Source organism: Triturus cristatus, chromosome 10 (assembly GCF_964204655.1).
Source record: "Triturus cristatus chromosome 10, aTriCri1.1, whole genome shotgun sequence".
In the NCBI taxonomy this organism is placed as follows: domain Eukaryota; kingdom Metazoa; phylum Chordata; class Amphibia; order Caudata; family Salamandridae; genus Triturus; species Triturus cristatus.
In genome coordinates, this window is record NC_140593.1 from 1,049,106,918 (window position 1) to 1,049,179,006 (window position 72,089).

The 72,089-nt window shown below is 44.3% G+C and overlaps 1 pseudogene; it reads left to right on the top strand.

The window, feature by feature from the left end:
• Positions 1-5,219: 5,219 nt before the first annotated feature.
• On the top strand, positions 5,220-44,771 carry LOC146796541 (actin, cytoplasmic 1-like; annotated as a pseudogene).
• Positions 44,772-72,089: the final 27,318 nt, after the last annotated feature.

A 72,089-nucleotide genomic window follows, 5' to 3' on the forward strand; every position in this document is an offset into this window, starting at 1 on the left:
TGACCAAGAAAACAGACACTAAGATCGAATAGCTACTCCATTTTGTGAAATGTAATTTATTCCACCACTGAAAGTTGGTTTACTTACTCTCATCCCCGCAAGAAGCTGTTATTTGCTCTCTCTCTATTGTCAGACGTGAGGGGATAGAATACAACAACCCTCACTCTAAAATGGTGCATGCCTCCTGATTTACAAGAGGAGGCAGCACCAAGCCTCTGGATGATGGCAGTCTAATATCTGCCCTTCAAGATTGCGTCTTCGAACTTGCCACTACAAATGGTTCTGGAGTGAAATGGTACTCAGCAGTAGAGTTGACCAGCTGTAGACTAGCCAGAGATGGCAAAGAAACCAGAAGCCTGGAGTGACACATTGCTAGTTGGAACTCTGATCTGAAAATGCCTGGTAATAAAGGTATCTGTCTGACCCGGGCTGAATGTAGTACGCAAGTAAAAAAGTAGCACAGTGGCACTGAAAAGGCAAAGAGGACCATTTGGAACTGAAAGACTGTAGGAAATCTAGAAGAGTGAGAGAGCACATGCTAAGGGATAGTCAAGGAGAAGAACGTGGAGCAGTGGTGAGCAGGAGGATGCATAGATGAGCTTGTGAGGTTCTGTACTGCAACAAAACGCTGTGGAACACTGACAGTTGGAGCTAAACTCCTTTCTAAGTGTACTGATACTTGAGCATGTTCAAGTGATCAGAGTTTTCTTAAAGGCATTTGCTGTATTCCGTTTCCTGACATGTGCAAGACAACAGCTAATTCTGTGTTTGGTTTGGTTGCTGTTGCCTGTTCTGGATGAAGGCAATCATTCCATGATTAAATCGTGTCACTCAGAGGCCACAATCTCTGTAAGTCATTAAGAATGTGGGAATAGAGCCTGGCAACTACCTTCCTCCAGATGAAACCTTATTTGGGTGTCATATTTAGTGGTGAAAGTTCAGTCCAGTTGGAAGCTCAGCCAGATATCCTTCAAAGAACAATGGATAAACTGCAGAACCTTGTGGTAAGTAAAGAATACAAACATGCTGCTGGATCATATCATATACCGCTCCCTCCGACACTTGGTCAATGCCGGCAAATAAGAACTTTGTGTAAAATTGTCAGTCATCCATGGGCAGACCTTTTTTGAAGGTGAGGAGTCACAACAGCTGTTTTAATCTATTGTGAGACCACACCCTCTTGCCATGGGGCAGATACCACAACATGCTGCTGAGCAGGGACCCAACAGTGCCTCACCCAATGAGATAGGGAGTAAAACAAATACATTCCTGACTAGATAATATTCATGTTTTGTACTCAATTATAATGATCTTGTGTTGAAAAGCAAGATTCCCAGTTTGCATTCCGTCTCTGCCATTTCCTCACTTAAATAAAACATTTTTTTAGATCTTCTGATTTCCTCTCTGCCAGCCCTAGCATACACTAAGAACAATAGTAATTTGTCTAAGACGCTTCTCTTCCTTGATCCGTAAAATACCTACACCCCCGGGTTAGCATTCCGTCTGGTTGATGCCATTTAGTGTGTGCAGCCTGCAGAGCTTTTTTTCACTTGAGATACAACACAGTCTCAATCCACAGCCTGAAGGTTTGTGTAATATGGGAATAGTTCTGCTGAAAGTGTCTATATGTTGTGCAGTTCTGAAAGTCCTTGCAAAGGTCAAAGGTGAGGGACATAGATTGCATGTAGGTGAGCAGGGCCCCTTCATCGCACCTTGCAGGGGGACCCCCTAAGGTTCTGTTACGCCACTGCTCCCACAAATCCATCTGAGGATACTAATTACATTTTTCGCCTCCAATTTCTAATTCCTTCACATTTACAGTATGTTTTAAATGTTTTAATTGTACATGTAGCCTCAATATTTATTTATGCTTTATTAATCTGTTAATATAATGTAATTTCCTGAATAGACGCGGATCCCCTGAGGAGGCTTTGCGGACTCCCAGGGGTCCCCGGACCACAGGTTGGGACTTCTGTTCTACATATTATTCTCTGTGGAGACTTCACGTTAGCAATCCCTTAAAAAAGTACAATAAGAGGTAAATAGACATGGCTGAGGATCAGCACCATTCAGCCATTGGCTTTCATGTCTTCTTCATAGTCTGAAATTGCTTGAATTGACTATCCAGACCATGTCATTCAGTGGATGGGTACATTATCCCATGTGTGTTCCATTAGTTTTTGCTTGAGGGGCATCAAGTAGTCCTTTTGTTTGATTTCAGATATAACATGATTTATAGTTTGTAACTGAGTTAGTGTGATATTAGATGTAGTTACTCTACGAACATAACAGCATTTTGATTGCCAGTTAATGGCGGTTTTATTTAGGAAGTGAGTTTATTTATTTATGCGTTTTTATTTAGAGCGTACTTTACCCGAACGTGTAGAGCGCTTTACAATAGAGCCAGTTACATTACATAAGGACTTCAGAGTACATGAATTACATAAAAGATACAAGCAGATAAACTCTAAACTCAAAAAGAATTGTCTTAAGTACATATGTCTACTACAGATACTCGTGGTTAGAGTTACATATATACAAGTTGCAAATTCACTCAAGATTACATATTAATGAAAGCTGAAGCGAATAGGGTTAGACAAATATATATTACATATTTACAGGTTCATTTGTTTTACTTTGCTGTCATCATGACGTTCAATTTGTGTCTTTTTTGTTCATAAACAAAAGACGTCTGTGCATATAGGGAGTCTTAACCCGTTTAATGCGGCGGACATTCTGACGCGGTGCGGGCGTTCCACGGAGTGGGCGGGGCCGCATCGACCGTTGGTCGTGCGCAGCACCCCATAGGAGTGCTCGGGTCGGACACAACGGGTTAAAGTAGCAACAAACTACTGTCCCTTTGTAAATAGAAGATGCAAAGCAATATTTTTCTGTGTATTGTTTTTAAGTTCAACCCTTAGCAAGCAAACTTCTTCTGAATCCTTTGCATACTGCTTTTTGAGAGTACATGTTTCGAACGCAATCTGTACAGCAAAGGGGACCGTACTCACAGATTACTTTGCATTTCTTTAAAATCAGTTACTAATAGAAATAAAAGAGCAATTTATGAAAGGCCAACAAAGGAGAGGCAAAACAACACATGGAGGACTTGGAGACCAGCAGATTTACAAAAGAATCCCTTATACTGGGGCTCACAAAGAGTTAGTTGGTAAAGTGACAGGACCAGGTAGGATTTTGTGAACTACTGCATAGATAAAGGTTGAAAAAGCAGATGAAACACTGGCTAAAGAAAATTATGAGCTTGTCCTCAAGAATTTTACATTTTTAAAAACAAAATTAAACAAAAGTGACCATGTGTTATTAGCAATTTTACTACATTGCTCAACAATAGAGATTTGCCTTATAATGAACGGAGGAGAGTGTGGATTCTATGGAAGCTGATTAAAACATGTTTTTCCACATAGCCCTCATTACGAGTGTCCCATTAATCCAGATTGGTTCAGTAACAGAAGTTACCTGCAGAATCAGGATTACAAGATTATCGCCAACACTGTGTTGCTGACCCCCCTTCCCATATCTATTCAGACAATTCACCAAGAAAACACTTGGCAAAATGTGAAGGGGAAAAAAGTCTCAGTGAGTGTGAAAACCCATGGGGATTGGTGCAGAAACACAAATTGCCAAGGCAATTTTCCATTGGTGATGGCTAAACTTTAAGTACCAAGGTATTCAGATGCCTCCTAATTACACATCCCCATGATATCGTTCTATCTGGTGCTGGAATAAGACATTGGTAACCCAGGTGAACTTGTACTGAGACTTGTAGTAAGAAATGTACAGAGCTCATAGACTAACAACCTTATTGAGTTATTCACAGGAGTAAAAAAGATTCACAAATTAAAAAAAGTGTTTCTACTCTGAAAAGAATGAGAGTAGGGAACAGTTTTGGTACTAAAGGTGTGAGTCACAGTTAAGTGTTTCCTGAGATTTATATAGTCACAAATAATTGAAAGAATAGTGGTCTACTTTTTAAGTTAAAAGGGGCCTAGAACTTCTGGCTAGTCAATACAACACCTGGGGAGGAGAATATTAATTAAATCACCTCGGCAGGATTACGTCATCAGTCACAGTTTCTGAGAGAAGCTAGTTACGAGATTCATTGAAACGTGATGTCACACAGGAAGGTCATATTAGACAAATCAAATTGATTCCTTTGATTCGCTCACCAGGAAAATAGGGAAAGGTAGGGCGATGAATGTGATTTAACTAAACACCACCGAAGCCTACACTTCCATTCCACAGCAAGCATTTACAATGTAAACAAATTGGAATTCTTTGGGATGATATAGTGTGACCAGAAAAAAACGGTCTTCAAAGTGAATTCAGCCCTAACCAAAGACTATAGAAGACCTCCTTCATGCCACGCGGGGAACGTGGATTTGCCACACAGACCGGGTAGATATGGAGTAACAGGAATGCAGTGTGGTGGGTTGAAGGCAGGGTCACTTACAGAAGGGGGGATGGAAGAGCAGATCATCCTCATGCATGGGATTATTCAAGTGGGCAATTAGGGGGAAGGAGGATGTGATAAGCGAGGTAGAAGCAACCCAAAAGAGCATAAGGAGAGGAGGAAATGGAATGGAATGAATATCCAGCAACACAAAGTGGATGAATGTGAGGGTCATCGGACACAGATGGTAAATTTGTGAATTTAGATGGTGAATAGAAACACAAGAGGAACCGAACTCACAAGAGGTGTGACACAGGGAAACTCAACCAAAGGGTGGATAGAAAGTGAATCAGTCACACTAAAGCGAAATAATTGGGGTGTATTATTTAACCCCATTTTAGATATATTTGGAAATGTAGTACTTTTGTGATCTAGTTTTTCAAAAATGTGTTTGGCAAAGACCCCATCCCCTCTATACAGAGATGCTCTATGAAGCTGGGTCTAGTAACAGAGAAAATAAGAAAAGTAATTATAGCTGGTGTAGTAAAGGTCTGACCTGGATTTGGTGTGAATATACACATACCATGAGGGATTATATTTTCTCTTATTATTGAACATATTTAGTGAATCCTGTTGGGGGCTTTGTGCACCTCTTCCTGTACTGCCTACAGAATGTGGCAACAATTCACAAGAAATGTATATGTGGCAAAATGTGTAATGAGTAAATGCCATTCGACTCTCCAGCCCCCCGTATTCCAGATGTTCTTGATGCTAACAATAGTCATGACTCCTCTTGCCACAGTTCACCATGGAGGACAATACTGCTGCACTGGTAATCGACAATGGATCCAATACGTGCAAGGCCGGCTTCGCTGGAGATGATGCTCCACGTGCTGTCTTTCCATCCATTGTGGGACGCCCAAGACACCATGTAAGTGACCCCTACTTTGGAAAAGGTTGGCTCCTTTATTTGGTTTTCCTTTCTTCATATATTAGTTGAGAGATATTTCTATAAACTATTTAAAACCACAGAAGTACGCTTTAGGTCCCTTTCGCACGAAAATACCAATGAAGTGCATTTCTGGTACCAATCAAACATTTTGATAAAAAAAGGCAACACACTGCTTTCATGTTTTCTCAGTACTTATGGATCAATTTTTAGTTTTACTTATTGTTATTTACAAAAAAACTGTCCTATCCTGTGCTTTTATACAGGTGTGAATGTTATGCCCGTCACAGAAAGGATCCATTCCCCACCATCTTGACTTATGCCACCTATGGGTCGGATCTGTATATTTACCTGATTTGGCCTTTCACTGTGAAGGTGTGTGACGAGTTACGATAGGTATTAAGATGAACCTGTAGTCAGAAGTGTTTTGGTCAACAGAACCCATCCTTTGCTTGAGGGGGAGGGAGCGGTACGCCTGTATAGTCATTTGCCTTCAAATGCTTGCATAAATAGGTTGGATTTCATTTTAGGCTAGGATAGAACCTGTTCCAGAGCATGGTGTTCTGTGCTTAGATTATCGTTCAGTTTTTTTTATTTTAGCTTGTGCTGATAGATTTGTACAGAATAGCTAGATTTATTGCTTCGGGTGGGCAGGTATCGGTCAGGCACTTTATGAAGTTAAGGTGCATAGCAAAGACTAAGTCAAGTACAGAACATAAATTAGTAGTGCAAAAGTTCACAAATTAATGAACCTTGGTGGTTGACAGGGTCACTCCACTATGCAGACCTGATGGGAGGCTGTTGGTTGTCGGCATGGATTGTCTAGCTTGGAGTGGGTGGTGTCCCCCCCTCAAGTATGTAAGGAGGCGATGGAACTGCTTTTGTAAGGTCCTTTTATGACTTGCGCTTAAGTTTTTACTTCCTGTCACTCTTCAGTATAGGTTTGGAAGACTCAAGTTTGACTTTGGTCTCTGTCTTTGGTTGCAACACTCTGTAATTGTGGAGTATAAAGTAGCTTTGGGGATTAGGAGTTTGTGGGAACATTTGAGCCTTGACAATGGGACGGTTGTGATGTCTTGGGTATAAATGTCGCTCCATCTAGTTATGTTTGAAGCATGGAATAGGAGTCATCTTATTGACATTCCTGCCTATATATTGAATGTGGCACCCTGGATTGTCCTTGACAACCACCATTTTTAATGTCTACTCAGCACTGTTTGAGAACCAGTTTGAGTTGAATAATAAAAAATACATAGTCCAAAGGAAAATTCCCCAATGAAATGATACATTGTTTAAATGTACAAATTAGTCGGACAAAAAAGTAATCAGACAAAAAAAAGAAACATAGTTAGTGATCACAAAACAAAGACAATAGTTGTTATATAGTAAAGATAAAAAATATCCTTTTAGAGCGCATTGAAAAGAGAGGATATTAATAGAAGAAGGACTTCCCACATAAAAGATTTTAGCACTGAAGAGCAGATTCTGAAACATCGTGGTTTGAAACTTCAGCTGGCTGTAATATTGGGATGTCCAAATGTAAGAAGTCCTTGCTACAGTTAAAGACAGTGTTCTATCAATTTCACTTTTTTCAGACAGACAAGGAGGCCACTTTAAGACAAATGCATACAAATCAGTATACAATAGCTTTTAAGTAAATTACATAGTGCAGGCAATTCACTGCAATTCAATAAAACCTGTAGTAAAGTGAAAAAGTGTAAGTTTAGAAACAGCTAAAAATTCACCTATAAGAGTTCAGCTATTAAAAAGCTGTTAATGCTGCAATAGTTTTAGAATGCTGTGCTGTAGCCAAATGGGGCGGGTTAAAAATTAAACTCCTTCACAGTATAATTCTGCACGCTCGTTGGAAAGCAGTCCCTCAAAACTGAGTCGGTATTTGAAAATATTATTTCATTTTATTTGAGTGGACATCTTGCAGTCCACAAAGGAGGCATACACTTTTTTGTTATACATTAATAAATGAAACTCCTTCACAACATATTTCTGCACGTAGCTCGTTAGCATGAAGTCCCTCCAAGCAGAGACGGTATGGAAAATATAATTTTAATTTATTTAAGTGAACATCTTAGATTCCCTGAAGGAGGCATCCGCTTTCTACAATACATTTAAAAAACTGACAATGACTGCAAAGGAAACTGCAGTGGGATCAGGGGGAGGATGGAAGATAGTCATTTGCTGGCCAAAGTTTTAGATTTTCGTCTGTCTGCAGGCAACTGGCGCTTTGTAGTCAAGCCCTTATTCCCATGCCTGTGGGAATGGAGTACATCGAGACATCTAGCCTAAATATTTAAGATGTACAGGGAAAGAGAGATGAAAAGAGTAGTACAGAAAAAGAGATCAAGAGAGATATAGAAAAAAAGAGCCAATGATGGGGAGAGGGGAGAAAGAGAGAAAATGGGGTCGAAGAATCCAAATGTTTGACTATTACCAGGACTTGTATTCCATCTTGAAATATTTACAGTGGACTACTTGAGCTGTTTTCCAAGTGGCCATCTTACTTCGGACCTCTCTGTGAAGAACAACCATGTGTTTATGGTTATGTATCTGGATGTCCTTTCAATGGTTTCAGCTGTATTTGTCACTTTTTATCAAACGTTAGATATTTAAATTAGTTGTGAATACATATAAAATGATTGCTTTCATTATATTGCTTCTTCCCATCTTATTAGGTTGTGATGTTTGGTGTAGACCAGAACGACTGCTACGTTGGTGATGAAGCCCAGAGATAGAGGGGCATCCTCTCTTTGAAATATCCTATTGAACATGGTATTGTGTGCAACTGAGACGATATGACGACGATCTGGCATCATACCTTCTACATCGAGCTCCGAGTTGCCCCAGAGGAACACCCGGTCCTGCTAACGGAAGCACCAATGAACCCTAAATGTAACAGAGAAATGATGACAATGGTGTGTTAATCCATAACCACACCTTGAGCAATCATAACCTTCGAAGAAAGTGTATTACAGCTGTATATTTTGTTACTTTTACTCAGTTTTCATAATATTTTCATTCAATTGTCTGCATTCCTTTGAAAATCTACTTTAATAAAGAGAATCACTGGCCGCACTTAAGTTCACCAAATCAAATGTGTAGTTTGAGAATTCAGGAGCACTTCTATAAGAAGCTTCCAGGAAAAAAATTGATTAGCTTAGTTGTCTGGGGCTTGATTATTCTACTAAGGCACAAACATCTTTCAGTCTTACGCAAAGATAAAGGGGTAGTGGGGTATAGATTGCGCAATATGATGTAACTATATATTCAAAAAGGCAGCAATTGTATTATCTCTTGTATGAAGGTGCTCCAAGGACATTGATGAACGACCACCCGCGTTGTTGAATGAGTGTAAACACTTGTCTACACGCATATAGTACAAAGAAAAGTATCAATGTCCTGAGCCACACTCATATAGTAATGTCAAAAGTAAGTCCACACAGTAGTTTTTTCCAGTGTTCTTCTTTGATGTTTTATTCCAAGATGTGTAAAATATTTGCTTCAGTTCTTCATCTCAACAACAGATAGCCACAGAGCCAACACGTGTTTCGTCTTAAGGAATTAACCCAAGACTTCATCAGGGCGCAAGCAGCAATATCTATAGGAGAAGTATTAATATAATCCTCTTTCACAGTCAAAAAGTGCTGTCCATATATTCCAATAAACCCGTCAAGTGTGAGGTCTCACACATAACATTAAAAGGGAAAAAATATTCTCTTATCTCCAGTTTATAAAGGTGGATGTGGCTATGCTACAAGAAACCACCTAGACTCTCAGGAGAAACCTCAGATGGGGGACCCCCCCCCAAATGTGGGGAAGCGATTCTTCTCCCGGTCACAATAACGAAGACATGGTCCGACCCAGATGGCAGATATATATTTGCCAAATTGCACTTGGGAGACAATTCCTTGTGGGGTCAAACTACGTTCCGACAGGGGCTCAGCGATCATTTCTCCTTCACTTGAATCACCTGCTGGTAGAGATAGGCGCCTCGCAGTATGTCATTGGTGGAGACTGGAACCTCACGAGAGACCCAGTCCTGGATAGAACGGGACCCTTAGACAGAGGTAATGCTGCAGATAGGGCCCAGATGGACGATGTTCAGTAGGACAATGGACTGGTGGATCATTGGCGTCTCAGCCACCCGACAGATATAGAGTATATTTTCACCGCTCCGGGCCCATGGTACGTTCTCCAGGCTGTACTACTTCCTCTTCTCCCACAGAACAGTTGTGATAGTTCGGGACACTCAAATCCTAGAGGCGGCACTCTCCTATCACTCCCTGGTCCAACTATCCTCGGAGGTGGGGCTGACCTCACCGGGAAGTAAACCATGGCCCTCAGGGTAAATCCCAACGAAATGTCCACCTCTCTGAGTATCTCTCCGATAAACAGAATTCAGTGGCCTCACGAAGAATACTCTGGGCTGCCGCAAAGGCAACCATTAGGGGCCAACTCGTGTTGTACGATACAGAGGCCAACAAACAGATAGTGGTCTGCCAGAAGGACCTGGAAAGGGATGTTTCATCCGATACCTACCTCTATTCCGCCCACCCCACCCTGCAGCACCGCTGATCCTTGGAACTAGCCCAGATGGCCCTAAACAGCCTTTTTACTTCTAAAGCCGAATATGCTTTGCAACGGATGAAAGGGCAACACTACAAGCAGGGAGAGAAAGCCGGATGACTGCTAGCAGCGCAGCTCCGTCAAAGGGAGGCAGCCATGGCTATCCCTGCTGTAAAATCGTCAGGGGGCTAAATCCTCACCCGACCCCAAGACATCATGAACTAATTTGTCTTGTTCTATAAATCCCTCTATACTCCGGGAAACCTGACTGGAGGAGACCGAATGACTACTTTTCTGAACAAGGTGAATCTTCCCCATCTCTCAGACAAGGGCAGGAGCAAAGAGGAGATAAAGCTCGCAATATCCAAACTACCATACCATAAAGCCCCAGGGGAAGATGGATTCTCGGCAGAATTTTATAGGTGGTCGGGGAAAGAGATGGTTGACACCCTGAAGGCTGCATTCCAAGAGGTGGAACGGACATCCTCCTTTGGTCCCTAGTACACTAAGGCGATGAATGACGTCCTGCCCAAACCTGGGAAAGACTCCTTACTATGCGGCAACTACCGACCCAGCTCCTTGTTGAACTGCGACATTAAGATACTGGCCAGTGTTTTGGAGAACTGACTGCGTATAGGTCTACCCTCTCCGATCAATCACACGCAAGAAAGTTTAGTACCAGTTGGTTTCGTACCAGGCCGGTCTATTAGGAACCACCTCTGCACCCTGGCACACACTCTCTGGTCAGCCAAAGACCTCCATTCCGATGTATTGGCCCTTTCCCTCGATGCAGAAAAGGCTTATTTGAGGTGATGGAACACTTCGGCCTGGGAGCCCAATTCATTGCTAAAGTACGGCTGGTGTTTGATGGCCCCACTGCCCAGGTTAACTGCGGGGCTTCCTGTCCGACCCTTTTCAGATTCATTGGAGAATGCGCCGGGGATACTCCCTATCCCCACTACTCTTCCTTCTGGCCACAGAACTCTTAGCCTCCACTTTTCGCAACTCAGCAAGCATTGCGGGCGTCCCACTTCCAACAGGCCACTTCAAGCTCTATCTCTATGTGGATGACATCCTTCTCACTCTAACTGATCTACAACGAGCCCTACTGTCCTTGCTGGGCACTATTAAAGACTTTGACATTCTAAGGCTATAAAATAAATTGGGATAAGAGCGAAGCACTTCCCATATCAGCTGGTACCACTAAATCGGCCACACATGGATACCCTTTCCACTGGCAACCATCACGTCTCAAATATCTGGGGATACTGGTGAACAGAGGCATGGCGGGAATGGTCACGGATAATCTGAACCTACTAATTGCTCAGATGGAACAGGTCTGTTTTGGGACTCTTAATGTGGGGCAGAGTGCAGGCAGTACAGATGGTAACTCTCCAACGCTTTATATATACACTCGGAATGCTCCCCAACCAGGTGCCTCTTTCCACATTTTGTTTAATTGATTCACATATCCGGTCCTTCGTGTGGGGCTCGTCAAAACCCAGACTAGCTGCAACTAAACTGATGGCTCACCATTCCAGCGGAGGCCTGGGCCTCCCATCATTGGAACACAACGTCCTTGCCCTTCAACTGTCCCAACTTGTGTACATGCTGCCAGACTCCTCGAATCTGCCGCAATGGGTACACATAGAACAGAACCTACGCTCAGCGGACACAGGCCTTTCTATTCTATATGGAGCCTGGACATGACCACACAACACGACCCACCCAGTGTTGCACGCTACACATAGAGCCTGGTAAGCGCGCACATCGCTTACTTGGCACGGACCCACGGCTTCATGAAAAAGCCCTCCCTGTGGGGGAATGCTAGCATGCGCATTGAGGGGCAGGTACTATCCTGGGCCCACTGGAGAGAAGCAGGTATCCACACTCTCGACCAGCTTCTCCTAGATGGTGACCTCAACCGTTTGAACAGTTGAGAAACTAATTTAGACTCTCCGTGGCGCTAACCTGGTGCTACACGCAACTGCGGCACTGTCTGCGGGGTTGCTTGGCCCTCATCCAGGGTCCCTACTGACTTCCCCAGTAGAGTCCTGTCTCCGCATATGGGGGAAGCACAAAGGGGTGACGTCAGGACTATACAGCACATTTTCATCCCATTTCACAGCCCCCTGTCGCAAGCTCTATACACCAGATGGCAGGCCCGATTGCATGTCAAGTACGAGGAAGACAAGTGGGCAGATGCACTTGAAGCCCTGGATAGGGGCACCAAGGAGGCTCGATTGAAATTCTGCCTTTTTAAGACGTTACACGATTGAAACTGGATAGAGCTGGTCTCCCCTGCTCACAAACTGCTGGAGATGCACGAACCCCTGCTGCAACATAACGGATAGCATATGGGAATGCCCCTCGATTCAACCCTTCTGGTTATAAGTTGGATCAGTCTTAAATACCTTCATGCCTCTTCACCTGCCACTCATCCCCCCAGCCATTCTCCTTCATGATACACAGCACTCACCGGAACTCTCCTGACTGCAATGCAGCTTCCTCCATATCGCCCTAGCCACAGCCAAGATATGCATCCTCCGCCAATGGAGATCACCAGTACCCCCGTTGCAGGAGGCCTGGCTGATGGCCATGGTCCATACAGCCTCGCATGAGTGCATTATCTGCAACCTGCAAGACCAGTCTAATCTGTTCCTCCAAACGTGGGCAACTTTTCTGCAAGAAGGGAATGATGACAGGCTTCCCACACCAGGCGCCTCAGATTCCCCACCCCCTCCCCAGCCCACCTCCGAACATATGGATTAAATCGGGTGGCATTACTGTGTATAACAGCCTGTCCATACAGCCCAGAACGCTTCTTCACTTTCACTTTTCCTCCTCCCTTCTCCCTTTCCTCCCCTGCTACTATTCTACATATACTAACATACTCTCCTGTGCCTCCCTTCCCCTTCCCCCTCCTTCTCCATTTCTCTAATCTGTCCTTTTCTACTATGTACCCCTTACCCATTCGCTCCACTCCTACCCCGACCCTCCCCGCACCCCCCTTATTTCACATACATCCCTTTCCCCTTCATTTTCCCTCTCCCCTTCCTCCCTTTCCCGCTCACTCCCTACCCAGCCCCCTATTTCCCCCTACCCCTCATCCCAGGGGATGAGGGGTATCGGCTCGCGTTTAAGAATTAGGATCAGGGCACAAGTCCTAAAAAAAGAAGTGGGGGGACGCTGTCACCGGAAGTGACGTCACAACAGGAATCTCATGAAAAGAAGTGGGGGGACGCTGTCACCGGAAGTGACGTCACAACAGGAATCTCATGAAAGAAGTGGGGGGACGCTGTCACCGGAAGTGACGTCACAACAGGAATCTCATGAGTATTCATATGCCTTTAGATGACGGGGCATTTCACAGCACTGCTACCCCTGGTCTGTTCCTCGATGTCCTTTGCAACCCCCCCTCCCCCCCACTCCCCCGAGGGGGTGCCCCAGTTGCACAACGAAGTGCTCAAAAGTGCACAAGATACAGAAGGACACACATTCCAAGCGTTAACCGCCAACGCCTGCTCGCTCCGCCTCCCAATCACTCCAGCCTGCACACACCACCGGTGCCTCTTAAAGTCTCCAATTACAAATATTAGCATATCTTTGGTAATTTACGGGAAACTTCCCTCCCACCCGGGCTCTCTGCTCACACAATGCTGTCCAGCTTTTGGGCAGGGGGGACGGCGTCCACCCGGAAAAACCTGGTAAAATAAGTGGGGGGACGCCGTCCACCCGCGTGGTACCCCGACTCGAGCCCTGATTAGGATGGCAGCCGGGATCTGTGGCGCGCGTTCGAGAGTACGAACGTTTGAACTAAGACACCGGAAAATAAATAATTCTTAAACGCGAGCCGATAACTACGTTGATCGGACATTGTTCAAAACGCGCTATCCCAAAGAGTCGGGTCCCTACTGATATATAAGCTTAAAGGATATAAGAAGCTTGACTTCGCACACCAGGATATTAGAAGATCTTATCTAAGTCTTCATTCGATTGAAACTTTGAATGCCATTCAGTTGTCACGTTGTAAATTGTTGTTTTGGTCCTGATGAGAACCTCAGAGACATGAGGGTTCCAAACGCGTAGACCACCTGTTACTTGCCAAACAATTGTATATAGATATAGTTTTTTCAAAAAAAGTGCTAGTAAAATTGTGCATTTTTAAATACTATCTAATTGATTCATTAGATTTGTTTTCATGGTATGCACAACCAAGTTGGATTCTGAACCTTTTTGCTTTGTTTGGTCTTTGACCTTTGTTGTATAAATTTGAAGAAAAACTATCTTCTGCTTTAACAAGGGTGTGGAATGTGACTGTGTGGATTATGCAAGTTGTTGGTGAATGGTGAATGTTGTATGGTAGATGAGATATGAATGTGAATGGAAGACAAGCCAAATTGTTGCAGGTCATTGTATGATTGGTTCACAACTTTTTTTCTAAATTCTTTTTTTCTACACGGTCTTTTGTGGTGTTTTGTACAAAAAGTGTTGTTGTCTATAAAAGAAAAAATGATTCGGTTCGATGAATAAATACTATTGAATAGTGACGGTGTATATTGACTTGGAGTTTTTCCGCCGTGTTTAAATCTTATAGGAATTTATCATCAGTATTGGCAATTGTTGTTGTTTTTTCTGCTAAGGGGCTCAGCCTTACTGATTAGAGCCATACTCATTATTGCTTTGTGATTATTGTTTGTAAGCATGAACATTCAGAGATCAGATTTGTAATAAAACCAAAGCGTTCTCCAACATGTGGAAAGAGGATAACTTTACTGCTATATATTTCTCATTTACACTTAAAATAGTTTTTTTTTCATAATCTAGTGTCTTACTGTCTGGGCTAGAAAATGCAATTTTCAGACTGAGCTAGAAAACATTTTGGTGCAATCATAAAAGATTGTGAAAATGATAGGCTTTGTGTCACAAGAGTATTCCTATGGCATTTTCTACATTTCTGGAATTCTGAGGGACCTTGAAAATCATGTTTTCCCCATATTAATTAAGATGTTTCTCACTGACCTCCTATCCACATTAAGTGCCTCAAAGGCTACCATATGTGGTTGATTGCAATAGGACTCCATATTATTTACTTCTCTACTGGCTAAAATCTTGCATTTATCTACATGATATTTCTGGAAATGCTATAAACAGTGTTAACATTAGTTCAAATAGTTAACGAAACTACAGCGTTTTCTGATGGATAACACAACCATTATCTGTCAACCAACATCAACATTTGCACCAGCCTTTGTTCTCTTATTGCATTATACAACTTTTCTTTTTCAGGTTATGTTTGAGACCTTCAACACACCAGCTATGTATGTTAGCATTCAAGCTGTCCTGTCCCTGTATGCCTCTGGTCGTACCACTGGTATTGTGATGGATTCCGGTGATGGTGTCACCCACACTGTGCCCATCTATGAAGGTTATGCCCTGCCTCATGCCATGCTGCGTCTTGACTTGGCTGGTCGTGACCTGACAGACTACCTCAAGAAGATCCTGACCGAGAGGAGCTACCGCTTTGTTACCACAGGTGATAGGGAAATTGTGCGTGACATTAAAGAGAAGCTCTGTTATGTTGCTTTGGACTTTGATCAGGAAATGATGACTGCTGCCTCCTCGTCCTCACTAGAGAAACGCTATGAGTTGCCAGATGGTCAGGTGATCACTATTGGCAATGAAAGGTTAAGGTCCCCAGAGGCGCTTTTCCAGCCATCCTTCCTCGGTGAGTCAATATCAATTATCTTGCTATTATGTGATAATGTGGCTGCAGGATTGATCATGGAACTGTTGTTCTGCATTGTGAGAAATTCATTAATATTCTTAAATAGTGAATATTTGCGTCTGTCTGCAAGATTCTGGGGCAATGTTTACAGGAGATGCGTCTACCTGATAGGAAAAGTGTGGTGGTGACAGTGCAAAGAGTTGGGCTTCGCCATGACAGAAAGATTGAGGGGTGTTATCAGAGGATTGGTGGGAAATTAGGATGGTTGAACAGATGAAGCATATAGTATGGAAACACAGTGCCCACCACTGATACACCTGTCTGCCTAATGGGGGATCACAGCTCCAGCACCAGACTCCAACGTACAACATGTTCATGAAAATGCAATTTCCCACCATCAACAAGAGTGACAAGAACATAATACATGGTAAGCCCTGGCCTGTTGTCCTGCCTATGATCCTCAACCTGATCACTGTGCTTCTGTCCTCTCATATGTTTGAGTCTTCACACCTTTGCTGGCAAACCTCTTTCTGGCCATCTTAAGCATCACCTTCTAAAGATGAGCCTGCTATAGCCTTTGCTTTTTGCTTCTATCTACCTTGTTCAGCTTGCCTGAATTCTGCACTACATTATTTTCTGTCTACCTGCTACACAGGGAGCCTCTTCAAACATCTTCCTACCAGCGTCTATCTTCTGGCCTTTTACAACCTGTACTTATCGGTTACATTAATTTTGAAAAGAGACGGGCCCCTGAATCTGGGATAAGTTAGCCCTGACAGGGAATTACAATTAAGGGGGAAGAAACACCTGGGCACAGTGGTTTTTAGACACAACGCAGGTAAATCAATACCAAACATTCAATAGAGTAGCATTGTTTTTAAACCCACACACACACTAACATGGTGAATACTTCATTTATTTTTTCACTTTTTTTGATAAAGAATGTATACTTTTTTTTCGAAAATTAAAAAAATATATATCCAAATATTTTACAAATAGTTTTAAACAACACGCAGAATGTTATTGTCGTTTTGTTTAAATTAATACAAACATTTTTCTTTGCACTCTGGAAAACAATGTTCAAAAGCTCACAGTTGTCATATTTGTCTTCTATGTTACTTTCAATAACGTTTATGTAGTATCTCTAATCATATAAGCAACATTATTAAAACCGTCCATCAAGTTAATAATCAATTGATTGGCAGTTTAGAAAACTAGTGATATACTCAAATTATCTGAACCATCCATCATTATGGTAATATGAGGAGACTGGCGGCTTGTTGACATACTACGCGCGTTTCGGCATAGGCCTTCGTCAGGACTCAGTCACAGTTGTTATTGAATGAAAAATAGACAACAATATAATTTGGAATTAATTTGCCTGCTAAATGGATTTATTGTTCTACAATAACAAGGTCTACATTTAATATTAAAATGGTACACATCCTTGGTGTGTCACGTTGACTCGGTGCCACTTCTAGATACGAATAGTGCTCAAGAGATCAGAAAGTGAGGGCCACTCAGGTGACCCAAGAATAGAACCAAAGAAGCCCAATATATAATTTGTGCTGAATTTAATAGACAGGATCCTATTTTCATTCAACACCAAGACCAATGTCCAAAGAGAATCAGCTTAAAGAAAAGGAAAGAAAGGAACGCTGTAAAATAACTTAACAGTCCCTTGATAAATAATGAGCTGAATGATGGCAGTCTAGCTGCGCGTACCTTTAACACATGTGCAGGGATTGCACAACCCTGGTCTTCTAATGGGTACCTGTTCTTTCGGTAGCTGACTTGTTGTTACTGTTTAAAACACATGAAACTGTATTGAATCACATTATCTATTCTATTTATATTAGTAGCTAGTTATTAACTAACATTAATGCTATTTATAATACCTTTTTGGCTTCGATTTGATCATCAGAGGTGGATAGCTCTATTTCGAATTGATTCCTATCTTGGCAGAATGTCTGTGTGCGGGACAGTGATGGGGCCACTAGTCGGAATAAAAAAGATTATAAGATAAATGATAACAGGAGATATCTATACTCCCTTATTTTTAATTAATCTAAAAAATGCTATGATGCCATATCTTAATAAATGGTGTAAAAAACGTAACAATTGGGCCAGAGTATAAAGAGTTAAACGATTTGCGTATTTCAGAGTGACTGAAGTTATCGCTTCAACTCAGGTTAGCCATACGTAGTGCACATGTGTTAGAGGGGGCAAACACTCTAAAAAATGCTGCAAAGAGAATTGATTTTAATGTATATGGGAGCAAGCTCTTGCTAATTCAAAGCATAAGGAATTACAATCATGGGTCTAAATATATCGAGGTACACAATTTACCTATCCAGTTTCAGTGGGGTCGGGCCACAGACTAAGGCCAAACGTCCGAGATACTCGGTACCCGTGTATCCGAATAGAAAGCCAACCTGGAAAATGATGAAAGGAAGGGTTGCTTTTAATCAATTGGCTACGAACGGAAGGCTTTGACTTGAAAGAGTCATAATTATTCTACTCTACTAACCTTAGGCCATGAAGGTACAGATTTAATTGTCTTTTTTTGTAAGGCTGATATGCGCAATCAGTTGGCGGAGTGGTGGAGATGCTACTGAGCTTGCACTCAATTTCCTCTCCTCCTTTAGTTTCTGAAACACATCACTGTGTTGCATTACCTGCATCCCAAAGCCCACTTACTTTTCGTTTCTTTTCATCTATTATATTTGAAAGGTTCACTTAAAATACCTTTCCTAATCTGTATTAGGCTAAATCCCTACGCTAGGCTCCTTAAAATATCTCAGGAAAACTATACACCAAGATCACTCAGTGCACTTTGCATTATATGCTACCTACACCATTTTAAAAACTGGCTACTGATTGTATCAGCCGGCATGTATGTATAAGATTACTTTTTATCTATTTTATTTAAAGGCTTGACATGGGAATCTTTTCGTAACACATGTTTAAGCGATATTAGACATCAAACAATCGTTTTCATGTGTTTGGCTGACTTTACTAAACCATCTCTCTGTCCGACCGGGTTGCGTTGCTTACTGGAATTAATGGTTAAATGGTGGTGGTTAACTGCTACCAAAACCGGCCAGCTCATCAATCCCCATCACGGTTTTCGGCATTCTTCTATGTTGGTTAAAACCATCCCGCATATTTGGAGGCACGCTTACCGTACGTGTAGGTCTCTGTGCTTCACATCTTGCAGGACACCGAAAGATCTATGTGTCTGCCTGGACGCATTAAATGCTGTCGGTTTCCACCAACGCCATGGCGTTCGTTTGTGTCCGGGTTGGCTCATGCCGCTGCAGTGGACTATTTTCATGAGCGCCATCCTGGCATCCCTTCAAATGGATGTAAACAAGATATCCGAATGTCGACTCGAATCAGAAATGATGGCTGTGCAAGCAGAGTTTGACAGCAAAATATAGACATTTACGGGGGGGACCTATTCTCTGCTAATTCTTATATTTGGGATACATTTTATCCTGCAAGTCACGGAAGCTTGACATTTATGGAGGGGACCTAGTCCCTGCTAATTCTTATATTTGGAGTGCATTTTATCTTGCAAGTCTCGTAAGCTTGCCACTGTTATTTGGGTGTGGACAGCATGGCAATTTAGTCTGCATTTATGATGGCCACAAATTTCAATCATATTGGTTATATCTCCGTATTAGTGTAGTCAATATGACATCATTCTGAGGCAAATCATATGTAGTTGTGTCGCACACCTATTATGACTTACGTGTGTGTATAGTTGTCAAGGGAGCTTGGCCCCAGATGCATCATGTACTAAGGTTTACAGTTAATCTGACCACAAATTGCATCCTGATAGGTCTAACTATTTAGGTACAGGTGTATAGTTAGACAAATCTTTTAACTGAATATCCTTCAGTAATTATACTTGATGGCTTGATCCCAAGGTATTTCTAGATTCAACCCCCTTGTTGCTGTTTCCAGGGGGAAAAATCCAGAAAACCTCCCTGCCGGGCTTACTGTGAATTTTCTCAAGGACATATCATTGTATTTCTTCTGGGGCATGTTCTTGGTCAATGTAATGCTGAACGATGGGAGCTGCTATTTTGCGTTTTCTAATAGCCGATCTGTGTTCTGTCAGCCGTGTGCTCACTGCCCTGCTGGTTTCACCTACATATCCCAAATTACATGGACAAATAAGTAGGAAAACCACATCTGATGTTTTACAATTAGTAAAACTGGTTGGTGATATCAAATGGCCATTAGATTGAAAGGTCGAAGATTCAATGGCTGAGGAATATGATTTACAGGTGTTATATTTGTAGTTGCCTACCACTGGGTTAGGTCCATCAATGCTCCTTTGTAGGAACACAGTTTTATGTTTCATCCTGGAACTAACTACGTGGTCTTTTAGATTTTTATTTCGTCTGTAGGCAAAAGTGGTCTGGGCACTGGTGGTTGCACACTGGACTTGTTGATCTTAAGTATATTCCAGCTTGAGCATACCGCTTGTCGGATCCTCTCATTGATCATAGAGTGCCGTGTGACGAAAACAATGGAAGGATCGGTTTTGGCCCGAGTATTATGAAGCAAATGTTACCTATCATAAAAACTGTCTCTTTTATAGGAAACTCGGACCAATCTCTTGGGATAGCCTCTGACTGGGAACTTATTTTTCATGACAGTTGATTTGATGTCAAAATCTTTAATATTTGTACAATTACGTCTCAAGCGTAAAAACTCCCTAAAGGGTATGCTGTCCTTTTGTACAGACGGATGGAAGCTGTCATAGTGTAACAGCGTGTTCCTTGCAGTGGGTTTGGTGTACAAATCCACTGCTAGGGAGCCTGAGTTATGTTTGTTGACGACATCCAGATATTCCACTTGACTATTGCTAACATTATTTGTGAAATGAATATTCTCATCACACAAATTTAGCGAGTCTAAAAATTCTCCATGTTTCTCCAACGTGTCTATCCAGATGAAAAAAATATAATCTATAAATCTAGACCATTTTGTTACAGACTCGGAAAAGGGTGCTATTTCATTATAGATGAATTTTTTCTCAAATAGCGACATGTATATATTCGCCACTGTTGGGGCACAAGATGCCCCCATACCTACACCCTGTGTCTGTTTATATAGTTGGGTATTGAATTCAAACACATTGTCTTCCAACACAATTTTCAAACACTCCAATACAAATATGATTGAACATTTGATCTTGTAGGCACTGATGAACCAGTTTACTGCTTCAATCGCTCCATCAATAGGAATGTTACTGTATAGAGCTTCTATATCCAACGTGACCATGTGCTGCGTGGTGGTTCAGAAAGGCAGTTCCTCAATCAAGTTTATGATATGCCTTGTATCTTTAACATACGCTGGTGTGCGGGACACATGTGGACATAGGATGGCATCAACATATTTTGAGAGAGGTTCCATAATGGAACCAATAGTTGTTACAATGGGTCTCAAAGGTGGATTAACCTCATCTTTATGTATTTTTGGGATGCCATAAATGCTGGCCATCTTGGGTTGTTCACATCTAGAAATACCCATTCTTTATCACGGATGTCACCGTCACAAAGTGCTCTGTTGGTCAACCTATGTATTTTTTTGGCAGTGTTTGTTGTGGGGTCTCTTGTTATGTTACAGTAAAAGCGATTATCTCCCAACATTGTCTCCATTTTGGATACACAGGTATGGGTGTCAAACAACACGATCCCTCCTCCATTATCACACGCTTTAATGGTGATAGTTGGGGTCTGTTTTAGATCTTCTAGTGCTTTCTATTCTTCTCTACTGGGATTGAAGGGGGTCTTTTGTACATGTCTAGTGATGTTAATGATCTTATTATAGACCACCTGTTTAAATACAGCCACTTCTGTAGGCAGCTGGTCTAACGTGGGAGTAAAAATGGATTTTGGAGCAATTCCTGACAGGTTCACATGTTCTGGTTGTTGATCTTGATTCTCAAAAAATATGCATAATCGAATTTTTCTGAAAAAGGCCATCAGATCTCTTAATAATTCAAATCTGTTTAGGCCCGAATGAGGAGCAAACGTCAATCCTTTTGTCAATAATGCATAAGTTGATTCTGAGAGAGGGGAATCACTTAAGTTAAAGATAGGGATAGTTTCTATTCCCTCCAATATTGGGCGTTCCGGGTTACTAGGTACTGCATCTGTGGATTTCCCTGGAACCGCGGTTGGTATTGAGGCCTCCAGTTGGTTCGCCTCGTGAAGCGCCTCCCTAAAAAAGGCTGCGTGAACCGTTGTCTCCTCGCATTAAATCCGTTACCTCGGGATTCATAGTGACTAGTCGGACCTTCATTATCCGAATCGGCGGTGTCCGACAAGGTAGTAACCTTACGGCCATAAGGTTTGTTCATGGTTTGGTCATTGTATGTTCCCTTAGATTGATTATGATACTTTTCTGATAGGTACGGGTAGGTGTTCTCTTTACTGAAAAAAACGGATATCTTTTTTTAGTTTACCTACTTTCCGTTTTGTTAAATTTTCAGTATATGAATGTAGATCTCTTTCTTTCTCTTCTAGCTTTTTATTTTAGCTTCCTCCACTGTACCTACAGCTTTAATTTTATTTTCTAAATCTAAAGCCGTTTCAACAATTAGCATCATGAAATCATGGGAACATCTGTTGGCTATCATTGACCATCTTTCCAGAAAATGTTTAATTTGGACAAACAGTCCGGGAATATTCTTCACTCTTAAGCCTTGGGGAATTACACCTGCTTTGAGGTATTCCAACATATATTGTCCGTGGAGCTCTATCCTTTTTATCTTTTTTCTAAGAGCTAGCAGTGCTGCTGTGTCTTCACTTTTGTTTGTACTATTTGTCATTTGGTGGCCAAAATTAGCTGTACTTCCCACCATATTCGCAAATTGCTCATCTGTAAACCCAAATGTCTGTAGGTTTGCCATCATTTAGATCAATCACCTGTAACGGCCGTTTAGTTTTGCCACCTTAAAATACAGTGGTTAATACACACCCTCTCCCGTGAAGAACCTTCTATTGAACGCCTATAAACAAAATGTGAGTATAAGTGAAAACCAAGTCAACCCAAGGGCACCAAGGACCTTATTTAAATAAAAATGTGTATGGTGTACTGAGTAACCCCTTGCAGACAGGCTGCAAGACAATAATTTTGAAAAGAGACGGGGCCCCTGAATCTAGGATAAGTTAGCCCTGACAGGGAATTACAACTAAGGGGGAACAAACACCTGGGCACGGTGGTTTTTAGACACAAGGCAGGTAAATCAATACCAAACATTCAATAGAGTAGCATTGTTTTTAAACCCACACACAAACTAAATTCACATGATGTATACTTCATTTATTTTTTCACTTTTTTTATTAATAATGTATACTTTTTTTTTTTGAAAATTACTAAAATATACATCCAAATATATATCCAAATAGTTTTGAACAACACACAGAATGTTATTGTCGTTTTGTTTAAATTAATACAAACATTTTTCTAGGCACTCTGGAAAACAATGTCCAAAAGCTCCCAGTTGTCATATTTGTCTTCTATGTTACTTTCAATAACGTTTATGTAGTATCTCTAATCATATAAGAAACATTATTAAAACCGTCCATCAAGTTAATAATCAAATGATTGGCAGTTTAGAAAACAACTAGTCATATACTCAAATTATATGAACCATCCATCATTATGGTAATATGAGGAGACTGGCGGCTTGTTGACATACTACGCGCGTTTCGGCATAGGCCTTCGTCAGGACTCCGTCACAGTTGTTACTGAATGAAATAGACAAAAATATAATTTGGAATTAATTTGCCTGCTCAATGGATTTACTGTTCTACAATATCAAGGTCTACATTTAATATTAAAATGGTACACATCCTTGGTGCGTCACGTTGACTCGGTGCCACTTCTAGATACGAATAGTGCTCAATAGATCAGAAAGTGAGGACCACTCAGGTGACCCAAGAATAGAACCAAAGAAGCCCAATATATCATTTGTGCTGAATCTAGTAGAGAGGATCCTATTTTCATTCAACACGAGACCAATGTCCAAAGAGAATCAGCTTAAAGAAAAGGAAAGAAAGGAACGCTGTAAAATAACTACACAGTCCCTTGATAGATAATGAGCTGAATGATGGCAGTCTAGCTGCGTGTACCTTTAACACATGTGCAGGGATTGCACAACCCTGGTCTTCTAATGGGTAGCTGTTCTTTCGGTACCTGACTTGTTGTTACTGTTTAAAACACATGAAACTGTATTGAATCACATTATCTATTCTAATTATATCAGTAGCTAGTTATTAACTAAGATTAATGCTATTTTTAATACATTTTCGGCTTCGATTTGATCATCAGAGGTGGGTAGCTCTATTTCAAATTGATTCCTATCTTGGCAGAATGTCTGTGTGCGCAACAGTGATGGGGCCACTAGTCGGAATAAAAAAGACTATAAGATAAATGATAACAGGATTTATCTATACTCCCTTATTTTTAATTAATCTAAAAAATGCTATGATGCCATATCTTAATAAATGGTGTAAAAAACGTAACAATTGGGCCAGAGTATAAAGAGTTAAATGATTTGCGTATCTCAGAGTGGTTGAAGTTATCGCTCCAACTCAGGTTAGCCATACTTAGTGCACATGTGTTAGAGGCAGCAAACACTCTAAAAAATGCTGCAAAGAGAATTGATTTTAATGTATATGGGAGCAAGCTCTTGCTAATTCTAAGCATAAGGAAATACAATCATGGGTCTAAATATATCGAGGTACACAATTTACCTCTCCAGTATCAGTGGGGTCGGTACACAGACTAAGGCCAAACGTCCGAATCCGAATAGAAAGCCAAGCTGGAAAATGATGAAAGGAAGGGTTGCTTTTAATCATTGGGCTATGAACCGAAGGCTTTGATTCTAAAGAGTCATAATTATTCTACTCTACTAACCTTAGGTCATGAAGGTGCAGATTTAATTGTCTTTATTTTGTTAGGCTGATATGCGCAATCAGTTGGCGGAGTGGTGAAGATGCTACTGAGCTTGCACTCAATTTCCTCTCCTCCTTTAGTTTCTGAAACACATCAACAGTAATGTACACTGTGTTGAATTTCCTGCATCCCAATGCCCACTTACTTTTCTTGGGTCACCTGAGTGGCCCTCGCTTTCTGATCTCTTGAGCACTATTCGTATCTAGAAGTGGCACCGAGTCAACGTGACACACCAAGGATGTGTACCATTTTAATATTAAATGTAGACTTTGTTATTGTAGAACAATAAATCCATTTAGCAGGCAAATTAATTCCAAATTATATTGTTGTCTATTTTGCATTCAGTAACAACTGTGACGGAGTCCTGACGAAGGCCTATGCCGAAACGCGCGTATGTCAACAAGCCGCCAGTCTTCTCATATTACCATAATGATGGATGGTTCAGATAATTTGAGTATATGACTAGTTGTTTTCTAAACCATTTGATTATTAACTTGATGGATGGTTTTAATAATGTTGTTTATATGAATAGAGATACTACATAAACATTATTGAAAGTAACATAGAAGAAAAATATGACAACTGTGAGCTTTTGGACATTGTTTTCCAGAGTGCCTAGAAAAATGTTTGTATTAATTTAAACAAAACGAAAATAACATTCTGTGTGTTGTTCAAAGCTATTTATAAAATATTTGGATATATAGTACTGTCATTTTCTAAAAAAAAAAGTATACATTCTTAATCAAAAAAAGTGAAAACATAAATTAAGTATACACCATGTTAGTTTGAGTGTGGGTTTAAAAACAATGCTACTCTATTGAATGTTTGGTATTGATTTACCTGCTTTGTGTCTAAAAACCACCATGCCCAGGTTTTTGTTCCCCCTTACTTATCGGTTACATCTACTTTGTTGCTTTCTGGTACTCTGTCTGAAGTCCTGTCTAATGCCACTATCCTAAATTTCCTTTGTCACCCTTTTTCTACCTTATTCCCGTGTTTGCTGCACACTGCCTGCCAAACTCTGTGTTGCTGCTTCCCACTGCCTCAGATAAAAGATGTGGAAATAGTTGCATCTATTTTAACCCCTGGCGATGCAGACGTTCCATGATAGGCACCAGTGTTACAAATCTTCCTGATCTCATTCCCACATAACGTATGTCTGATGATGATAATGAAGGAATAGGCTGTAGGGAGTCAAGTGTAAACATGCCTTTGGGAGTACGTTCTACAAGGAGCCTAGCAAAGAACCAGCTTTCCATTCTTATAAGTGACCATTCACACCTTCACAAACCCATGGCTCTAAAATCCTACTTTCCACCAACACTCCACCAACTAAATTACAAATATCTGCACCTTCCATAACACAATCTCACCTCTCCTACCACAGAGGTGTGGTGTAATCTGCACCTTGCACATGCCTAGATTTACAACGCCTGATGAAGGGCTCTTCTCTGTTTTTCTTGTATGCGACTGAAACAGCTACCCACCTAATAAAGGGATACTCCTAATATTCTACATTTAGAATTGCTTCTGCTTACAGGTTGTTCGGACTATTTGAGTCCACAAGGGATGGAGCCAAAGCACTCCAATTACTACATGATGAATCCAATTGTATTTGTTACCTTTATTTGAATACTAACACAAACTATACTCAAACTGCTGTGGCTCTATATGAAAGTGAGCTGGGGTCTTTATAAGAGACATCTTGAAAACATGTAAAACATCTGAAATAAGCAAATTAATTTCAATTCGTTTATTTTGTGAAGGATCAAACTCTCCGAGAGCAGAAAGTGAAACAAATGTTATCAGTTTCGGTAGTTTGTGTGCATCAGTGGATTTTAAACTGTAGGACATAATAATGGTAGGGTGACGGGGTGAGTTCAATCAGAGCTAAACAATACTAAGAGAAGGCACATCCTATGCTCTCTTCACTGGCTCCCCAATGCTCAAAGAATTAAATATAAGTCCCTGTGCATTGCCCATAGAGTCCTTCATGGGAAATGTCCTCCCTTTCTTCAACAGCTTATTACCCCGTATGTTCCCAAAGTGAACACCGTTCCTCCAACCTGCATTTGGCCACCGTCCCTGCAGTTAAATGAGCCAGAAAAGGAGGAAGCTATGTTAGCTTTAATGTAACTAAGCTCTGGAACTCTCTCCCCTTGGCCATCAAGACTTTAGACACTGAGCTGCATATTCCTAAAGCCCTCTCAGACGACTGCTGATATCTGTCTTGTTGTGCATCCTCTCCTTACTAGTGCTGGGATGCCTTTGGGTCGCCATGCGCTCTACAAATCCCATAGCATAGCATTTACAGGTAGATCAGAGGACCCTGAAGCACACCTAGCATCTCTTTATCCTTATTCTCAGAGGATCCTTTGTACTCAAAATATGGGCTCCTTTTCTTCTACCATCTCTCGGTATGAAAGATGCTTAACAAACATAAGTTTTATGGAAATGTTATACAAAAATACAGAAAGTACATTTTCACTGCATCGTTCAGGCCAGCTAATCTGTTGCAACACCCACTGCTAAATTTAATAGGTGGTATGGCATTGCAGAAAGAGTGCTGTGACCATATAAACTTCAATGAGTGGAGGCCATAATGTCTAGGTGTATGTATGTGTAGTGTGTCCTCACTGAGAAGACCATAGGAGACTGATAACTATGCTCTCCTTCCCAAATAACACAGTCCTCCTTTCTGAGTGAGGCAAAAGAGAAATGTTAAAAACCGGCAAAAAAAGTTAAAATTCGCATTTTCTGTATTAATCCTGAGCAACCAATCAGTAGGACGAGAGACATTGGATATCCATCAATACATTTTTCAGGGTTGTGAAAAATTTGAATAGTTATAGTTTTGCTATGTTCGCACTTATATCTGCAGATGGATGTCACAAAAGAAGAGGGGCTCAATGCCAGGATTTTTAAAAGTTTCCTCCATGTTCACTTGCATCAGGCGACAATGTGGGTTAATTGGCTGAATACATACATAGGTCCACCTTTACTACTTGTTGTACTGCAAAGGAGGCAAAAGAGATAAGATATATATTTGTTAATTTAAGCAAAAACTGTCATATGGCCATTCCCTATAGGTTTTTGTAGGAATCCAAGGAGGAAATAAAGTCTGCCTTCCGAGAATAGATTATTTGGGATACAAAGAGTTAATTATATTTCCCTTGTAGATGTTTGTCTCTAAAACACGGTTGTCCTAAACCAGAATTGATTGTAAAGCAAATGCATATTAGACCCAAGAGAACCCTAAAGGTATTGAAAATCTGTACTCTGTTGTAGCCCTAAGCTCAGGCAACTCACCTAATGCAATGGCCGTCTGTTCCATTTCCACAACTAACATGTTCCTGATTAAGATAGTTGTTGGACTTGGCCCTTTTTGCAGGGTCATCCCTAAACTTTTTGCCTTCCTCCTGCATTTTTTCTGACCTGTTGTTGGCTGTTTTATGACTCTGGGCACTTTACCACTGCTGATCAGTGCTAAAGTGCATATGCTCTCCCCATTGTAAATTGCTATGTTGGTTGGATTCCATGATTGGCTTATTTGGTTTACTATCAGACCCCAGTAAAGTGCACCAGGAGTGCCAGGGCGTGTAAATGCAAATGCCGCTGGTGAGATCGCAGCACTGGTTGTGCCACCCACAGAAGCGGCCTGGTAAAAGGTGTCTAGGGTCTGCCATTGCAGAACCTGCGTGCAGTCTGGTACTGACATGCTGACTGGGCAAGTGCACACACTTGCCAGTCCCTAAACCTTCCCTTAACTTCATATTATTCACCCCTATGGTAGGCCCAAGGGCAGGGTGCATTGTAAGCATAAGGTAGGACAAGCCCTGATGTGTGTGGCATGTCCTAATAGTGAATTACACCCATTTTCGTTTTTCACTATTGTAAGGCTACCTGCTCTCATAGGCCAGAATGGGCTGCTGGAATTATTACACTCTATAATCCCAACAGACTCAGTGAGCATGGTAGAAAGTCGAGTTTAGTATGCCTGAACTCAGAATAATAAAATACTTCTTTCAGTAAAGTTTATTTTAATATCTTGCATTTGTAAATGCTACTTTTAGAAAGTTAGTATTTACTTGCCTAACTATTTCAGTCTGCCTCTGCTTGAGTGTGTATGTGCTGTCTGGTTTCAGTGAGGGGCAGGGCTGGGGAATTCCAGGAGACAGGCTGGCTGCCAGGTGGTGAATAGAGAGATTACACCAGGATGGGTGGGAGGAGTACACCTTGACTCTGAATAGGACTGTGCTCTGCCACCACAATGCCGGCTCCGCCCCCTGTGGAGCGTCGGATGACTCTGCCCTGCACCCTGAAAGAAGACGCCTGCATCGCGTCAACAAAGTGCTCCAGAACTGGACTGAACTAGGCAAGGGCCCCCCTGGCCTGGGGAACAAAAGAAATGTAGTATAAATGTAGGAGCCCTGCTCCTAAGAAACTAGATCTGCTTTGAACCAAGAAGAATCTCTGCCTGAGGAGGAGGCACCAGGAAAGCTGTACGGAGGAAGACTGTCCCTATCCTGGGGGACTGGCCTGCAGTGGGGACCTTGCTGCCAAAGGAGAGAAGAAGAACCCTTTACTAAGACTTGCTCCATTTTTATTTCAAAAACCTTGTGCTTTCAAAACAATCTCCGAGGGCCTGGAAGCGAGATTGCCCCCTGAACTGAGCCCCAGGACCATTGGGCTCATCCTGACCTTCGCCCGCCTACTGCTGGACTGTGGTGTTCCTTCCCTCGCCGGAGCCGTGACTCTGGTGCTCTTCAGCCCCTCCTTGGGCCGTGACCGGGCTGCTTGGCCGCCCATGCCTTGAGAAGAGCCTCGCTCGACCCGAGCCACTGTCTCTACGCCGTGCTGGGCTGCCCCCGTCACCTCGCCTGCTGGAGGCCCGCTGTGCGCCTTCACCCCTCCCGCCGGAATCTGCGCTGTGAGCACTCCAAAAGCATTGGACGGCCCGGATGTGGAAAACGTACCTGGCTGCCCCGCTCTGCTCACCTGCCCACCTGGACACACCACTTCCCCCTGTAAGCCCGAAGGACCAGATCTCCCCGTAAAGCTCGGGAGCCCAGGACGCCGCCTCGCCCTTCTGAAGAGCCACTGGACGCCCCGCACCCGCCTTTACCAAGAAACAAGGTACTGTGACACACAAACTCAACCGCGAGCTCGCATCGGATCCAGGGTCCGCAACGTTTTGTTTTCCCTGTCGTCCTACACGTTCCACCAGGTCACATCACCAGTGCGAAGCGCGCCAAGACCCACAGTTCACCTTGTTGCCCCGCACTAAAGAACTTCCGCAGTATTAGTTATCGTGGCCCACCCTTTCAAACGTTACTGGGTCTTATAATAAGTCTGCATAAAAGATATATATATAAAAGCCTTATTCTTATATAAAAACCAGCCTGGTGTCCGTTTGTGGTGCATGCAATGTATTTGCTGTGTGTATGATTACAAATGCTTAACCGTGTACGCCCTGAAATTTAGCCTTGATTGCTCGCGCTACGCACCTAGAGGGTGAGCAGGGGTTATTCTAAAGAGTCATCCTTCGCCCTGACTAGAAGTAAAGGGTCCCTGCTTGTCGCTGGTACTTACCTACGCCAACCAGAGCCCCCTCATTTCTAACAATAGTTAAAAGAGGTGTGCTATTTTTTTACACATTATTTCTGAAAGAAACATGACTTATTCCGGCAAAATCTCCTAGTGAGTCTACAAAGACGAGAGAAGTTCTCCAATTGCCTGTAGATTCCTTATGACATCTGTATTTTCAGTTTTTCCCCAAAGTCCTTATATGACAATGGTTTCAGTCGCTACATAGAGTTTCATGTACTGCAAAAGACATACCAAGAGAATGATAAAAAGCCATAATTATTTAGTCGAACTGTATGCTTTCAAATTCCATAGGATCTCAAGCCCTCTTTCCATGACTCAGTATAGGATCTGTGTCTTATATTGTTTAGGGGTAGTTGAAAAATTATTTTTCGCCTGCGGAATTTTTTCCTCTTCGCGTTACTCTAGCCATATTCCGCCAATCGGCGCGTGGCTGATTTTGTTCCCTGTGAGGCTCAAAATATTGGAGCTGGCGAGCAAGAATGAGATGTGGCGTCTCCTAACACGATTTTCTAACCTAGGTGGTTGTGGGCATTCACGGTCAGAGGACTGCCATTTGAGTAGATTTGCTGCCACTCAAGTAGATTTTCTATTTGAGTGGAGAAAAACCAACTCGAATGGCCGCGCGTTTTTGCGCAACGCAAGGTGCCGGTTGTGCTTATTTTCAGCACTGCTCGCGCTACCGACCACAATAATATTTTTGTGACAGTTTTATAAACCTATAATCCTTATTCAATGCTAAACAAATATCTACAGCCCTAAGCAATCCTCAAAATAGTAATAGAGAAGTAGTCTGCGGTCTGTAGACAAGAAAGAAAGAAATGGCAGCAAAATGAGAGAGTAGAAGAATCCGGCACTACAGAGCCATATTGGTCATAATATAAGGACCATACCAATACAATCCTAGGCGTCCTTCTTGAAGGAGCGCACACAGAATACTACTGGGTGGAATTTCGTCTAGGCATTTGACTCTATTTGCATTCTTATTCCAGTCTCTGGCTTTGTCATGTGTTGCTTCATCAAACAACATTAATAATTTTGTATTTATCGTGTTTGTAATTACTTACCATAAAAGCTCCAGTGACTTGGGTTTGAAATAATAATTGCCAAATAGAACAATTTAAATGATGATGATAGCCCCAACCACCAAATATTATGATCTACCTGTTAATTACAAAATTCACATACTTCTGAACACTGTTGGCCACTCTCTAAGCCGGATATTGTGTATCAGTTAAAAGTCAAGCAACATATGAGACACCTTTACAACATGTAGATTACAATGCCAGAGAACCTGGAGTTTTTGGTTAAGTTTTGTTTAAAGGCTGGCAGACCTCAATAATTAGTTCATGAGGAAGAACAAGGTGTGTGCTGCATTTACAGAAAAAGATAATTTCATACAAGTGGTGCAATCACTCATCCAACTACTTTCAAAATATGAGTCAACTACATCTTCCCATTGAAGCTCACACTCTTTTTACCTGAACTCACTTTACATCTTAAGACATTTTCATGTATCAGAGGCTCCCTGTCAGTGTTCTGTCCATCGTATGGATTGTAAAAGGCTAGAATGTTTATCAGTTTACTGTATCACTCCTCTTTCACTTGGTTCAAAACATCTAGCTACAGGATCTAAGATTACCTAAGATTATCAATAAATAACGGGTATCCTTTTTCTATAAATAACTTGTTTCTTAGAAGGGCAATTCAGAGATAATATTTAATTTAAACTTTTTCATCCTAATCAAATTCCAATCACCACATTACTGACTAGATAGGACATAGTTATATGCACAAGGGGGGCCAGGGTACTAATAAAAGGTCCCGTACCCATGCGGCTAAACCATAATTGATAAATCAAGGAGCTACTGTTCCTAACAAATAGAAAAAGAAAGCTAGCTTGGAACCCTGGGGAATCTGTATGATAATTACTTGGTGTCCTCACACATCCAGGCCCCTTACATCATGGACCCGGCTGGACTTCTGGGCATGAAACATGTCGACCGCAACAACACATTAGGCTATCTTGCTCCTTTGAGCCATTATGATAGCCACCTTCTCATTGTTGTTATCCCTGCCAAGTAAACCAGCATAATAAAACCATTTGGTTTCCTTTTAAAGTTGTAATTTTGTTCATTTTACACTATAACTATCCTTACTCCACCCTGGACATCTCACATCCTCACACACACTCTTATCATTACAGTAGAAAATGGAAAAGATCTCCGATAAAAAGCCCCCTCGAGGGACCCGTAGGATATTGCAATGCCAGCCCGACGAGGAGCACGCCCTTTGATGAAGTATGGCATCCATTCGGATGTGTGAGGGCACCAAGTAATCATCATATAGATTCTCCAGGGTTCCAATTTAGCTTTCTTTTTCTATTTTTTTAGGAACAGTACCTTCTTGATTTATAAATAGAACATAGAACACATGCCATTATTTTAATACATTAACTATTAGGCAAAACTCTAAGTGTTCCTTTTTTCCCAAATCCGAGGGATTTACAGAAGGTCATATATTTAAAATAAAAAGCATAATCTTTTGCACCTTAACCAGGAGATTATTAATTGGAAAATTAACCTCTTCACAACATTTTCTTCTCTGTAATTTGGCAAAGGAAATCCCTGGATATGTAAACTTTTTTGAACCCTTAAAAATTTCGCTTTCAGAGAGGTAATTTTCCTAGGATCAAAATTACACCAAAAGAAAGGGTAAACAAATCAAGTGAATATAATGCTAAAGGAAACAGTACTTAAATAAATTAGACGTCGTTCGTGCATTCAGCATACTGTGTAGGTGATACGGACGTCAGGGATTCACCTTATGCAGATGACACACTACTCTTTTTAGAAAAACAAATCCTACTGTGTTGCATCTTGTGCCAGAATTTGCAATTGAATAATAAAGCAGCTGAAATGCTTCCACCCTAGTGTGCCATACATACCTGTATGGTGCAAGTCTGAAATTGCAGGGATAAAGCCTAGCTATGAAATATACTGCAACACTGGTGAGAACTTGAAAACTCAATATTTTGTATATGTTGGAAAGGGAAGATCATGTTCTAGAGCAACAAAACTGTTAATTTTGTCTTGGGGAGGAATTGGTAACTGATACAAAAAAATATGAAATAAATAATATTTAAATGACATTGATTTGTACAAAACGTGCTATTAAAGGGGGTGACAGAATTCCAGTTATTATTTCATACTGAAAAGTAATTAATGGTGGCAGCAATGTTTTTTTGTGGTGGTGCACCATGTCCATTCATTCCTGGCAGGAATGGAAATGGCTGGAATCCATGAGACCACATGCATGTCCATCGTTAAATGTGATATTGATACCCGTAAGGACCTGTACGCAAACGTTGTACTATATGGAGGTACCACCATGTACCCAGGCATTGCTGACCGAATGCAGAAGGAGATCACAAGCCTTTCACCACCAACAATGAAAATGAAGGTAATTTTCAACAAGAGTACTACATGCAAACCATGGAACCATTGTAATGAACAGGATTTTAGGCTACTTTGCTGTGTAGGTAACTTTCAGCTTGAAGTCATGCTTTGCTCAGACCCTCTGACTACTAATACTAGTACTACTACGCATTATAAAACTTTTTTTTTTTAAAGCTTTATTTAAATTTGAAAAATAAGGCGATACAAAGTGAGCGGCTGCGTGCTCAACAGATATCCAATGGAAAGATACATGACGACACTGTAATCCTTTAGATGATATACACCAGAGAAGCAAGGCATCCGACATCAGGTCTACATTTACCAACCCAGCATCCCCATCCATCCGACCACAAACAGGAGAATCTCGGACCAAGGGCCCACATCCAGAGGTTCAAAGCCATCCCCAGCATCCGCCCACATTCCCGCAGCAGCCAGTATTTGTCTAATCAACATCGCAAGACCCATAGCACGGAGGACCACCACGTCACCTCCATCTCATGGCCCCCCCACCAACGGGACTCTGGCGTATCAAAGTCTACCCCACTCCTGTGGGAACTATCCCGGAACTTGAGTGTGGTGGGAGTGAGCTAGGCAGGCCTGCGACATATGTTTTATACGGGCCCCAGATGTCCCTAGGTCGCGCAACTGCGGGGAGGAGACTGGAATAGATCTCGCTATTCGTGCTGCAGAAAGCCATGGAAGTAAGCCACGTCTTGGCCGTGGGAGCCGTCCTACCCCCCCAGCGCCTGGCAATTTCCCGCTTGGCGAGCAGTAAACCCAGAGAGGCAAACCTGCGAACCTTCTTAGGAAAATTTACTGTATAACCCAACAATGCGACCTCAGGAGCGGGGACCAATGAAAGCCCCAGCATCTCTTCCAAGATCTTGTATACCAGCGTCCAGAATGATTGCAGCCTCGGACACGTCCAGGACATGTGTGCAAAATCAGCGTGCGGTGCAGAGCATTTCCAGCATGTGTGTGGCCGCGTGGGGTCGATGGAATGGAGCCTATCGGGGGTCATATACCAGCGGCGAAGAAATTTGTAATGGAGGAGTTTATGACGACTATTCAATGATATCGTGTTAGTGACCTTGCAGCAAGCTGTCCACTGTTCGTCCGTAATAGTCCTGCCCAAGTCAATCTCCCACTCCTCCCACGCCCGGTCAGTCGCACAGGGGACCAAAGCTGCGCAGGTCTTGTACAGTGTAGAGACAATATGGGCCCCTGTATCTTTATCTATGAGGATAGTGAGGGGTTCAAAGGAAGCCGGCTCTAGGGGGAACCCCTTAATTTCCGCCCTAGCCGCGCAGTAGAGCCGGCGAAGAACGAACCTGTCCATGAATGTGGCCTCACTGAAGCGCGTCTCCTCGGACACCGAGAATATGTGCCCTCCCGGGTATAAATCCCCAAACTTGGTAAGATTAAACTTAATTAAAGTTCGCTGCACCAGCGTCTCGCCCGTTCCCGGTAGCAACACTGGGTTGGGAAGCGGGAGGGAAGAAGAATATAGGAGAGGTTGAGCTAAGTAGCGAGAAAGTCTATTCCAGGCCCAGCTGGTGGTGGATACCGTTTGAATATCCACTGGGCTCCTGGGAACCCCCCTGGGCAATACCGCAGCCAAGCGGCCAGGGAGAACAAAGTCCGCCTCCGGGCGAAGAAACGGGATCCGAGCATCCGGATGGTACCAGGCATAGGCATGTGCACACTGAGCGACCAGGTAGTATAAATACAGATCCGGTACTCCGAAGCCGCCCTTATCATGGGGGAGCGTGAGAGTCTTCCAGCTGATCCGAGGGTGTTTCCCGCCCCAGACCAGTCTAATCAGGTGGGACCGTAGAGTGGTAAAGAAGGCCCGGGTGAGAGGAACAGGGATATTATTAAAAAGATATAGAAATTTGGGGAGGACGACCATTTTTATGATGGCTATCCTGGCTGACATGGAGAGCGGGAGCCGCAGCCACCCATCCACCTGCGCCTTCAGTTTCACAATCGCGCGGCCATAATTAAGGCGGACAATTTCGTCCGTGCTCAGGTGTATCTGTATGCCCAAGTAACGCACCGACTCAAAGCACCACTCCAACGGGAACTCACACTGCCAGGGGGAGGTGCCGCTAGTCAGCGGGAAGATGATGGACTTATGCCAGTTTATGCCCAGTCCCGAGTGGCCACCGAAGCGAAGGATCTCACGTATCAGGGGGGCAAGATTGTCCCGCGGTTCTCTGACATACAGTATAGTGTCGTCAGCATAGAGGGAGGCCATCAAGGGGCCCGTCCGGAACTGGAGACCACTGTGGAGGTGCCGCTCCTGGAAATGCCGAATCAAGGGGTCCATGGCCAGAATGAACAGGAGCGGCGAAAGCGGACAGCCCTGTCGCATACCACGCGTTAGAGAGAATGGGCGGGATAACGTACCATTGATACGCAAACGGGCCGTGGGATGACTATAGAGGAGCCGAGTGGTGGCGAGGAAGTTTGCCGGCATACCCATGCGTTCCATGACGGAAAGAAAAAAAGGCCACTCCAAGGAGTCAAAAGCTTTTTCGGTGTCGAGGAGGATCGCCGCAGCAGGTGTGGCCGGATTAATTCTGTGCAGAACCGTAAATAGCGTCCGCAGATTCAAGGACGTCGAGCGACGGGGGACGAAGCCCGATTGCACGGGCGATATAATGAATTCCATCAATTGGGAAAGTCTGTTGGCCACAATTTTGGCCAAGATCTTATAGTCGACGTTTAAGAGGGAGAGGGGCCTATACGACCCACACAGCGCCGGGTCCTTGTTCGGTTTCGGGAGCAGCACTATGACCGCCTCACCAAGGGTAGACGGGAGGGACCCTCGCTCCAAGGCCTCCGCATACACCTCTATAAGCTTGGGCGCCAGCAGATCAGCGAAGGCCTTGTAAAAATCCCCGGAGAAGCCGTCGAGGCCCGGGGCGGAAGAGCCACGAAGCACCTTAATCGCCCCCCGTACCTCCGCCGCCGTTATGGGCTCCGCCATGAACTCCTGCATACCCCTATCCAGGAACACGAGAGCGATTTCTGATAAGTAGGCCTCACGAGAGGCCGAAGAGTCACCCAACTTGGTCGTATATAGGTCAGTGAAGTAAGCAAGGAACTCGTCCCGGATCTCGGCGGGCGTCGTACGGAGTGTGCCGTCCACACCCCTCACCTCGGTTATAAGGGACTTACTATACGGCGGCCTCAGGGCCTGCGCCAGTGTGCGTCCCGGCCTATCCCCCTCTCCGTACCTACGAGCAACATGGTATTTCCCCAGATATAGAATCTCCCTGTCCGCAGCCTCCCGGTAGTCAGTCAGCTGGCGCAACCTCCTGGAAAACACCTCGTCAGAGGGCGCAAGCTGCGCCTCAGCGTCAGTTGAGCCCAGCTGCGTCTCCAATTGTGCGATTGTCGTGCGTAGTGCCTTTAGGACCCCAGCATGTTTAGCTATGCAAATCCCCCTGATATAAGCCTTGAACCCCTCCCAGAGCACTGCCCATGTGTCTACCGAACCAGTATTGATCGTGAAGTAATCCTCTATCGCTTCGGAGACCTCGTGTACAAAGAGGTCGTCCAAAAGCGCTCTCCCGGGGAATCGCCACTGCCGCTCAAAACCCTCAGGTCGGGGAACGTCTAAACACAGTAAGACCGGAGAGTGGTCTGAGTATGTTCTGGGGAAAGTCTTCAGCGCACGGAACCAGGGGGACAAACCCGGGGACAGGAGCCAATAGTCAATCCTGGTCCAAGTGTTGTGTTGTCCCGAGAAGTGGGTATAATCAGTGTTGCCCGGATTGCGCCTGCGCCAGATGTCGGTCAGAGAGAACCGACGGCAGAGATCTAAGAGTGCGCGCCGCGCCCTAGGCTTAGAATCAGTGGCCCCAGAAGTACTGTCCAGACCCACATCCAGCAATAAGTTAAAATCGCCGCCAAGGAGGAGACCAGCAGGTTCAAGAGTCGCCAGCTGGGCAGCAAGCGCATAAAAAAAATCCGGTGAATCAGTGTTGGGAGCATACACACAGACGAGAGTGACCGCATGTCCTATCAATACCCCTCTCACAATACAGTAGCGTCCCTCCCTGTCCCCTAGGAACGTCTGGCAGTGAAACGGGACTCTCTTGTGAATCAGCACCGCGGTGCCTCTAGCATAATTACTGTAATTGGAAAAGTAACAGTGAGTGCCCCACGACGCCGCAAAGCGGGCGTCAACCGAGGAATGTAGGTGTGTCTCTTGAATAAAGGCAATGTCGACTTGGTGCCGATTTAAGTAGTGTAGTATCTGTTTGCATTTACGCTGGTTGTTTAGGCCCCTGACATTCCAAGTCAGTAACGATAGGTTGATAGGAGTTACATTCAAACCTATGTGAGCCATTGATGCCAATCAGCCAGTAATGGGAGCCAGAAAGATGTAGTGTCCCCGTGTACCAGTAAAGTCATCACACACACAGCCATGTTAAGAAGTTCAAAATTACCCACCCCAACCCCCCTCCCCCACCCAGCCAAATCACGCAAACGTGAGGCAACCCCAAACCTAGAAGAAGAAAACATAGCTCCAAATAGTAATACCAAGTGGAAACAAACAGAGAGAAGCAGAGCATCATAACCATCAGTAGTCCCAACGGTTTCAACCAAAGGGGGGTGATGACGACCCGCAATCAACCCAGCGCTTCAAAGCAAGTGTACACCAAGTGTTACTCAGTCCCCAAATAGCAAGAGTTCAATAGGACAAAGCTAAGACACAGGCGCCGTCTCAGCCGACACCGGAGTTCGCAAACAGGTCCTGGCTGACCGCAGATCCACTGCGTGGGGGAGACCGTCCATCCTCATCCCCCCCCGGAGGGCCCCTGCGCGGCTTGTAGTTGCGGCAGAATTCCTGCACCTCAGTGGGATTGTCAAAGAGCCGAGCACGGCCATCGATCTCGACCCGTAGCCGAGCCGGGTAGAGCATGCCATATTTTAGGCCAAGATTTCGGAGCGCAGCTTTTGCCCCCGCATACTTCCGCCTGGCCTCCTGGACCGTGGCGGTAAAGTCAGGGTAGAATGAGAGTCTCGAGCCCTGCCAAGTGACCTCACCCTTCTCTCTAGCCAGCCGTAGGGTCGTATCGCGGTCCCGGAAGTTCATAATACGGGCAATAAGCGGGCGAGGCGGGAGCCCCGGGTTAGGCCTCGGCCCCAGGGAGCGGTGCGCTCTCTCCACCACAAAGCCCGGTGTGAAGGATTCTCTCCCAAAAATGTCCGCCAACAGTTGTTCCACAAAAACATCCAGTCTGCCAGTAGCCGTGGATTCCGGAACCCCAGTGATCCGCACGTTATTGCGCCGACTGCGCGATTCCAAGTCCTCATTCTTGATGGCCACCTCCTTCAATATGCGTTCCATTCTGTCCACCCACTTGGTGTCCTGCACCCCTCTATCTTCCATGGCCGAGATCCGGGTCTCAGCCTCCACCAAGCGCTTGTCATGGGCCTGGATCTTGGCCCTCATAGTTTCCAGCGTTTTATCCAGGGCATCGAAGCGACCATCGAGGGCTCTGAAGCCAGCACGCATCTCTTGAAGCCAGTCAGGGGATGGGGCACCGGTCGCCGGACCACCAGACGCGCTCTCGCCAGGAGCCGGCATGTCAGGGCGGCACACCGCTGGCTGCTCAGGTGGCTTTCCGAACGGCAACGTTTTCTGCTTCGGGTCTTTGCGACCCATGCCCTCGATGGCACGACGGCCACCAGCTCGCTGTTCTTGGTGCAAGGTTGGCCCAATTATGGTGCAGCGACAGCCCGGGAGGGCCGCCCAATCCACGACCTATCAACTCAGATCTCCGAGCGATGCAGTACCCTCCGTGGCATCAGACCGGACTCAACTCCGTCGCACAGCAGGCCAAGGTCACCGCCGTGGTAGGCGCGGCAGCGCAGCGGCTCCTCCACCAGTCGGACAAGGGCGGACCCGCAGGAGACAACAGGATCCAGGAGGAACAGAGGAGCAATCTCAGCGATATCGCCAGCAGCCTCGGCCCGACGTTGTATTGCAGGGCGAAGGTGGACCACCAGCCCAGCCCGCAGAACACAGGACCCACCCAGAGAGGGCCCAAAGACAGGGGCAGAGACAGCCCGGGCGCAAGGACCAGCGCAGAGGCCAACCCGTCCCCCCCACCGCCAACAGGCCGTCCCGCCACCCCCCCCCCCCGGCCCCCCGACCGAAGTAGCCCGGGGCCCCAGGGAGGAAACAGCGAGCGAGGCCGTGCCCGCAGCGCAGGGCAGAAGCCGAGCGCCCGGTCAGCCCCAAGCCCGCAGCAGCGCCGGGAGAACGGTAGACCCCCGCCAGCCCGCACCCTGGCGCTCAATACCCCCCCCTCCGCCCCCCCGGGTACCTGTCTCCCAGCCGGCCGCCGTCCATGCACTCGCGTCTTCGATCTCCGAGTCAGTCCGCCATCTTGGGCCTCAGGCCGCCGAGTCCTCCGCCGGTCGCCCCAGGTACACGAGGGGCCCGATCTGCATCACAGCTCACTCCGGGGCCTCAGGAGGGTCAGTGGAGGTGTCCGGCGTCCAGCGCCTGCATCAGGAGGGCGGGGAAGGCAGCATAAGCGCCGGGTCGACTGCGGAGCTTCAACGCCGCGCGGCCATCGCAGCTCGCGGCTTGGCCACGCCCCCACGCATTATAAAACTTCACAGTCTGTCAAACCTATCAGCTGTAAAAGGAGAGCTAAATTAATGTAATATTAAACACTTTTGTTAAATGTACTTCACCACCATCCAAGTTCTCGGAGTACTTGACAAATGAAAATAGATTAGAAGAATACTTAACATCATACACAGATGAAAACAATATATTTTAAGACAATTCCATAATCACTGATCAAGACCCAAAGCAATATAATTAAGGGCCAGATGTACTGACATTAGGACTACCAATTTCCTAATTGTGATTCTCTCCAAATCGCAATTAGGAAATCAGTATTTCTAATGTATGAAACTCTTTTGAGTTTCGTTAGCGATTCCTAGTGGGTCGCAAATAGACCTACCTCATGCATATTAATGAGTTAGGTTGCTATTTACAACCCATTAGAAATCACAGCGATCAAAGTAATGATGGTCTGCTGAGGACAGCAGACCATCATGCTTGCGTTTGCTGTTTAATAAAGCAGTCTTTTTTTTTATTTTTATTTTTAAATGCAGCCGTTTTCCTTCAAGGAAAATGGGACGCGTTATAAAAGAAAAAGTGAAACTTTGCAGTTTCTTTTTTAAAGAGTAGGCTGTGGTCCATTGGACCATGGCCTACTCTTAAAAATATTTGTTTTCCATTCTCATTTGCCAATGGGTTACCACTTTCTTTAAGGAGTCGGTAAATTAGGAATGTTCTGTGACCATAATTTAGTCGTAAAACATTCATACATCCAATTCAGATTTGGTACTTGGAAGTGACACCCTAAACACACCCCTTCCAAATAACGAATCGCAATTAGTATTTTGTACATACGTAAAAGCATATTTGCAGTCGGAAAAGGCCTGATCGTCTATTTCTTACATGTGACCCTAAGTCTTCAATTATTCTATGAAAATGGGCAACCAGATGGCCATTGTAAGGTCCCTCAGGAAATCAAACCCTAATTTGGGAGCCAACTGAATATTGTATAATCTCTACTATGAAATCATAAACATGCCTTTGTTCCAAACTCAATGTAGAAGAGAAGCCCATAAAGCTAATGATTCTATAGCAAGTTAAAGGAAGTGTACACTTTATTGCATTTTACAGAATGAGCTTTGATTTGAACCTTCTTGCTGTATAAATAGTCATTCTAATTCCCCATATAGTTGCTATGATCTGATACAATTTAAGCCCCCCCATAGCAGGTGCCTGTTTTTGGAAGCTAGAAGTGGAAGCAATACTCTCAGTAGCTTCCTACAAGATGGAGTATTAATACACCAGCTGAGACAGAACAAAGGAATGAACAACAGCCTGAAAAAGTACATTCAGTTCCAAGTGGAGTAAATCGATTTTAGAGGAGCAAGTACAATAAAATAAAATCAGGTTTCACAAGCCACACTAGAAGAAACTCACTGTCTGTCACCTGACATTAATTCTCTTGTCTGTTGACTCAGATATGGAATTCTTTTTCATTCAGTGTGTAAATCACCATACAAATTCTGTGGAGTTCAATGTAAAAAAATGTGCATTCACTCAGGTTCCAAATCAGCTGAGTAAGATCTGGGGACCTATAATACAGATATCATTCTCTGCCATCAGGATACTGATAAAACGATTCCGATTTCCCAACCATTATTTATGACATTTGTCTATCTGGTGGCACACTGTCGGTAGACGACTTGCCATTAACATCATACAACTAGCTTCTCAATCCTCTTGGGTCGTGCATGGCCAGAATGCCATTAAATGTGAATCTGTCTTCCTTGCCTAATTTGTGGGAGCTCACAGTACTGCTGATGATACTCCTCATGTATTTGGTAAAAATGTGGAGCATCCTAATTAACTTAGGATGCATCACATTACTACCAAACCCAAGGTTGGGATTATCCGCATTGCATTCCCAATTCCCCCAAGTCTTACATGCACCTCATTTGCACCCACTTCAGTTTTGTTTCCCATTGGATGATAAATGATATAAGGGGCTTCACACATCCTTGTACCTTGCATTATTAACTGAATAAAGTAGATTAAAAGTCTTTCTCCTTCGGCAAAAGAACTTAAGGAAAGCACCAAGGTCAGCATCAAATTTGCTTGAACAACAAGTGTGGCACATAGTGTACTGGATAGGTAACTATCATGCAATGCCACATATATAAGTACACATACACACAACCCTTCACACCAGAGCGGTTCCTTAAGCTTAAGCAACCTAAGGAAATTAAAGGGTTCTGCACAAGTGAAAGGACTATAGTGAGGAAGTGTAGTATGAGGAGACTTAGTGTTGCAAGAATTGCCAGTCAGTAATGAGATCATTACCACACTCTCCTTCCCCGTCAGTCATGTCCTTGAATCATGGAAGCCAAACTCCAAAATGAGTGGACAAATACCAACATCTGATCGACAAACAAGCATAATACATGGCTTTACACTTCTCGATTCTATATTAGCATGAAGAACAGAAGGCAGTGAAGGACCATGAAACCAATGTAACCATGATGAAAATTCCCCAACGACAATTTATAATCCTATTTGGGTTTGAATGGGGAGTGCCTGGCAACAGCATTACAAATGTCTTCATATGAAACACCCTGAATCTCCACCGACCCTTATTCTCAGGGAAGGAGGTGCCTATAAGTGCGGAGAATATCATGAAAAGGTGGAAAAAATGAATCTATTGCCACGTTCCCTCTTGGGTTGACAGCGAAGGTAGGGATCTAGAAAGACACAATACACTGGCAAAAACATCCCTTATAGCTCCCAGTTATCAGAGTTAAAAGATCTATAAACGTCTCACAAGTCTACAATCTACAGAGCAAAAAATTGAGTGCTTGTCCCTCAAACTTAATGAGGCTAGTGATGGCCTGAAAACAGAATTTTAGGAAGATCTCATTAACTTTACAGCCAAGGCGATTTCAGTAGTGTCCCCACACCAACGATTGATGCAAGGTGATGCAGGACTATTTTCATTCTAAATTCTTGCACAGCAAACTACTACAAACATTGACAAAAGAAGAGAAGTGGGAATAAGAGTAGGAAACCCTAATATTGACCCAAGTCTGCTTAGCCAATATCTTGCCCTGAACTGCAATGCCATCCTAAATCCACCCTCAAGATGCAGATGAATGAGTGAATAAGAGTGAGAGAGAGCAAGAGTGAGAGATGCAGAGAGAAAGGCGAGGACATGCATCCCTCTCCCCTATATAATGTTTTAACAAAGAATGTTTTCTGTTCAGCAGAGGTCTGACAATTGTGGACCAAATTCAAAGGTCTCAATATTCATTTCACCAACTGAACACCCTAAAATGAATGGTTCCAAATGTAGACGAATATTTCAAATGGGCCATTTGGGGCCCAGCCTCTGGATTCTGACCTCTGTGACTCAAAAACGGACACTCACTCCTGAAAGCAGGCCACATTCCATACCATTCATGGTGCAGTGAACTTGCTGGATTTACATGTCTGGGCATGTCTTCCAAGGAGCTGGCACAGCAACACTTCAGACCCAGCTGCCTACAAATTGCAGAAGCTGTCTTTGTGATTGAGTGATTTCCACTTCCTCTGCCTGCAGTGCAAAAATGTGCAGACCATATTTGCTTTGACTTGTATGAATATCCCAGAGTACATAATATGCTTGCTGTGGTCAGTTGAATTGACCAGATACATCTTATTGAATTGTATTTCCCAATATTCCACCGGACATATTTGTTAAGCAATGGCAAAGCACTGAGAGGTACTACACCATCATATTTACCAAGAGACATCGGTTAGCAAATATCTATATATTTTTTTTTTCAAGTAAAATAATATTGCTAAAATTACAATTACAGGTTTGAAAATATGCATTGAGAGCTGGCTATACACCAGTTATCCAATTTTACAAACGTTCTGCATTTTTTTGCATCGTGGGTCTAGACACACCTCTCAAGCTTTATGCCCTCCGCACAGAATGCCAGACAGAGGCCTAGTTTCTGCTTGCAATGGCAAAGCATGTCTTCTGAGAGATACTCCTCTTAGTATAAATGATGATGAGGAAAAGATTAAAAGATGAAGATGGCAAACGTTTAACATTAGTAGAAAAAGTATTCCCATGTGCTAGCAGGATAATGTCTCACTGAAGACCCAAGGATATCTTTATCATGACTACGAACTGTAGCTAAGGTTAGTACTCAAGAGGTAGCTTAGGATCCGAAAAATGCTGTCTCGGTCCATCTCTGTCCAAAGATTGTTGTTGCACATATTCATATAATTCTTCTGTTTTCCTTACACAGATCATAGCCCCACCTGAGCGCAAGTACTCCGTCTGGATTGGTGGCTCCATCCAGGCCTCCCTGTCCACCTTCCAGCCGATGTGGATCAGCAAGCAGGAGTACAATGAGTTCGGCCCATCCATCGTCCACCGCAAATGCTTCTCAGTGGACTCCCCATAATGTCGCAGAGAAACAAACGTCAAAGTAACCACAGATTAGGCTTTTTTATTTTTATACCTTGCATTTTTATACCCTTAGTCGAGATTTAAAATATTTTTGAGTATTAGAAAAAAGAGGTGATGGTACTCTACTCTTGTGATGATTTTCTCCATATAGAATACATGCAGGATCTATTGTACAACCATGCATTTCCAAAAGAAAGATTACTTCATACCAGTGTTCCTTGGTTTAGAATGCCTTTTGAACCATGAGAAAAGACACCTGAGGCACCTATTGGCAATCAATGTGGTTGTAGATGCATCTCGTTTTGGTTTAATTAATCTGTGTTCACATTACCAGCTTTTATATCATCTTGGCAGAGTTCAGTTGGCGTGGATGTTGGTTTTTCTTCTCTTCTGAGGACATCTTGTACAATATTGGAGTCCATGATCCTGGCCAGAGTCTGCTCTTAATCTTAACTGACTACAGTGAATAAGCCATAAAGCCTGAATACCTTTGAGGGTGGCACTGTTTTGCATCGAAGTGCCCACAATACAGTGTTTCACTGAGATCATGCAAAACCCGAGTGTTTTCTTGACTGGATCAACTATAAAGAATAAAAAAAATTGATAGCAGTTTGTTTTAATAGAAAATAAAGGTGCGAATTTTATAAGTTTGGTTTTGTGTCAAAAATATATATTTGCTCACCACTAGATAGAACGCGTGGGTCCGACTCAGGCCCCTTAACTGATACATCTAAATTGTGCCTCCTAGTCACCACACTGGGATGGTCGGACATATGGCGCAAGTACCACCCCGTCGAGCTGAGCTACATTTATATGTCCACCGTACATGGTTCCCTATCCTGGTTGGACTACATGTTCACCCCAAGGAGCTACATTCATAGGTTCTCTCACGTCTTCCACCTCTCTAGGGGGCTGTCGGAACACTCCCCGGTTACTGTTAAACTCCATACACTCTCCCAAAAACCTCCCTTTAGGTGGCGTATGTCCACATGGCACCTCCGGGATCCTGATTATCAGGAGACACTTGCTAGGGCAATCCAGGAATACCTGTACATGAATGTCGCTTAGGCCCCATCCAAGGCTACCCTATAGGAGGCCTTAAAGCCCACAGTATGAGGGGTCGACATTAGCTATCGTGCGAATGAGAAACGCGAACACTCCGCCTAACGGTTTGAACTGGAGGCCCGCCATGCATCCCTAGAGGTACAATATATTTGCGAACCCAGCCCGCCCCTCCACGGCAATATGCTCCAAACACAACAACAGATACAACAACATCTCATGGGTGAGGTGAAAGAAATCTGGCTGGCATCGCAACACATGATTTACCAATGGGGGGATGAATCAAGTAAAATGCTCCACAGGCTATGTCAGGCGGGGAGGTCCCCGGCCACCGTCCAAATTATCCGAGGCGCAGACGGTGATCTGCATTTGTATCCTGGGGCGGTTGCCGAGGAATTCGCGCATTACTTCTCTGCATTATACGCGGGACAAGAACAGCTATCAGAGGCTCTCATCGCGAAGTTCCTTAGAGATATCCCCCCTAAAATTTACAGACCAGTTATGAGACCAACTAGACGCCCCTATCACTACCGACGAATTAAGTGCAGCACTAGTGGCAATGCGCCCAGGGCGGGCCCCCGGCCCCAATGGGTTCCTCATGCAATTTCTTCAGCCACCCATGTCCACATTGGGCCCTCATCTACTGGAGGCACTGCATGACGCCCATGAACACACCTGTTACCCCGAGATTGGCGGCATGCCGAGATTGTCCTCTTCCTCAAGCCAGGTCTCCCACCGGAAGATCCGTCCTCATACCGTCCTATCTCCCTTATTAACTTTGAGCACAAACTCTTGGGCAAGGTCCTAGCCTACCTCCTGCGGGCTTGTGTACAAGACCTGAATATCCAGGTCAATCTGGCTTTATGCCTCACCGGGCCACTCGCCATAATATCCGTCGGCTCCACAACATCATGGCTGTGGCCCTGGAGATAGGGCGCCCTGCGGCCATATTATTAGCTGATATTGACAAAGCATTTGACTCCCTTAGATGGGTGTACCTTTTCCAACTTCTGAAAGCCTTCAATTTCGTCCCGTGCTTTCTAGCCTATGTCCGCCTGCTCTATACAAACCTCACTGCCTCGGTTCGCATAGCAGGGCACCGTTCAGCCCCATTCCCTATCCGTCGTGGCACGTGACAGGGCTGATCCCTGTCCCTGCTCCTATTCACCCTGGCTGTGGAATCTGGTGGCGTGGGTACTCAGTGACCCGGTGCTCCGGGGCTTTGAGAGGCCGCAGTCGCGACCCGACCACATTGCGCTTTATGCGGACGAAGTCCTCTTCTTTATGAGCGAGCCGTGGATTTCGGGCCCACGAATCCTGCAGATCCTCCGAGTATTTGGTCAGACCACCGGGCTCCATACTAACCCCTCTAAATCTGTGGCGCTACTGGTATGCGGAGACAAGGGTCGAGGCACTGGGGCATCCCAGCTCACCCACGTGACCGAGGGCTTTAAATACTTGGGTATCTTCATGTCACCCTGCCCATAGATTTCATGGCCACACAATATAAATCCACTTGTCGCCAATCTCCGAGAAGAGACAACAATATGGTCCTCTCTCCCGCTCTTGCTGTGCGGGCATTCAGCGATTTTTAAAGTGATCTCTCTACCTAGAGTACTATACCGGCTGCAGAACTTCCCATATCACATACCACCATCCTGGTTTGCACAAATAAACGCCATCCACAATAAATTCCTATGGAATGGAGGGATGGTTAGGGTGGCACTACAAACTTTTGCCCAATCAACATATTGTGGTGGCATCATGGCAGCGGATGTCTATTCCTATTATGCAGCCTCTCATTTATTAATCATAAATGAATAGTTGTATAGCTCTGCAACGGACCTGGCGTTCGCACTGGAGCATGCTGCGATGGAGGGTGTCCCTCTCCTTCGGTTACTATATAGTGCACAGTGCCTAGACTTCCCACCTCATGACAGCAGAACAGTGGTTCGGCTCTGGAGGCACAGCGTCGGGCAGATGGGTTGGCGTGGCTGCCTGACCCAAGCCACTTCCCTGTGGCATGGCACCCATCTATGCCAGGTGGCGGCTCTAAGGGGATTCCGCAAATGGGACCTAGTAGGCATATCCACACTGCAGGGCACTGCTCTAAAGTCCTTCCACTAGTTACAGGTAGAATTTCAGTTGCATAAAACACAATTTTATAAATACCTTCAATAGCGCCACACTATTACCCCCTCGATTCTCTCCTTGGACACCCTGCCGGAATTCCACCCCCTCGAGGGCGGCCTCTTAATGGGAGATCTGGGTGCACATAAAATTTGTCAGATCTATCATACCTTAACGACACACACCAGAACAACACTACATAAGACTATAAGGGCGTGGCAGAACAACATACCTGACTTAACAGATGACGACTGGGCTGAAGCCTTAGCTAGCCCCCGGGGAGTGGCTGTGTCTTCTCGCTATCGCCTCATCCATATAAATGCATACACCGTGTGTATTATACATGACTCCGTCTCTGGAAGATGGGAGTCATCCAGTTCCCCCAGTGTTTTCATTGTGAAAGGGACGAGGGAACATTTATTTATTACAGTCTGGAGTTGCACAACACTACAGTCCTTCAGGCGCAAAGGCTCAACCTGTCTGGGCAGGGTATTATCCTGGGATCTCCCATATGACCCAAAATTATTTCTACTGCATAGTACTGATGGGATAGGGGGAAACCGGTATAAACAGCACCTGCTTTTCCTGGCCCTCACTATTGCCAAGTGCGACATTGCCCAGTTATGGAAGGGGGCTTCTCCCCGACATTGGGGAAATGGAGAAAAGAACTGGACAAATGCATGGGAGCAGAGATTGCTGTGTTCCAAGCACGAGGCTGCCACCAGAAACACAGGAAAATATGGTCCAGATGGGCAACTTATCGGGATATAGATTTATCTTCCCTTCCCTCTCAGACCCCTTGATGGTAGATTTTGTCCGCGCTCTCCTGAGCACAACACAACATATACTATACCTCATCATTGCCTATACATGTACTCAGCTGAACTTCCTAAGATGCACGGGTATTGGATCTATCTGCGCCAAGTTTTTGTTGTAATATATGCATGTTTTGCAGTTAATAATGTACACATGCTTGGTAGATCCGAATCATCTTTGTTTTCAATATGTATATACAGGACTGTGGCCCAAACCGTACCCCGGAAATTCAATAAAATATGTTATAATTGTTTTTTTTATATATTTGCTGACTGATTGCAGGTAGTTAATGTAAATCACCTAATGGGCTTAATGCATGTAAAATTCCAAACCAAGTCTACAGTAACGTTCACAGAGTTAAAAAAACTGCTTATGACGTGCGCTGTCATCTGCGGGTCACAAGTTTGTCTTTCAGCAATGCCCACTCAGCCTTCTATCCTTCCGAGCAATGGAAACTGAGCACTATTGAATTTGGTGATAATAACCCATATTATTTACAGTGATTAGAAGTTTCACAAGAAGGGTATAAAATTATAGATTTAAATATATGTTTATATATATCTTTAAAAAAATAAGTTACCACCCTGCTCTGGACTCCCTGACCTGCAAAATCACCTGGGGTAAATCCATTGCCAGACCTTGCAGTTTCACCCTGGAATGCATTTACTGCTGCAATTCGAGCTTGTGGGGTCAGAATGAGGAATGAATTGTGGATACAGTTGCACTGCAAACACAAGGAGATGATGGATGGAGTGCTGAAACTTTTCAGACACTCACCCCCGTCACAGTTCTGGGTTGAATCCATCATCATTCTTCAGCTCACTTCACCAACCCAGTTTGTACCCAGCCATATGCAAATCAGTCTTGACCCTGTGCCTCATGGGAACAGTTGAGCCGGAACTGCCAAGCCAGGTCCTCCCTGAACCGGATACAAGAATCCTGGGACCGGTTTTGGGGTAAAAACCCTCAACAGTCAGGCTAGCTTGAATCCAGTGGCAAGTTTGAGCTATTGGCGTTGCACTATTATGTGCAACGCTAATAGGTCAAACTTTCAGTAATCCAAGACCTATTGCATTGCGAATGCTTGTTTGCTTCACCCACTGGTATAACAAGCTTAGCTTGGATGCTACTGATCAAGGAAAGGGGGCCCTGGACCGAAACTTGAGTGGTACAAGACAGCCATATTTGTGGTGCAGCGGACCCCACCATGTCTGGGCCCTGGAGCTGCACACTAATGAAAGCTGCCCTTCTGTGTCTGTCTGTCCGTCTAGTGCCGAAGCTAAATTAGTGCTAACAACAATGCACAAGACCCAAGCAGAAAGGGGGCTGGCTGCAATTGCTATAAAACAATTAAAAGAAGCCCCCATGCATTAGGAACCCAATTTCTTCAGATTCTTTAAAAAAATGCAGAAATAAACGTGATGTAGGTTTGAACTTGTAGGCATGTCTTACATTTCGACTCGTTCACTTTACCATCTCCTCTCACACTCTCAGTCACTCTCTCACACGGGGGGAATAATATATATAAACAAGCATTTGCAATGCAATCAGTCTCGCATTTGTGAAAGTTAGAGCTGTTGCAGTTGAAAATGACAATGTTTTTTACTTTTTTTTGTATGCAGTAGAGTGATATTTGCATAGCGCTATTGCCATTCGTATGACCTTGCGGTGCTGGAGAACCAAAGAAAAAGGGAAATAGGGTATGAGGGAGAGGTTATGAGGGAGAGGAGACAAGAGTAATATGCTGGCTGAAAAAAAAAATACACACTAAACCATTCTAATACCCTGTAGGAAGCTGTGACTTGACTTGTGCCTTGCATCTCATGAATACTCTATAAAACGTTTTAAAAAATAACTGTTGTACCGTGTTTATGACAGGAATAAAGCAAAGGTGAAAAGCAATCCAGAAATTGCTTTGACAAAATATCTCCTCAATTAACACAGTTGGAATTTTAAACAAATAAACCAAAGGTGACAAGCAATACAGAAATTGCTATGAAAAAAATCTCTTTAATTAATACAGTTGTAATCTTAAACAACACAACCCATTATGTTTAGCAACACGCCACTGTGCGACGGTGTACATACGGACTAGGAGTATTGTGATAGCAGAGTGACATACATGAATTAGATCCAAGATTTACATTCCTTTCTAAAGGAAAATAAGAGGCTCATCAATGATGTTCATTTCAAATACATATGAACCCTAAAGGAAAGCACCCTCCCAGCTATTGAACAAAAGCTCCAGCCATGGAAGAATTAAAATATCTATAAAAAAAACCTGGGGAGGTGATGATTTTGGTGTCCTCCCCCACCAACCCAGGGTGAGGACCCAGAAGATGAGCTAAAAAACAAGAGCATGTGGTGCTGAACAGTTTGACGGTGGACCCATCATCATAGTACAACCACAGGCGAAGATATGGGCAACATGATTTTTAAAATAAAAGGCCCTCCAAAGCATTATGGCATGAGTCTCCATGGTGTAGTGAATTTTATAGCAGCGGCTCTCCCGCTGTGCCTGGGAGAGCGGGGGAAGCTTTTTCTTTGTTTTTTCCCTATTTTGCTACGGCTTCATGCCACTATTTCATTTTTCTTCGGGGTGCTTAAAGAATATCAAAGCAAAAAAGGATCACAGATTAAGAGATTTGCTCAGAATCACAGGATGTTGAGCCTGTGCCGCTCCAAGGTCGGCAACGCTTTCCGTTACGCCAAATCTTCATTCCCCCGATAAAACTTATAAAACACAAACCCCTGCAACATGACTAGGGAAAGGATATGGTGCAGCGGTGAGAGCTGCAGACTGGTAAGCAAGGTATTTGTGTTCTAGTATGCTGTCGGCTCAACGTTGAGCAGCATGGATAGGTGCGCTATATAAATAAAAGGCACAAATTTAAAATAACATAAGAATTCAAAGCAGCGACCTCGGGGGTGGGCAAGCAGCCTCTTGCAAGGGGGTAAGGGTAGATTGCATAAATTAACCAGGCAAGCAAAACACCAGTGGCCTCAGAGGGGTGACAGGGGCCTGCGAGCAGTGTTGTGGGAGGGGTGAGGGAGAGGCACAGGAGACAAGAGACCGAAGCAGTGTTGTGGGACGGGGGAGGGGGAGGTAAGCAAATGAAATGACTGAAGTTTCATTGCACAAGTAAACAGAACAGTTAACGAACAAACAAGCAGGCCAACTAAAAAAAAAAATCTTTCTAAGTATAAATAACATGAACAGTAAGAACACTTGTAGGGGGCCAGTCCTCATGGGAGGATACAAAAACCCAAAAGAAGGGACTACTAAGTGTATTCACCAATGAAAAGCCAGCATTTCTAATGGACAGCAAGAGGAACCAATGAAAAAGATAGGCGTTTTTTCAAAGCCCATATCCTAGATAAAGCATGTCTCGAAGAGACAGCGCATGCGCTGCAGAGGCGAGACCTAAAAAACTGTACTAAATAAACATCCAGAAAGTCGTTTTACACCATTACAAACTCATAAACACTGAACATAGCCAATACAAAAGCAAATATTCTCACAGAAATATCCACACAGACGTTTATAATATAAACCCCCCAATACAGCAAAATGTACACCAATTGATCTCCGCTACATACAAAGTGTTAAAATATCAGATGCCCCACACAGTAAATGCACACAAAAAATAATTCACTTAGCACAGAACTGGATGACTGTTATCAAACAGCAAATGTTTGCACAGTGCACCAAAATATATCCACACTGATCAAACACCAAACACAGCCAAAGTAAACGAAATGTAGCCTCACAGGCATCATTAAAAGCAGCCTTGAAAGACAAAAATATGGAGCTGTTTATTGTATCAGGCATACGTTGCCACTTTTAGGGGTTTGTGTTAAAGATTGCTTTCGTTGTTTTTAAACTTGTAAATCTACCCCAAGGTGCTTGCTTTCCATCCGTACCAGCCAACCTATTGTCTCGGGTTGGGTGATGGGGAAAGAGGCCAGAGGCGAAGTAGAAACGGTGAAAGCCTAACGTGTCCTCTGCCCTGATAACCTAAGAGTACTCGTCATGATTGATTTATGGGAGACCACAACGGTGGTGATTATGTGTCAGATGTATGGATACAGCCTGTTCTGCTGTAGCCCTCGGACGGGATTTTACTGTTGAATAGCTTTGAAGGTCTACAGCATGAACATTCCATTTGCCTGTGCGCATGAATGAGACTCCTGCTTGATGAGTACCTGATAATGGTGTGGTGCTTTTCCACTAGATGACCAGCCATGTGGGTATGGCCCTCTTCTCTTTGGAGTGGCTTCAAGCATGCTTTTTCACCATGTAAGGAGATGTTGTTGTGGTGTCCAGCTTGGGGCTGGGATATGGTCCTGCCAGCCTAAGTCAGTTTTCTCAACACATTTTTCTTGGAGAGTGTTCTTACCTGTGATGGGGACCAGTTTAGTTGAGGATCAAGAGGCACTCTAGTGGATAAACGGTCATAAGGAGGGAACAGTGACAATGTAAAGTACTGGTGAGTCACTCCCTAAATGCTCCTTGTCGGTGTATACTTTCCTGCAACAACCCCAGACTACTTGTTACCCCCTTGTGAACCCTGTGCCACATCACAAACCATCTCCCTTGCTGCTATGAGGTGAGCCCTGTGAATCCTCCCACCCGTGTTTGGCACTTCTGATTACTACCCGTAGAGTGTCAGCGTCAAACAACCAATAGCTCAAGTTCCATTTCCTGTAACATGGACTTTGTGAACCACTCAGGCTCCTTTTAGCTCAGATAGTTGAAGCTGTCCAAAGGGACCCCCAGCTCAATGGGCACCTATCAGTGAAAAGAAATGGTTGCTGCAACTAGAACACTATGGCATGTAGCTCTTGGTAAGTCTCACAGTGGCCATAATTCTATCTGTGGCGTTCCTGTGGTTTGAGGAATCCAGAGGGCACTGAAATATTTTGACTGTGAGAGGCCAAATTCAAGCTAAAACCTACCCAGTTCCTTAGCCCCTAACCACCACATGCTTCACCACTAAATATCCAGGGGTACAAAAAATGACTAATGTACCGGTTCCAAAATACATGGATTTTCGTTCAGTTGGAACTCACACTAAGGCCATAAGCCAAGAGAGCCTGTGAAGCTCTGCTGCACCTTAAGAAGTTTGACCCTAATGTCTTAAATGTATTTAAAATCAAGAAACTTTTTTATTCTTTAAAGAAACTGTGATGTATTTCCATATGGCCATATCATCCCATCAATAGCTGCAAACCCCATTGAAAAGCTTTGAAATCCATCTACTGATATTAGTGAGTCTGTTACAATAAACTATCCAACTCCCTTTTATACTTTGCAGAACCTCATATTACAGGTGGGCCATTCACTGCCTGGACATTTGTAATGAAAGCAGTGACTTTTCGAATAATGAGGCCAAAGGGCTTGGAAAAGGTAAACTTGCAAGTTGTTTACTGTGGCACTATTCAAGATAGAGGAAGTAGATGGCATTTGATTATGCTACAGCATGCTATGTGCAATCTATTTGTGTACTTGTCTCTGCAAGTGTAGGTGCTTGTCAATTCTGATATCGCTCTTGTTCCTAATTGTGTTACAGTTCTAGCTAAGAAACTTTATATTAAAGATGTATCTTTTGTCATATGTTATACCTTGAAACATGCACAAAAACGAACTCTCAAAGATACACCTTAACTTCTCAACCACAGCTACCACTCCAGATTCAGGGAACCTAAGCCAATTTTGGCTAATCACCTTAGTCCTAATATTGATTACCCATGACCAGTAGCTGCAAGTAATGTTATATCTGACCAAAGGATTGGAGAAGAAGTATGATACACCGAATGTACCCAGGGCGCACCAAAAGAACTTCATTTGTCAAACATTCTGGTCCATCACTTTTTACTCACTGTAACACTGCAGGCAAGTACCAACCATAGGCATCCCAGTCTTCGTTCTGCTCCAGTAAGAACATTCCATTTGGAAGTTCTAGGCCCTGTCCTCTATGAATGGGAAAACGAGCAACCCCAAACTAATTTTGGCCTACTAGGCCTTATTTTTGAAGTGCGACTTGAGTCAAATTGCACAGTAAACGACGGAAGCCATGTCTGGGCTAACCCCGTGCAAAAGGGCATCTCAGTGAGAAAAACAAAAATGTTATTCACACTAAAAGGGCATGTGGCCAGCAGTTTAAGATGAACTGCTGCCATTGGAGCAGCACCAAGGTGTATTTGCATATGGGTGGCCTCTGTAACAAAACTGTGGGTAAAAAAATGATGGACTGGAATGTGGCCCACAAGAATTACCAGTGGCTGTTGTGGAAATATGGATTTTTATGATCAGTTATGTCCCCTATCTTGGACCCCAACGGTTTCATGTATAAATCACAAGTACATGTATGTTCCCTCCAGTTCCAGTTATGAAGACGCAAACACTTGTGCGTCCACCGTCAACATGTCCTCTTTCAGATCCGCCATGAATGGGCCGGATATTCTATTTCTAAGTATGAAAGGCCACCGGCTTTATATGGTTCATTTATCCCATTTTTCAGTCCAGGCGAGTAGGCCCTGATTCTGCCGTTAAGCCTTTTCCTGCCTTCTGCCTCTGAAAGCTCCAGTCTGAGCTCGCATCTGTATCCATGAACTTTGTCCTATTCCCTGCGCGGCTAACGGTGCCTGACTCCAGCCTGTTGCCTGCCAAAAACTGTATTTCACCTTGTGATTATCTGCTCCGCTCCCTATCCAATGCATTCCTGTCTAGTAGTTTAAGTAAACATTCTTCCAGCTACCGAGCAAAAGGCCCGGCTTCTCTGTCTTTATGCAAGTAATTCATAGCCCTGTTACTATGGAAGATTTCTGCCCTCGCATCTAGTGTAGACACTTAGACGCTTGTACACGCACTCACAGTCAGTATAGAATAGATTTTGTTCGAGAGACCTTTCTTTTTGGATAACACAGTTCTTTAAACATAGGATATTAGATATGATTTGGGATTAGGTTGACATAACCCCAGACTTTTGTCTCCACATGTAGAGCTAAATGTCAAGTCCCTTTCTCCCTCTAGTTGCACGTCAATCACACGTCATGCGACTGTGCACGCATCTCTGCCAAATATTTCTGCTGACATTGCAGGATTCTCCAGGTATCCACCCACACATGACAAATTACCCATTATCATCAAGTGGACGCCCACATGGACGCCCACCTTCACGCCTACTTACACGCCCACATGCTCTTATCTCATTCTCTCTTGCTCTTTTGCTTACGTACAATTGAGAAATGTATATATACTGTACTCTGTGAATAATGTTTTGAGAATATTGAGAATACTTTTGAGTCCCTTTCCAGATCCAATTTTGGTGATGGAAATATTCTCCCTTTGACTCGAGTTATTGGAATAAATCCCTTTATGAACCTGATACCACAGACTCAGCCTCTTGCTTTATGCATGATCTTATTGATATTCTGAAATACATAGAGCGTAATATTTTATTTACCACATAATGGCGCCCGAACAGTTTAATCTCTTTCCCCACACGCCGGAGATGAAGGTCCAGTTTTGCCCCCTTCCATAGCCGTGACGGACTTCAAGCGCGCACGTCGCGGGTCTTCCCGCCAACTCCCTCAGGCCAACGAAGGGGACAGACTGCAACCAGGCATCCATACGAGGCGGTGAGGAACGCAGATTGTCCTACCCAGAGCCCACCTGCGAGAGAGCTGTGTCCGAGGTATACAGAGGCCCACCAGATTCCGAAGTTCCGAAGTTCCGAAGTTCCGCGTCGAGTCCAGTCCGGTCCAGTCCAGTCCAGTTCAGTTCCGAGGCCTTCCGTTCCGAGCTACCCGGTGAGTACCATTGCCGGGGAGGCGTTCTGACGTGCACATAGGTTGTGCCGGTCAAGACGGGTTTGGGTACACAAATCCGGTCTGCACTGTTTCAGCAGTGTATCTGTACTGTTTAGCAGTATATCTAGTATGTCTAGTATATAATTCAGAATCACCTAGTTAGTGTCGAGTATTATGCTAAGTGATTAGTTCCCTAATGGCCATTGTTGTTCGTTAAATGTTAAATGTTAAATGTTTTAAATACGTTCTACATATTGTGGTGTGAATGACTGTTCATTATTGTGTTTATTGTATTAAGTGTGTTCAAGTAATGAGGTCTAAAAATGCCGCTCTTTTCAAAATTAAGACAGATCAAAACTAGAAAAGGGGTACTCGAAGAAGCTGTTCCCATTCCACCTAGGGACACTCCAGGGTACTTTATGTATCATAAGCATGGCCTAGATGCCGTATTATTTCTTGATTTATGGGTGGACTACACCAAGGATTTACCAGAAAGTCAGAGGTGGCCCGCAGTTGGGACATGGGATGCAGATTGTATCATGAGAGTAGAAGAAGAATTATGGAAAAAGATAGCCAGACAGTAACAGAAAGATGCCATTGAATTATGGCGTAAAGAATAGCATAGACGCACAGAGTAAGCGCTCAGAAAAGAAGAGAAAAGTAGGGAGGATTCAGACAAAGCCCGAGAAAACGTGTTAGTTGAGGAAGGTATCCGAGTAAAAGCAGAACAAGTAGATAGACAACGAAACACTCTTATGAAAGAGAAAATGTAGACCAGCTTGGAAGGATGCCATTGAGTTTTGGCGCAAGGAGTCACATAGGAGGTCAGAGTAAGTGTTTCACGAAGCAGAGAGAAGTAGACTGGAGTCTGGAAAAGCCAAGGAAAAGATGTTACAGGAGGAAGTGGAGCAGGTAAAATGAGCGCAGGCTGACAGAGAAAGAAATACTGACGTTGCTGGTATTTATCCCGTCCTTTCAGAGGACCTAGCAAGAGTGGCCCCAGTAGAAAGACCAGTTAGAGTGCCACCGCAAGTACCACGATACATATAATAATGATATAGTAGCCCAAAGGTTCTTGAGCCACCCACCAAATGAACAGCGCATAGCTGGTGTTTACATGGTCCAACATTTGACTACGTTGTCAATAGTAAATTGAGAGGGGTGTAGCTAGAGAAGGAGCAACACCTGTGATTTGATGACACCCCTAATGTACAAAGTGCTAACGAAAAAGTAATTTTTGAAAAGTTTAGCTTGAAAAAAAGAATTGTGGGTATTTCGAATTTGCAAATTGTTCAAGAATACAGGATTGTGTTCTTGGTGGTCCAGTGAGCCAATGTGCTGGGTCAAGTCGGTGAGATTATGACCCCCTGAGTGCAAAATTGTATGTAAAAATAATTTTTCAATTGAGCGAATTATTGCAGTTTTTATGGAATTGAGTAGTCTTTTTGTCTTTGACAGCTTCAGAGTGAGGAGAAGGTGGGGGCTGTGTAGAGCAGTATGTGATACAGAAATCGGAGACAGATTCTGACCTTGTAGCCAGTGTAGGTGGGGGCCGGTGAGAGGAGCAGAACAGAGGCACTGCTTAGACAGCTTCTCTGACATCGCATCTGTGTAATGCCTGCAGCCGGAACAACAAAAAAAGTTGGCTGGCAGCCCAGGCTCAGGCCGCGCTGAGGGGCTATTTTTAGCTTCTCTGATAAGACAGGGCAGCTGAGAAATGTAAGTCGAGAAAGATTCCCTTGGTCTATTCTGTGCTAAACCAGTGCCCCGGGGAAATGTCTATGGAGAAGATTTGTTTTATTTTTTAGCAAATGGTATATTGCTTCTGGCCAGAAAGTAAAATGTTGCTCTTGCTTGGAATTTTAAGGGCTATGTGCCTATATAAAAACGATTTTCAAATTCAGACATTTTTGAATTGTGGCCACAAGCTGCCACCAGTTGCATTGGATAAATGATCCAGTGGTTAAAAGTCTGTGAGGAGAGATGAGAGGTGCGTCTTCGTCTGGGACATTAGGGTACATTGTGTTGACGAAGATGCATAGCTCATTTTTATAAAAGAAAACAAACAGGTTCGTGTGTTCTTCGTTTTTGATTATTATTGCTGATTCTGTTTTTATAAAAGAAAACAAACAGGTTCGTGTGTTCTTCGTTTTTGATTATTATTGCTGATTCTGTGTGTCAGACTTGACACGGTGATTTCAGATGGGGGTGTATAGGGCAGGTAAATAAGTTATTGATTATAAGCCTGACAAATTAAGCAGGCCAGAGTGTTCGCCTCTGAGCTGTAGGTACTATAATTGCGCATCACTGCTCATTTATATATGTTAGTGTAATTGTCTATGCTTTCTGTGCTTGGTATACTGATGGCTTGGCATATGTATTTTATATATGTTTTGTTTTTGTGTTGTATTGACCAGTCTGTTTAGCGTTTAATACAAAGTTCTCCTGTGCAAGTACAGAGATGGTCGTGACGACGGCAATCTTTGCACAGCGCTTGGCTGGAACTTGTTCACAATTACTAAAATTCACAGACATGATATTACCATTATCATGCTGTCAAAATAGCGGACAACACGTTATGAGTGTATGTCTAATTGGTGTTGGAGATGAATGAAACAAAAGAAAAAGGCTATGCAAGACTAAAATATTTTTCACATAACTGCCTTTCTCTTATAGACAGGCAGCCTCGGTCATATGTTTCCAGATTGGACATTAAGGAACAATTATGATCTGTGCACTCGCATCTTAACTCTTGAAAGGCCTGTTTTAAATAAGGACTGCCACCACAGAGTGACAAATGAGGCTCTGTATTTAGGGTAATGAGAAAATATCTGACAGGATTTCCTTTTTAAAGTTTGCTTTAGTAAGCTCATTCTTGTAAGTGGTGGCCCCAAAAGTTGACTTGTTTTTAAATTAGGCTATTTATTGTATAGGTGGAAATTATTGCAAAATGACTGATTTCTTTAGCAGATGAATTATTAATTATCAACATTAACAACTGTTCTTAAAACTTGGTTTTCCGAATATTTAGGTAATTTAGCATTCCTATTAGGGCCTACTAGCATTAATATTGACTTCAGGTTGGTGTAGGTTCATGTAATAGGGACATTTGCATATGGGATGTCATTTGGCCAGCTTATGAGCTAACACAATGAGGTTTGTACATTAATTTGAAGGATTTCTCGCCGTTTCAAATACGCTGTGTATCTCCTATAATTTTGCTTACGCCCAGTAGCTACACACATGGATTAATAGTGTTGACAAGACACAGGGTTTGATAGTGTTTGACAGCAGTGAAATCTGTTTCAGATTTCCTCCTGTCAAAAAGGGGGGGAAGGAGGAGAATATTGGCTTTCTGCTGGCCCCTGAGGAGGTTCGCTTCCCGCTAGCCCCTTAAGAAATTAAGCCCCTTAGAAATTAGCCCCCTTAGAAATTAAGTCGAGGAAATAGGTATGGTGCTTTCCCCTTTTTCTCATGTTTTATTGTGATCTTTCAGGGGAATTAGTTGTGGGCACCGGAACGTATTCAATTGATTTCTGGTTTTTCCCAGCCCAAGACACAAAAAGACTAAAGTCCTCAAGAACACACTGTGGCATTTGAAGAATTAAAGAGAGCTTTATGTCAAGCACCAGTTTTAGCAAACCCTGATTACAACAAATCGTTTATGCTTTTTGTGACAGAGCGGGATGGAACAGCACTATCTGTCCTAACACAAGATCATGCAGGAAAACACGAGCCCTGTGCTTATTTTTCTAGTACATTAGACCCAGTAGCACAGGCTTTGCCTGCGTGCCTAAAATCAGTTGCAGCAACGGCCTTAGCCATAAGACAAAGTGACTTGATAGTGCTGGGCCACCCTCTGACAGTACAAGTACCACACGCAGTAGAGGTTCTCTTGAACCGGACACAAACACAACACCTGACTGTAGCTAGACTGACAGGCTATGAGCCAACGTTATTTCAACCACACATAGAGATCAGACGATGCAACATACTGAATCCTGCTACCCTTTTGCCCTCCAGTACAGAAAGCGTTTCACCACACGACTGTGTTGAAGTAATACATACCGTGACTAAACCAAGACAAGACTTGACAGACGTTGCACTCCCAGACCCCGACCTAACACTATAAGTTGACGGCTCATGCATGAGGACAGGGGCGGGAGAATTAGTGGCAGCATATGCAGTGACTACTGATACTGTAATAATAGAGACTAAAAGAATAGACATATTGTCAGCACAAGCAGCAGAGCTCATCGCCCTGACACAAGCGTGCATAAGAGCTAAGCACCTGAGAGTAAACATTTACACCGATTCTCTGGCGAGAAAGAGGTTTCTTGACCTCTCATGGGGCCAAGATACAGCATGGCCCCCATATTCAAGCCCTACTGGAAGCAATACATTTACCAACAGCCATAGCTATCCTAAAATGTAAAGCACATACTAGAGCCACAGATACCATTTCCCAAGGCAATGATCTGGCAGACCGAACAGCTAAACAGACAGCTCAGACCCCACTAGACATGACAAAGTTACAGGTTCAATAAGTGTCCAAAGCCATGACAGTTCGGGATCCTTCCAAGGATGTACAAGACATACAGACACATGCTACTATGGACGAATTAAAGAAATGGTCGGAACAAGGAGGGGTACTGACTGATCAGGGTTGGATGAATAAGGGCAAATCCACATGGTTTCTTCCTGATTCGATGGTACAAGTGATTATAAATACCGCACATAGTCCTGCACACTTAGGAGAGAAAGCAATGATAGATAGCTTACAGAATATATGGTTCAACAAGCACCTGCGTGCAGCAGCGAAACAAAAGGTCAGAACATGTATGATCTGTTGCCAATTCAATCCAGGTAAAGGCATTCCGATGGAACAAGGTGGATTCCATCCACCTGACCACCCTTTTGAAGTGCTCCAAATGGATTATATCCAAATAAACAGATGTAGAGGTTACAAATATGTCCTGGTACTAATGAAGCAGGTGTCCCTTCTGTTAGGGTATACCTGGAAATTCCATTGTGTGCGACATCCTGAAGCAGCAGGCCTTGTAGAAAGACATAATCAGACATTAAACATTTGCGCAGACAAAGGTGTAGATTGGATGGTAGCCCTGCCGGTTGCCCTCTTTTACATGCGAATGGTAGCTCATTCTAGAACAGGCTTATCTCCCTATGAAGTGGTCTTTGGTAGACCACCAAATATGTGGGGCACTCCAATGCCTAAAAGATTACTGATGTTGATAATAACATGCTGACAGATTACCTGGCTTCCTTGATGTCTGCACTACTGTCTTGTTGTTCGCAGGTTGCTGCTGCCTTCCCTGACAACACCCAGGTCAAAGAATACTCCATCGCTCCTGGATGGAAGGCGCCAAAGTCAGTGCTCTGGACCACGGGGACGGCAGTTAAAGTCAAAGTGCACCTTCACCACTCTTTTACAAAGGAAAAAGACTTTGAACTTGGATTTTGGATTTTGAACACCATTTTCTAGAGGAGACTCCCCAGAAGTTTCCACAAAGCTAAACTTTGATCTAAGAAGTCAGAACCCGTTTGATCAATTAAGTCCACTAGGTGGTGAAGCGGTTGAACATGTATTCTGGCTTGCATAAGATCTTGGACAATAACATTGATAAAAAAAAAGAGCAAGATGTGCATCACGATAATATGTATCAGCTTAATACTACATGCTATTTTTCCTCCTATTGCCTCACTTTTACACTCCTCCAAATGATACCATAAAGCACACATTTAGTGATCTGCCATCCTATGAGCTATCATATCGACTTGCCTTACGCAACAATACCTTTATTCAGATGCTGCACCATTCACATCAGACTAGCAATGCTACAGACTGCTGGGTCTGTGGCCGACTCCCCCCCTATCAGAACTATAAGGAAGTTTTGCCCCTCTTTCTCTATCCGTTCACACACAATGGCTCCTGTGGAGCATGGTTTAGTTTGATTAATTCCCTAGATTCGAATTCCGCAGTTTATCAAGACAACTGGGTATGGGGAAACCTGAACTTAGTTTTGCTTAAAGTCTGCTACCCTAACAAGGAGGGACTTCCCAAAAGAACAGGAACTGATCTAAGAAATGAAGTATATGGATTAGGTAATTTTACACTTAACCTCATGATCCTGAACGTTGAATCTGAAGCTACACCAATCTTGCCCGCCATGTCCGTATTCCCAGTAAAAGGGGAATTATGTATAAGAAAGAATGGCTCCATACACATGGGCCATAGTAAATGCACCACTGTAATAAAATTCAGTGATCAAGGCAAGTCTACATTTAGAGCTTCTCGTCATTCCTACTTTATATGTGGCCAGACCGCATATATACGCCTACCTCTAGATTGGGATGGTACCTGCTACATCGGATTCCTCCTACCACCTGTTTTCCTAGCTCCTCCTGATTATCATAGAAATACTCATTTAGTACACAATAGACAGCAGAGAGATCTCCCAATTGTCGATTACACTGAAACAGCATGGGAAAAATACACAGATTTCAATAAAGGTTTCTTTCCCTATATAGGTACAGTTACCAATAGTAAGCTGATACGTAGATTAACCAGAACCCTTGAAGCAGTAGTGAACGAAACTATTTCCGCCTTAGGCAAATTAACAGAAGAGCAGTCTGCTATGCGGATTGTTGTGCTTCAAAATCATCTTGTCCTTGACGTTATCCTGGCCGATAGGGGCGGAGCTTGTAGGGTCATCGGATCAAGCTGTTGCATTTTCATACCAGAAAATTCGCCATCTGTATATAAAGCCATAACTCGCCTTCATAAGATTGTAAGCCAGATACACCAGAATCCAGGCACCTGGACTTGGTCCGGTTGGTTTTGGAGTGTATTATCTACCTTTGGATGGAGGGTCCTATCCTTCCTAGGTATTGGCTTTCTCATACTATTCAGTTGCTGCTTATGTCTACAATGTGGACCAGCGATTTGTGGTCTGTGTGCCACATCGTGTATTCCACCACCAAAATTTCATTCATCCCGGAAGAAAAAAAAGAAGAACAAATGATGTTATATGAACAGATCAACGGATTGATGAAGATTGATATCTCTTAAGGGCAAGTAGGGGACAAGGAGGGAATGTGGAAATATGGATTTTTATGATCAGTTATGTCCCCTATCTTGGACCCCAACGGTTTCATGTATAAATCACAAGTACATGTATGTTCCCTCCAGTTCCAGTTATGAAGACGCAAACACTTGTGCGTCCACCGTCAACATGTCCTCTTTCAGATCCGCCATGAATGGGCCGGATATTCTATTTCTAAGTATGAAAGGCCACCGGCTTTATATGGTTCATTTATCCCATTTTTCAGTCCAGGCGAGTAGGCCCTGATTCTGCCGTTAAGCCTTTTCCTGCCTTCTGCTTCTGAAAGCTCCAGTCTGAGCTCGCATCTGTATCCATGAACTTTGTCCTATTCCCTGCGCGGCTAACGGTGCCTGACTCCAGCCTGTTGCCTGCCAAAAACTGTATTTCACCTTGTGATTATCTGCTCCGCTCCCTATCCAATGCATTCCTGTCTAGTAGTTTAAGTAAACATTCTTCCAGCTACCGAGCAAAAGGCCCGGCTTCTCTGTCTTTATGCAAGTAATTCATAGCCCTGTTACTATGGAAGATTTCTGCCCTCGCATCTAGTGTAGACACTTAGACGCTTGTACACGCACTCACAGTCAGTATAGAATAGATTTTGTTCGAGAGACCTTTCTTTTTGGATAACACAGTTCTTTAAACATAGGATATTAGATATGATTTGGGATTAGGTTGACATAACCCCAGACTTTTGTCTCCACATGTAGAGCTAAATGTCAAGTCCCTTTCTCCCTCTAGTTGCACGTCAATCACACGTCATGCGACTGTGCACGCATCTCTGCCAAATATTTCTGCTGACATTGCAGGATTCTCCAGGTATCCACCCACACATGACAAATTACCCATTATCATCAAGTGGACGCCCACATGGACGCCCACCTTCACGCCTACTTACACGCCCACATGCTCTTATCTCATTCTCTCTTGCTCTTTTGCTTACGTACAATTGAGAAATGTATATATACTGTACTCTGTGAATAATGTTTTGAGAATATTGAGAATACTTTTGAGTCCCTTTCCATATCCAATTTTGGTGATGGAAATATTCTCCCTTTGACTCGAGTTATTGGAATAAATCCCTTTATGAACCTGATACCACAGACTCAGCCTCTTGCTTTATGCATGATCTTATTGATATTCTGAAATACATAGAGCGTAATATTTTATTTACCACACTGTGGTTAATGCTGGCTTTTCACTCTCAAGAATCGAAAGAGTGAGGGAGTAGTAGTTAAAGTTCCACTCAACTTCCCTTAAATTAACATCTAAAATCAAAAGGAGTGGAATAGTTGTGTTGAGACAGGAGAGGGGGGGGGGGGGAGTAGGGCAACACCAAAATTGTTGTGCGACCCTCAACAGTGTTGTTCCGCCAAAGGTTTGTCTCACGTTGGCGTACTTAGCCACTGATCGTTACATCATTGGGTCTTTTCCTCCACCAGGAGGGATTGTCTCTTGAATATGAGACCATATGGAATCCACCATGTGAGGAAAATAAGTTTAAAAATACCTCCTACCTTTAGAAAGGACACATTTTATTAAGAAGATCATACGTAGTGGTATAATTAAAAAATGTGAGATGTGAAAAAAGAGGTATTAGGTCTCTCTCACATCTATCTCTGGAAAAACCAGGTCAACATGTTTGAGGCAACTTTGCGTCCAATGGGTCGATGGCTTTCGTCAGGACCAAAAGGCTGTTTTATAGGATCCCTAACTAGAAACACAATAGAGGGTCCCTCGGTTTCTGAATATAGGGAGAGGAGGGCAGGGAAAATCAAGGAACAATAACGACAAACCTCTCCCTATGAATTAATTAATACATTAGTGGTACATCCTAAATATCCTAAATAATTTTATGTATAAATTAATTTGTATAAAATTCTTTACTGTACACAATACAAGTAGAACAGCCCCACAACAACATGACACACGTTATGCAAAAACAATATGACACCACCCAACACACAAACCCCAAACATACCATACATAGCTCAAATGAAAAAGACAACAATACACACAACAAACTATATACAAAAAAAGTTACAAAACATGCAATTCATAAATAATTTCAAAACATAAAACAGCGCCGACTCGCGTTTCGGAGTGGAATTTTTGCCAACAGTTCCTTCGTCAGGGCGCAGAAGATACAATTCACTGGGTGGTCAGAAACCATCCATAAGTCATAGACATATATTTATAATGTGGTGTGAGGGGCTCCTTGTCACAATATATTCATGCGTATACACATAATTCGCTTACTGCGGCAATGCAGATGCAATACCTCAGGCAGGGTCAAGTTTTCATTATTACGTCATTAATGTCGGGGATACGAAGAGTTAAAAAACAGATGGAATAAAGCAGCGAAGAGGCTTCTAGCTGCAATACCAAGGTTCTCTAAGTTTCACAGACGTAGTAAGCGATGCATAAGGACCACAATAAATTCCAGTGAGTAGGGTCGAATTAAACTAACAGATGATGTGGGCAACCTGAATTGAGGACATCCCGAATGAATCATGGCCAAAAATTAAAAATCCTTCTTGGCCGCACAACAGGGGGGTCCCCTGCCTCCGTCAGAGTCAGTCAGTTATAGGATCCCTTCATGAAGTCAAACTAAATCAAATGGGACACTTTCCCTCCAACTTATGAAGTTTTTGTCTTCTTTTTTGGTTATATGGGACAATTATTTCAATAAATGTGTATTTTTGCTCCATTAAATGCGAACATCTTCAACCCTTTTGTTCGTCTATGTGAACAAATGTAATAATTGCTCATGCATTCCATATTAGGATGGATATTAATTTTCACTCCCCATAAATTTTCCTAGAAGAATCGGAACCTACCTGTCACAGGGTCTCGCACCTCTCCGAGAACAGCGACCCTGAAGATGTGGCGGAAGACCCATTCCCCGCTCATGCCATACCTTCTCTTCTCTTACAGCCGTCTCGTCCCTTTACGGCTTCTACTATCCAAGAGAAAGGTTACAGTGGCCCCTTTAACAAAGACAACTGCCGGGAATTACCTCCCTCTCAGAGAGATTGCCCCGATTACTTACCGGTAATCTTCATTACTCCGAGTCCTAGTCTTCCTCGCCACAGTATTCACATATGAGCCTCCGGCTCCACACAGAACTCCAAGTAAAATTAAAAGAGCAGCGCTCTAGTCTCCCCTCCCTCCTCCAATATGGCCCCCAGTGGCTTCAGCCAATCCCATAAAAGGATACATACCAACCATCTTGACCTGAGAAACAAAGCCGCAGACATGAAGCCACCACCAGGGCCGGGAGGGAAGGGAAACTATACTGTGGCGAGGAAGACTAGGACTCGGAGTAATGAAGATTACCGGTAAGTAATCGGGGCATTACCTCCTCGTCCAGTCTTCCTCGCCACAGTATTCACATATGAGCCGATACCAAAGCAATCAGCTTCATGTAAGGAAAAGACCACACCAAAGTGCAGTGAAAAACAAAATTTAATAAACAGAGGTACAGCAATCAAAGACAACCTCTCAAGGCATCCCCGCAGTCAGAACAGAAGATGCAAATGAAACAGAACCCCCACCCCCAACCTGGAGGCGGTAATGGGACATGAATGTATGAGGGGAAGACCAAGTAGCAGCCCGGCAAACATCCTCCATGGACACCCCTTCGAAGGAGGCCCAAGACACAGCAACAGAGCGGGTGGAACGCCCCTGAACAGGAAGGGAGGGAACTACAGAAACCGAAGCATACGCCAAAAAAATGGCCTCCTTAATCCAGCGACTGATCGTCGAGAGGGAGGGTGTCAGTCCCTGACGTGACAAACCATAATTGACAAACAAGTTGTCCACTGTGCAAAATGAAGACGTGCGTGACAAATATATCAATAAAGCACGACGAACATCTAAGAGGTGCAACAGGGCTTCCTCATCCGAGGAAGGATCAGGACAAAGACATGGAAGCACCACCTCAGAAGACCTGTGAAAACAAGAATCCACTTTCGGAATGAACGTAGGATGAGGACGCAACACCACCCTGTCCGCCAAAACCAACAAAAAGGGAGCAGAACGGAGGAAGGCACCCAACTCACCCATACGTCTGGCAGAAGCAATCGCCACAAGAAACACCACCTTGAGTGTTAAAAACTCCAACTCCACCGACTCCAAAGGCTCGAAGGGAGCCAACTGCAAGGAGCGCAAAACCAAAGGCAGGTCCCAAGGTGGAGGACACATAATAGGACGGGGGCGTCGGAAAGAGAGAGACTGAAAAAGTCTAGCAACCAAAGGCGAAACAGAAATTAAAGGAAGGACATGGAACGCCTGAATCGCAGCCCACTGAGCCCGAAGAGTCGAAATGGCCAAGCCCAGCACAAATCCATCATTCAAAAACCCAAAATGCGAGCCGGATCCAAAGAATCCACAGACAGATTGCGACCCAGACACCAAGAAACAAAATCATCCCAGTGTTTTGCATAGGAAGTAAGAGTAGAAGGTCTCCTGGATTGTTGAATGACCCCAGCCACAGTCAATAAACAGCCAGTTCGCAATAACGAATCCCTTTCAAGAGCCAGGCCCGCAGACCCAATGAACGGAACACAGGCAGAGGAAGAAGAGGACCCAACAGAGGATAACGACTGAATGGCAAGGCCCACCCCGGAGACACAGCTAATCCCAACATGAGGGGATACCAAGGGCGACGCATCCAACCCGGAGCAAGTATCAGCACAAACGACCCCTCCCACTCGATCTTCTGCAAGACCGCCGGAATCAGGGGAACAGGGGGAAAGGTATACAAGAGACAAGGGAACGACAGGGCATCCACTCTCCAGGCATCCCGGCAAGGCATAACCGTGCATGTAACACGAACATTACCATTTGCGAAATCCCATTGTACATGTGACAATTTAAGCGTCTGCCAGTGAGCAGCCATCTGATACCGGGAAATATTCCCCAACCTTACTGAAGGAAATACCATTGCCTAAACTGTAGGCCGAGCAAACAGAGAATGACCAGGGAATGAACACCTAATCTTCAGATTAAGAGTCTAAGACCTAAACCAATAGGTCATAGTGACTGTTTACCACAGGGCCCTGGAAGCCAAGCATGGGTAGCAGGAGAATATACCCAAATACCAAGGCACAGCGCCCCAAAACCGTGGCAGCAAGCCACCCCTCCGTGCAACAAAACACCGGAGACGGTGCCACAGAGAGGAAGGAAGGGAACACCCAACCACCTCACCAGAGCAACCGAATGAAATCAAGTCAACAACGGACGAAGAACTCCCCACACAAACAGAAACCCCAACAACCTCGCGAAGGTGACACTAGAAAAAGAGGTTAACACAAAACCTCGAGGAGCAAGAAGCACCAACCACTAGGCCACAGCGAAACACTCACAAGGGAAGGCCCAACCAGGGCCCCACAAAACGCCAAAAAAACACACATGGCCATACCGCGAGACGGAAGCACCCCCCGGGATTAAGGGGATCCTGTGCCATGGGGCCAAGGAGGCCAAAACCAACCACACAGCGGAGAGCCACACCCCTGCTTTAACACAAACACAAAAAAACAACACAGCGCCTCCGCCCAACACAGAGTCCCAAGCCCCAGTAGGGACTCGGGGAAATGGGAAAGAAACCGACAAGGAAAGAAGGCCACATCCCATTCCGTTTGGGCACCCACAGAAGCAGCCGTGGGAAAAGACAGGTGCCAACAGCAGCCCTCCCCCAACAGAAACGCAGCCGCAAACCAAATAAAGCAGATTGTGAAAATCCGCCATCCTAGGACACTGAGACATCATCAGCAGGAGACGAACCCCTGCCCATCCAGACACATGTCCCACACAGGCACATGACCAACCCTAGAGCCATATCTCGTGGTACCCAAAGACACAATAAAAATCCACTCCCACCAGGGCGGACAACAACAACAAAAACATCGGAATGAAGAGAATCAATGGAAATTGAACCTGTAACCGCGAGATTAAGAGCCTCAGACTTGAACCAATAGGTCACTGCGACTAATGGAACCGTGAGTGCCCGTAGGAGACTCGGCGCTGAACCACAGATGACCATTGATACCCAACTCATCGACACTCACGAAATCGACCCCAGGAGGATGAAAGGCCAAATCGGACCCGCTGGGAGATCCAACCCGTAACCATGAGTGCAAACACAGGGTCCTACAATGGAAGCAGTAGCGCACAAAGACAAGCAGCAGGGCAGAACCGTAACAAAAGCAGTACACAGAAGCCCAACAAACAGAAAGCACAAAATGCCAACTGTCAGGACCGACTACAAAAGGGTAAAATGGGGGAAATCAACCAATGAAAGGTGCTAGGCAAATACCACAGTAACAGGTGCCTAAAACCCCCCAGGAAAGCACATATGCAAAGCAACAGACGAACACTCACCCAGAGGACGCAGGTCTCGTGGCACAGCACAACGAGACGGCAGAGTCAAAAAAACGACAGGCATCAGAAGTGCCCAGCCAAACAACAAACGCACACAGACGGAAAGCACGAGTCTGTGTCGTAGCGTGAGAGAACGGAGCGCGCATGCGTGCGTGCAAGACACAACAAACGAAAAACACGGCCAGACATCGATGTGGGAAATGAAAGTAATACTGAAAGAAACCCACAAGGACATGAGCCACTCCATGGGTACAAACACGGTACAGGACCACGTCCTCCAAGCGCGCGCCCCCGAACCGAAGAACGGGCGATCGGGCAGCAACATTGGGACCGGGAACGCCATAGGTAAACATAGCAGCACGCGTCACCCGGGAGGGAGCGCGCGCCCACCCCGGCCCGGGGGAGCCTCATGGAAAACCAGCCCCCGGCGCCTGATGGGTCTGGGTGCAGGGCAACAAAAGCCAAAGCAAACATAGCACCGATACACACCAGGGATTTAGGAGCCCCGCAGCTGCCAGCGCCGGCCCCATGGAACCAGCAGTGAATGCAGGCCAGTAAGCAGCCGTGGAACCTGCAAGACAGGCACCGCGGCTTCCGGGGCAGGAAGGAGAAGCCTCGCCGGACACAAGATAGAGCGGTAGCAAGCCGGTGCAGTCTTGGGCGTGAAGCAAGGCACAACAACAGAGAAGCCAGAGCCGCCATAAATCTCTCAGGGACAGACTAGGCCACAATGAGGCCCCACGGGACCCCCGAAAATAAAGCTGAGAGGCGCCCGGGGACCGCAGAACAGACCGCCGGGTGCCCCCACCACGTATTAAAACATATCCCAACCGTACCGAAGGAAATAACAATGCCAGTACCTTAGAGATAGCAAACAGTGAGATTGTAAGACAAGGGAGTGAACACCAATCGCCAGAGTAAGAGTCTTAGACCCTTCACCATTAGGCCAGAGCGACGCATTACATGTCACGGGGGGAAGAGGGGGCCCAAAATCAACCGCACCCGGCAAGAGTGAACAAACAAATACTCAGCCCACACGGACGAGGGGACATTCAGACCCCCTTGCCCTGCCTCCTGTACACCCAGGGCGTGCTAAAGCAGAACCCAACCGGTCCAGACCAGACACCGGGGGAAGGAAGGAGGATGGTCCCAAAGCATTGGCAGCAGGTAGGAATGTGACCGGGAGCCTCCGGCCCCCAGAGCAAACGCACCCGGCCGCGCTACGTCCGCTTAGCAGGACGCGCGGTCGGGAATGAAAACAAACATAGTAGGACTCCAAGAACGAGTCCAGATCTGAAACAAACGCCACTAAAGTCCGCTAAAGCAGGACCAGAGGCGTTAAAGGCAGAAGAATGGGGGAAAAAACAAAATCTAAGGAAAATAACACAATAAAATTCAACAACTTCCCCCAAACTAGATACCCTAGGGCAAAACGGGTCCGCTCAAGCATGAACCCAGCCCCACTCACCTGACCATCAGGTAACACAGCACTCGGAGAAGTGCAGAAAAAAAGAACAGGTCGAGATGGTTGGTATGTATCCTTTTATGGGATTGGCTGAAGCCACTGGGGGCCATATTGGAGGAGGGAGGGGAGACTAGAGCGCTGCTCTTTTAATTTTACTTGGAGTTCTGTGTGGAGCCGGAGGCTCATATGTGAATACTGTGGCGAGGAAGACTGGACGAGGAGGTAATGCACCATTCCGGTGATTCCACCAATCGCCGCCGGGAAGGACCCCGTTGCAGCCTCCTGGTGCAGACCTCAAAGGACCTACTACACTTCCAGTGATGCCGGAACCCACAGAACCAACCCGACTCCAGGGGAAAAGAGCACACCACCCGAGGTAGCCAAGAGGAGAGAAGAGAGGAAGCAAAGACCCCACGCAGAAGCCAGCCACGTTCCAGGAGGAGCGTGGCTTGCACAGGTACGAAATCGCGTGAGGTGCTTTGGAGGGAGGTGGGTGTTTAACGCCCGTTAAAAGCGATTC